The 71668-nt window shown below is 36.6% G+C and overlaps 5 protein-coding genes and 1 non-coding gene across 10 annotated transcripts; 4 read left to right on the top strand and 2 right to left on the bottom strand.

Annotated features, from left to right (window-relative positions):
- Positions 1-10719: 10719 nt before the first annotated feature.
- Positions 10720-10825, bottom strand: LOC119981582. The gene has a single exon (XR_005464189.1). It is a non-coding gene; the product is annotated as a small nucleolar RNA R71 (small nucleolar RNA).
- A 6329-nt stretch (positions 10826-17154) lies between these two features.
- LOC119981137 (calcium-dependent protein kinase 1-like) lies at positions 17155-26045 on the top strand. The gene is made up of 9 exons (XM_038824171.1): positions 17155-17613; positions 17715-18001; positions 19219-19362; positions 19607-19759; positions 20656-20771; positions 22030-22197; positions 23632-23759; positions 24814-24913; positions 25478-26045. The coding sequence occupies exons 1-9, from the start codon at positions 17216-17218 to the stop codon at positions 25559-25561; spliced, it is 1578 nt and encodes a 525-aa protein (XP_038680099.1). The 5' UTR covers positions 17155-17215; the 3' UTR covers positions 25562-26045.
- A 9290-nt stretch (positions 26046-35335) lies between these two features.
- LOC119980736 lies at positions 35336-35848 on the top strand. Its single transcript, XM_038823531.1, has 2 exons — positions 35336-35629; positions 35771-35848. Exons 1-2 carry the CDS (start codon positions 35336-35338, stop codon positions 35846-35848), a joined length of 372 nt encoding a protein of 123 aa, XP_038679459.1.
- A 5846-nt stretch (positions 35849-41694) lies between these two features.
- Positions 41695-50063, top strand: LOC119980262 (potassium transporter 3). Of its 3 annotated transcripts, none has more exons than XM_038822890.1 (9): positions 41695-42015; positions 43835-44078; positions 44190-44438; positions 44532-44582; positions 45049-45309; positions 45437-45489; positions 46539-46653; positions 47019-47273; positions 48806-50063. In XM_038822890.1, exons 1-9 carry the CDS (start codon positions 42007-42009, stop codon positions 49900-49902), a joined length of 2334 nt encoding a protein of 777 aa, XP_038678818.1. In that variant the 5' UTR covers positions 41695-42006; the 3' UTR covers positions 49903-50063. The 3 variants fall into 3 exon arrangements, with proteins under 3 accessions (XP_038678818.1, XP_038678820.1, XP_038678819.1); XM_038822891.1 differs by lacking the exon at positions 41695-42015 and adding an exon at positions 42359-43131; XM_038822892.1 differs by lacking the exon at positions 43835-44078 and having other exon boundaries at positions 41696-42015.
- Positions 50064-55532, top strand: LOC119980264 (aluminum-activated malate transporter 9-like). The gene is made up of 6 exons (XM_038822896.1): positions 50064-52428; positions 52554-52694; positions 52785-53054; positions 53329-53468; positions 53577-53723; positions 54307-55532. The coding sequence occupies exons 1-6, from the start codon at positions 52137-52139 to the stop codon at positions 54937-54939; spliced, it is 1623 nt and encodes a 540-aa protein (XP_038678824.1). The 5' UTR covers positions 50064-52136; the 3' UTR covers positions 54940-55532.
- Positions 55533-55854: 322 nt separating this feature from the next.
- Positions 55855-61121, bottom strand: LOC119980263. 3 transcript variants are annotated; one of them, XM_038822894.1, is made up of 3 exons: positions 60964-61110; positions 59522-59566; positions 55855-58517 (listed from the first exon to the last, which is right to left on the bottom strand). In XM_038822894.1, exon 3 carries the CDS (start codon positions 58250-58252, stop codon positions 56252-56254), a length of 2001 nt encoding a protein of 666 aa, XP_038678822.1. In that variant the 5' UTR covers positions 58253-58517; positions 59522-59566; positions 60964-61110; the 3' UTR covers positions 55855-56251. The 3 variants fall into 3 exon arrangements, with proteins under 3 accessions (XP_038678822.1, XP_038678823.1, XP_038678821.1); XM_038822895.1 differs by lacking the exon at positions 59522-59566 and adding an exon at positions 59144-59192 and having other exon boundaries at positions 60964-61104; XM_038822893.1 differs by lacking the exon at positions 59522-59566 and having other exon boundaries at positions 60964-61121.
- Between the last annotated feature and the right edge of the window lie 10547 nt (positions 61122-71668).

Below are 71668 nucleotides of genomic sequence, written 5' to 3'. Positions count from 1 at the left end.
GAAAATTAGCTTGTTAGTCAAGCCATGCGCCACCACTGCTTTAACTGGATCGACACTGGTAACCTGAAACATCCCACTCACAAGATCATGTGTAGTATCAACATTAAAACAATCACTATGATTATCATGAGATTTGAGAGCATAAAACACACGAAATTCGAATTCCTAGTCATTCACCTGCATAGTGACCGTCCCCTTTTTCACATTAATGTTCATATCAGCAGTAATCATAAAAGGACGTCCAAGAATGATAGGTAAAGAAGAGGATCGAGGGCTATCCTCCATATCCAAAACAACAAAATCAGCAGGCAAAATTAAATCATTCATAATTACCAAGACATCTTCTAAAATCCCCTCAGGTCTTTTGACACCACGGTCGACCAACTGCAAAGTTATAGAAGTCTCTTGGAGCTCTCCCAACCCAAGTTTTTCATAAACAGAGTAAGGTAACAAATTAATGCTTGCCCCTAAGTCTAACAGTGTCTTTTCAAAAAATTGATTTCCCACTTTACATGGTATGGTAAAACTACCAGGATCTTTAAACTTTGGTGGAAGTTTATTCAACAACACAGTACTCACTTGTTCTTTCAGAGCAATTTTTTCATGTGCAACAAATTTTCTTTTTTGAGTATAACACTCTTTAAGAAATTTAGCGTAAGATGGAATTTGTTTAATAACATCAAGCAATGGAATATTAATTTCAACCTTACGTAAATTCTCAAAAATATCAAGTGCCTTAAAATCAGTTTTCTTTTTGGCAAATCTTTGCGGGAAAGGTGGAGGGCCTTTTTCCCATTCCTGTGTTTCCACTGGTACAGTTTTGCAGCTTATTTGTACCCTGTCTATAGCTTGACAACAGTTTGTAGTCTCTGTTTGCCGCTGCACTATCTTGTCAATTTGTTTGCCACTTCGGAGAGTTGTTATGGCTTTTAGTTGCTCTGGTTGTCCAGCTGGGTCATTCAAGGGTTGTGAAGGTAATTCTCCCTTCTTCCTCTCACTCATCTCCTTAGCCATTTGTCCTACTTGAGTCTCTAATTTTTGAATGGCTTGAGTAGTTTGTTGCATGAATTGCATCATTGTGGTCTCCAGGTCACTCCTCTTTGCTGATTGCGGTGCATGAGCTACTGTTTCAGCCGTATTTTGTTCATTCCTCCATGAGAAATTTGGATGATTACGTGAAGGGTAAGTTTGATTTCTCATGACATTTCATTGTCCCAAGTAATTAGTTTGTTCTTGATCCGACATAGATGTCAACGGACAAGCTTCAGTCATGTGATCATTATTCGAACAAATAGCACAAATAGTGACTGGCTTTGTTGATGAAGGAGCTTTCACATTCATTCCCTTCATGGCTTCTACAATCATATCAATTTTTTGATTGATATTTCCCATCTCAGCTTGTACCATAGTGTCGGCACTTACTTCGTACATGCCTTGCTTCCTTGTTGAACTTCTACCCCTTGTAGAAAATTGTTGGGAGTCTTCGCTCAAGTCTTCGAATAGCTTCATCACTTCCTCACTACTTTTCCGCATCAACACTCCATTAAAAGCTAAATCAATCTTCATCCTATTAATCTCATTCAAACCTTCATAGAAATGAAGTACAACATCATCCTTATGTAAATTATGAGTTGGGCAATGAGACAAACGACTTTTGAAATCTTTCCAAGCCTCATAGAATAAATCTCCATCTTTTTGCTAAAAATTTTGAATTCATCGCACAAGTTGTTTAGTCCTATGAGTTGAAAAACATTCTCTCAAAAATTTAGTTACCATCTGCTCCCTTGTGCCAATGGTACCTACTTCAATAGAATTATACCACATCTTGGCTCCTCCTTTAAAAGTGAATGGGAAAAGTACCAGTTTCAGATTGTCAGTAGTTACCCCTATCATATGTTGGGTGCGACAAAGATCAATAAAATCTTTTAGATGTTAATGTGGATCTTCATCAAACCGCCCCTCAAAATGTGGCACAGAATTCAGCAATTGGGGTGATAGGCTGACATTAGCTGCACTCGTAGGTTGGTATGATACATGATGGCTGGGCAATATTCTGTGGGATATATTTGTTCATCATGGATATCCGTGCATTACCCTCCGCATTCTCATCGCCTCCTATAGCTTGAATTGCCCCGATTAAGTGGATCTCCAGCCATGTTTCTTTGTCTCAATGCTCTAGCTGTTCTTTCAATTTCTAGATCAAAATCTTCTAATGGCTTATGTTGAGAACGAGTATTGACCATGCAATTTAAGAGACAATCTTGTACCTGCAAAAGAAAGTGATTGAGGTAAGTTTAAGTCATAAAAATAAACTAATTAAATAAATATACACTACTATCGTAAGAACCACTGGTAATGAACTTAACATTCCCCGGCAATGACGCCAAAAATTTGATCGATACTTTTTATCACAAGAAATACTTGCAATACAATACCGACGGGTTTAACCCAGCCGAAGGACAGTAAATGGTGAATGGGGTTGAATCCACGAAAACTGTATTAATTACCAACTATAACTACTAACAATAGTGCAAAATAAATATCAAATACTTCAAATATCAACTAACAATAAAATTGAACTAAATATTAATGGATGAAAACTAGCTTGGGTTTGGTGTGTCAACTACCTTCACCTGTGCACACAAATTAATATGCAATCACACAATTTAAAGGTTTAACAATGTCAATTAAAAGGCTTTGGTCCAGCTACAGTCAATTAGATTTCCCTAAACAACGATCCTGACTTTGGTTCAGTTGCAAGATCTTTTCTTATCAAAGGAGTCTTGGTTGGTTTATCCTAAGAGTTTCCTAAGACAAGCATAGGCACCAAGAAATCGACAATTGAACAATCTAGGATAATGGTCTATTACCCAATCAATTATGTCCTATGTTCTCAAAACTTCGATCTTACGCAAGTTCTTGTTCCTTTGTCAAACACCGGGTCATGGTCAGCTAAATATGTTCAACTAACAATTCCTAAAATTATGATGTTGATCAGGCATGCATAACAACAGGAAATAATCAATCAATCCAGAGAACAAAGAATTAAATTTAGTCTGAATGTCAATCAAATCTGTGCACAAGGTTTTTGGTAGAAGAACTTACCAAACCCTAGCTAGAAAAGAGTTTAGTTACACATAATCATAATAAAAACCACAAAAATACTCATTAACAATGTTCGAATCAATGGGAGAGTTGAGATTTGCGGAAGGGTTTGGACTGTCAAGCTTGATGTGCCTCCTCCTTCTTGCCGTGTTCAGTTTTCAGTCTTCAACCATGCAGCAAAAGTCTCCTTTTTCTCTAGCATAATATTGCTTATATATTTTTTAGCAAACCCTAAGATGGCCAAGCTTGATGTGCCATGTCAGCAACTTAAACGTGCAAGACTAATTCTCGCGTTCTGCGGCCGCAACAGGTTGTAAAACAGGTTCCAAATTTTGTCCAATGACAACTTTATTCTCTAGCAGCACCTGTTCATAAAAACATCAATATGGACAGTATTTTGCACTAATCAACATAGAAAAATAGCAACTTTAAGTCTAGAAAAATAGGTGTATTTTACACCTAACAATGGCCACATGAGTTGCATCATTAGTACAATTAATGAATTTTGCCTTGAAAAATGAATACAAGTTTTATTGGGAAATTATAAATATAGATGGCTTTGAGGCGTGAAGTATCATTTTCTTTTGGGTGATATTTGCCCCCACTATAATAGTTTGTTGATGGGTTAATGGAATCACCCTCAGGATACAACAAAACCAGAAACTTGCAGTCAACAAAATTGAAAGTTTCTCTAAGAGCTTCTTATTGTTGTTGCAGAGAAAGAGAGATTGGAAAGAAAGGTTAAGAAATTGTTTTCTCAATATCAATATTTATAATCTCCCACGAGACATGTCTGTACACCAAAAATTGCTAACAGTTATTTGTTTAAATAAAAACTGCTACACTGCAGGTGTTTTTATCAAACATACATGATTTTTCATGTCTCAAAAATTAAACAAAAAATAAATTCGAAAATAAAAAACTGATATTATTTTTTATGAGCATGCACGTGCCAAGTGTCAAGTGCCAAGTCTTTGATATATATATATATATATATATTCAAAGATTTAGTATTCCCTCCATTCTTTCTCTCCAACATGTATTCAAGTACATGGTAGGTTCAACTCTTTATAAAATGTTTAAAATTCTCGTTCCTTTTCAATGTGAGACTTTTGTTTCTCTACTAGTTTCAACTAGTATTGCATCTACATCAACATGTTTTCTATGCATTATGTATGTACATGTATCATGCAACTCATGTGTTTAATCTCTACACACATGTATGTACTTTATGATATGATGAATACTTGTATGTACTTTCTAAATTATTGGAATAAGAAAATACTTTCTAAGCTTTATCGGGATCATATGATAGAATGACCTATGCAAATTTGGATGGTATTCTGTACCCATTACTTGGTAATATTGATTAAATTGGTATAGTATAATATTCTATAGCAAATAGGATTATCACACACTTTTCTGAAACCCCTTTTATGTGTTGGTTCTTCTATGATCAAGCATTTTAGTGAAGCTGTAAAAATACTACAAGAAAACAGGAGTTTAGTGACGAAAGTTCGTGACAAAATTTTTCTGTCGTGAAAATAAATAATTACCGACGAATATCGTTGACATTCCGTTGTAAAAGTAAAAAAAAAAATTCGCCAGTTAGTGAGGAATTAGCAACAGAATTTTCTGTCACAAAATATATTCATCACCAATTCCGTCACTATACGCATGAGTTGACACGCTAATTAGCGACAGACTAGCAACGAAATTAATTTTTCATCACTAAAATAGGAAAATATTTTTTCGTAATCTTAAATTAGTGATGAAATAAACTTTTTGTCCCTTTTTTTAGCGACGGGAAAAATTTTTTTGTCACAAATTCCGTTGTCACATTGTCGTACTCTGAAAGACTTGCGCAAAAATTAGTACGACAGACCTTTATCTGACTTTTTAGCAACATAAATGAATTCCATCCCTAAACAATTTAACTTACTGATAACAAGTACAAAAAATGCTTCATTTTTTCGACTACCTACAGGGAAAAATTTGTTTCTTCCTACAATTAGCAATGGAATTTAAATTCCATCACTAAATTTTTTTTATTCTGACAATATTTCTTATTACCTCTAGTGTAGTTTGCTCCTTTATCTCTCTTTTATCATTCTCTCCTTCCTCTACTTCATCTTCCTTGCTACCTCTTTCCCTTTCTTCCATTCACATTTGACTTTCTATATATTATAGAAGTGCATGAGCATCATATGTGGATGTACAACAAAGTTGGACCCAATAGCGTGGAAATTACTGAAGCGTTCTTGAATGGGGTCGAGGAGTTCATTACTTATGCGTGTAGAAAAATGCCATATTTTCAAAATATAGAACAATAAGGTGTTCGTTTGTTAGGTTTAAATGCACAAAATTTCGGGGGTTGGATGATATAAGGATGCACTCATACAAAAAAGATTTTCAGCCTAGATATTACTACTGGACAAGTCATGGTGAAGAAATGCCGATCGCGAATGGTCGCATGTGACTGCTATCGATGAGCAAGCAGATGTAGAAAATTATTACTAAGAAAGCAATGATTGGGCTAATTTCAATCCATACGAGCAGATGGTAATGGACTCTACTGGATCGTCGATTGGGGAGGAGCTCTTACAAGGAGATAATTACAACCACCACCAGTTCGTGCCAGAACAACCTAATCCCAAAGCGTAAAGTTTCTTTGACATGTTGTATGATGCCCAATCTCCATTGTGGGACGAATGTGAGTCACACTCAGAGTTTTCAGCTGCGATGAGGCTTTTAAGCATTAAAGCTGACTACAATATGTCATAGGGTTGTGTCGATGACGTTGTTCACCTTATGAAAGAGACGATGCCTACAGATAATAGGATGCCTGAAACTTTCAATCAAGCCAAGAAGTCGGTGTCTAAAACTCAGACTTGGGTATCAACGAATAGATTGTTGTACAGATGATTGTATGATATATCATAAGGACGACACGAATTTGACGCAGTGCAAATTTTGTGGGGGATACAGTTATAAACCTCGGAGAACTGGACGTGAGAATTTCAAGGAGATTCCGGCTAAACGTATGTGATACCTACCACTAATTCCAAGGCTTCAAAGACTATTTAGTTCAATAGTTATAGCAAGGGAGATGAGGTGGCATTATGAGCATCAAAGTGAGTCCGACATCCTGTATCATCCGTCTGATGGAGAAGCATGAAAATATTTTGACAGAACATATCGATATTTCACTTCAGACCCACGTAATGTAAGATTAGGTTTCTGCGTAGATGGTTTCACTCCTTTTGGAAGTTCTGGCAAGAACTATTCATGTTGGCTTGTCATCTTGACTCCTTATAATTTACTGCCTAGTATGTGTATGAAAAGGGAGTTTATGTTCTTGACAATAATCATTCTGGGTCCTCAAAATCCGAAGAGAATAATCGATATTTATCTTCAACCCTTGATAGACAAGCTCAATCTCAATCAGTTGTGGTGTGAAGATATCGTAACATACGATGTTTCCACGAAAGAAAATTTTATTATGAGAGTTGCATTGATATGGACTATGAACGACATTCCTACTCATGGTATGTTGTATGGATGGATGACATAGGGGAACTTAGCATGTCCTTACTGCATGGAGTGTTCAAAGACGTTTATCTTGAAAAATGGTAGAGAAAATTCGTGGCTTGATTGTCACAAACAATTTTTGCATTGTGAAAAGTTTAACACACTTTTATGTAAATAATTTGGGGTAAATTTTTAATGCTTGTTAAATATAATTATATTAATCAAATGTTTTATTTCAATTACCCACCGAAATTTCTGTCACTAAAGAGCTAAATAATTAATAAAAAATTAGTTATTTTCTATGTAGTGACATAAATATTCCGTCGCTAAATACCAAAATAAATAATAATTTAAAACTAAAATATTAAATGGCGACATATATTTTGAAATTTCTTTATTTTTTATTATTTATTTCGGACATCATATTTCGTCGCAACGTCCATTGCAAAGTATTTCCGTAAAAAAAAATCATCGTAGAAACCATCTCTATTCCGTCATGAAATTTCCGTCGTAAATTTTTTGTGATGAGGGTTTTAGTGACGGAATTTACTTGTTTTGCGACAGAATATTCTGTCATAAAAAATATAGTTTTTGGTAGTGAAATAAATTTATTATTCGTGTAGCTCATGGGTCCAAACACTAGTTTCAAGTAAAGTCATATTTTACAGAAATTTATAAATTTTCAAAACAAATCTTATGAAAATTTCTAAAAGATAATTATCAAAAGGAGCATTTTTTTCGACATCATTTTAGGTTTTAAAATCAAACACATGCATAAAATTGTCCATAAAACATTCTCGAAACAAACAGTGAAATATTAAACTAAAGGAAACTAAGGTGGTGTTTGATATCACTTCCAAAAATTATGAAAACAAAAATAAAAAATGGAAACGAAAAATAGAAAACAGAAAATGAAAATATTTTAGGGTCTGTTTGGTATCACTTCTGTTTCTTGTTTTTTGTTTTAATTTTCAAAAAATAGAAAATAAAAACAAAAAATATTGTTTCTTTGTATTTTCTGCTTCGGTTTTTATGGAAACCAAAAATAGGTTTTCAAAATTTTTGAAAACAAGAAAAAAAGGTTTCTAAAAGTTTTGGAAACAGAACTAGTTACACTTATTATAGATTGCACTTTCTTTAATATTTCACATTGCAAATTGCATAGAGATATGAAGAGAATGATCAAATATACATTGGGTTATTGTTTTATTGTTTTATTTCTCACCTTTTTTTCTTTCTGTTGATGTTTTCAATGGCTAAACACGGCAAAGGCTGCAGTTATAAAAAATATAGTGGTGTGGATATACTCCATTATTATGAAAATAAAAGCATAAACACACTTCTTTTTTTCTTTTTTTTTTCAGTTTTATGCTTTCAGTTTTTGTTTTCAGTTTTAAGTGTTCAACCAAATAAGTTTTAATTTTATGTTTTCATTTTATGTTTTATGTTTTTGTTTTTTATTTTTGTTTTCAAAATTTTTAGAAATGATACCAAACACAACCTTAAGTGTCCGTTTGATTTGTTTTCTATTTCTATTATCATGTCTATTTTCTGTTTCCATTTTCTAAGAAACATATAACATGTTTGCTTTGAACTATTGAAATTATTTTCTATTTTCATTTTCTATTAATCATATTATATTTTAACTAACCATAAAAAACAAAGTCACTGCTCCCTCTTCCCCTCTCTAGTGACAATGATCTACAAGAAGTCAATCTCTTCAAAAGAAAAACAAATTTAGTTTTTGGAAGATGAGATTAACTGTATCTATATCTCAAAACATCTTTAGCAACAAAAACTACAAATAGCAGTTAGTTTGGAATATCAATTTAGATGAGATCTTGAATGATTCTGCACCCGAGAACATGAATGAGAAGAAACCCAAAAGCCACTGATGAGACATATTGCAAAGATTTAGTCAATTTGGAATATCAATTCATCTATAACAAATTGTAAAGAATGGCCCCCAAATATCCCAATCCCTCAATGCCTTACAGGGGTCTTCACGACAAGGGTTACGGAATACCACGAACTTCAAATTGCTGACAACTGATGTGCCAAATATATACATACATTTGTGCATCCTTTACATATGAGTTCATCTCATTTTGAGTTGATTAAGAGTTGATATTGCCCAAGAAAACTATATTAGCATATTATACGTGCCAAGGCAAGAAAGGGAGGAAAAGATTTGGACTCCAGAACCAATTTTCGATCGATCGGAGCCATTCCCGATCGATAGGACCTGCCAAAACACTCAAAAATTCATGGAGACAGATTGTATATCGGAAATACTTCCGATCGATCGGAAATATTTCCGATCGATCGGAGGTACTATTCACAGCACGCGCAGTTTCATGAAAAAGTTACAAATTCACATGTTTTGAAGCCAAAACGACCCCAACTTATTTTGGAAACGACATAAGAGTTTGGGGAAGTATAAAAGGGCAAAAAATAGGGTTTTGGGGGAGTTCTTGGAGCTAGATTTCATTCTACCACCATTGAAGAGCTTAGAGGTCACCATTGGAGCTTGGAGAAGAAGAGGGTCTACAAGGGGGTTTTCGCTCTCCTTTTCTATCCTAGTTTCTATGGTTGATTTTCTTTGTTTAATGATGTATTTTGCTTCCAAGAGTGGCTAGATTTCTTACTAGGGTCTTAATGTAACCAAACCTTGAAGATTCAATAAACTTGGTTTCCTTATTTCTTGATCTCTCTCTCTCTCTATTGATTGTCTATGGGTATGATTAATGTTTTTGAATGTTTGGCCATCATTCAATTGATTTGTTGCCTAGATTGAGACTGGAAGGAGATATCTAGGGTTTTGCCTCAAGCCATAGATGACATAAGGTGCATGAACCATAGGAATATAGGTTTATGACTTATGTAATCGTTAAATGATTTTCATAGTTCTTAATGGGTTTTTGATATATTAATCCGATTGTTAGGAATAACAGGGATATATATTAATCCGATTGTTAGGAATAACAGGGATTTATATTGAAAATACGTTTGATGTATCTAGGAATAGAACGTTGAATAGGTTGGAAAATCGATTGTCATTATAGAGAGAGGAATTAGGGATTAAGGGACCAAGGGAATTGAATTGGATAGGTGAGGTGACGTTAAGTACCCTAGTGCTTTCCATCCTTGATTTCATACTTGTGTTTGATTTGTCTTTGTTCTTTTTAATTAGTTTAGTTAAAAACCAAAACAAACCGCAAAACCTTTCCCCAATTTGCGCAGTTGTTACTAGTTTGACATTGATTTCTATTGCCAACACATCCCTAGTGAAAACGATAATTTACTCACCTCTTTATTACTTGTGCTATTTGTGCGCTTGCAATTAAATCCACATCAAGTTTTTGGCGCCGTTGTCGGGGATTGAGCCAATTGTTTTTTGTGTCAAATTAGCTTTTCAATTGTGTTAATTGGTTTTTATTTTTCTGCAGAATTCTTTCTCTTGTATGAGCTTGGGAAGACGTTTTCTTAATCCGGAATTAATTGCTATTGATTTGGAGATTGAAAGGACTCTTCTCAATCTTAGACGGGAGCTTATTAATAATCAAATGGAAGGCATCGGAGACAATCAAGGAAGGGGGAATGTTGGTGACCTAGGTGGTGGTGTAAATGTTAATGAAGGCAATGGTAATGATGGAGGTGCTAATGGAAGAAATGGTGGTGACGCGGTTGAAAACCCTCCTAGGTAATTTGATCCTCGCTCTCTTGAGGATTGTGCTAGGCCTACTTGGGACACAAATCCTTCAAGCATCCGCTATCCTCCTATCAATGCTACTAATTTTGAGATCAAGCCGGCTATCATCAACATTATCTCTAACTCGGTGAATTTCTATGGTCTTCCTAATGAAGAGCCCAATGTTCATCATCACTCTTTCTTGCATGTGTGCACTACTTTTGGGATTAACTGAGCTTCTAAGGATGCTATCTTGTTGAGGTTATTCCCATTTTCTTTGAGGGACAAGGCTAAGGGATGGTTGATGTCCTTGCCTCCCAATTCTATCACCACATGGGATGAGATGACAGCGCAATACTTGACGAAATTCTTTCCTCCGAGCAAAGCGACGCAAATTAGGGTGGATATCATGTCCTTTGCCCAAAAGGATTTTGAATCATTTTATGAGGCTTGGGAGCGCTTTAAAGGAATTATTCGAAATTGCCCAAATCATGGTCTTCCGGAATGGGTGTGTGTACCAAGCTTTCTATAATGGGTTGTGCATGCATACTAAGGAGACTATTGATGCGGCTGCAGGAGGTTCTTTTATGACCAAAAATCAAGAGGAGGCTAGGGAACTACTTGATAAAGTGGCCAAGACCACTAACTCTTGGTCCTCGGTGAGGGGGAATCCAAAGCAAGGAGGAAGCTTTAGAGATGATGAGGTTATGTCTACCTTGGCTATCATGGCAAAGAAGATTGATGCATTGACACTAAATCAAGCTCAAGGGGTACATGCTATGCAAAACATACCTTCCTACATTTCTTGTGATTATTGTTGTGGATGCCATCCTACGGGGGAGTGTCTTATTGCTTCTTCATCTAATCCTAGTGAGCAAGTGAATGCCATTGGTGGAGGTAATTTCAATCAACCCCGCAATGATCCTTATTCCAACTTCTACAATCCAGGATTTAGGAATCACCCCAACTTCTCTTGGAGCAATACTCAAAATGTGCAACATCCTCAACATCTAGTGTAGCCCCAAGAGAAGAAGAGGGATATTGATGACATGTTCTCAAAGCTTGCGGGAGGTCTTGATACGCTTACAACGCATACCTTCCAATTTATGACAAAGACGGAGCAATTCATGAGCAAAACCGATGCCACTCTTCAAGCCCAAGCAACTTTAATGCAAAATTATGGTGCTTCCATTCGGAATCTTGAAGTTCAAATGGGGCAAATGGCTAACATTTTGTCATCTAGAGAAAGAGGTATCTTGCCTAGCCAATCGGAGGTGAATCCAAAAGGGAAGGAGAAGGAGCAATGCATGGCAATCACTCTCTGGACTGGTAAGGTGGTTAAAAATGCTTCTGATCTAGATGCTGAAAAGGCGAAAATTTTGCAGCAGGAGGAGAAGTGCAGAAAAGAAGTTGAAAAGTGTCCAGGGGCTATTTTCGATCGATCGGAGGGGGTTCCCGATCGATCGGACCTCTTTGGTGAAAATTTACCCGAGGCAAATTCTGATCGATCGGCCAGCTGGCAATTCATGATGAAAAATGTAGAAATGAGAAAGATATGCAGACTCGGTATGTTGTGGAGTTGGATTGGCCCAATAGTTCTCTTCCTGCACCTCCAATCAAACCTTATGTGCCTCCAATTCCATTTCCTCAAAGATTGAAGAGCACTAAGAAGAATGATGATCAATTCTCTAAGTTCATGGAGGTATTTAAGAAGCTTCAAGTGAACATCCCCTTTGCCGAAGCTTTAGAGCAAATTCCTTGCTATGCCAAATTCATGAAGGAGATCTTATCCGAGAAGCGGAGATTGAAGGAGCATGAAAAGATACAATTAACTGAAGAGTGTAGTGCCATTGTGCAAAGGAAGCTCCCAATTAAGCAAGATGATCCGGGAAGTTTCACAATCCCATGCACCATAGGTAACACCTTGATTGAGAGATCCTTGTGTGATCTTGGAGCTAACATAAATTTGATGCCATTGTCGGTTGCAAAGCAAATTGGGATGAAGGAGATTAGTCCAACCATGGTGTCTGTGCAAATGGCGGATAAATCTATAAAGTACCCTCTTGGCATAGTGGAGGATGTCTTAATGAAGGCGGGTGATCTTATGTTCCCGGTGGATTTTCTTATCTTGGATATGGAGGCCAACCCCACTACTCCTATAATCTTGGGAAGGTCATTCTTGAGCACCGGGAGAGCTTTGATAGATGTTGAAAAAGGGAAGCTTACTTTGAGAGGTGCGGGAGATGACCAAATCACTTTTAAAGTGTTTGGAACTAGGAGGCAAGAGGAGGTTTCTCAACAATGCCTCCAAGTAGAGCATATTGACATGGTCATCCCCGACACTCTTGAGAAAGAAGCTCCATTTATTCCGATGGAAGTTCTTTTAGGCAAAAATTCCAAGGATGAGCATGAAGTTCCTAAGGCAGCCTCCCAAGCTGAAATTGAAGTTCAAAAGACTCAAGTTGAAGATCTTAAGGAGAAGAAAAATAAGAGCAAGAAAAAGAAGAAGAGGAAGACCAAGAAAATGAAGAAAAATGCCTATACTAGGGAAATGGTGGTGATGAAAGCTTACGCTCCTTGCATGGAACCTAAGCAATCAAATGTCAATCTCAAGAAGTCATCAAGGGGAGTGTACACCACAACCCTCAAGGATCCCGGTTGAATTCACAAAGGGGAGTCGGGCTGAAGACTCTAAACCAAGCGCTTGCGGGAGGCAACCCAGGTCGTATTATTCTATCCCTATCTTTTTATTTTATTTTCACCTATTTCATGCATTGGGGACATTGCATATTTTAAGTGTGGGGGTGAGAATTTAGGTTTCTAGTTTTTGTAAAAATAAAATAAAATTTTTGACTTCAATTGCCTTATGCCATGTCATTCTTGAGTGCATTTGGATGAAGTTTGTGAATGGATCTTGCTATGGACATTCTTTCCAATTGAGTTGTTCCTATCTTGAAAATTGTTTTGTCCATTGTGCCTTTGTGAATATGGAACACTTGATTGTGGGGTATGAAATATGACTTGACTTTGGCATTTGTGGTTGTTTGAGATCAATTTGATTCTAAGTAGCATCACTTGAGAAATGAAAAAGAGAAAAAAAAATATATAGAAAAGAAAAAAATAGAAAAGAGAAGAAAAAATTGTGTTTATGAATAAATGGTTTCTTTCATAAGTTTTCTGCTGAGTAACCGGGCCTCTTGCCTGGCAAGCAATGAGTTTCGCATAAAAAGGTAGAAAATGAATGTTAGAGTACCTTGGTGACTAGTTTAACCTCGTAGCCTTTTTGACTCGAGTAATTAGATCCGTTGGGGTGTCTTAACACCTAGTGCCCTAAGCCAACTGGATTGGGAGTCATTGGTCGAAAGCTCATTACATGGGTCATTTAGAAAGCTTAAGGAGGTTGAGCATTGCACAAGTCACCTTTGAGAAGAAAAAGAGAAAAAAAAATGTGAATAAGAATGAAGTTTGAATAAATGCTCATTGTATTTGCTCTTTGATTCTTATTGTTCTTGGAAGACTACATGGCCATTGTTTATGTGACTTTGAAGCCAAATATCAAGTGAAATCCATTATGTGCTTTAATTCTTGAAGTTATAAGCAAAGTGGATGAGATAAGATTCTTGAAGGAATGCTTTTATTGATTTGAATGCCCTAATACTTGGTTTGTTAGTGTGGATAAGGTTGCAATTGAGAATCCATTTTATACTTTTGTTGATGACATGAATTTTGGCATTGAAGTTGTTTAATGTTTGTGGGTATCATTCTGGTAAACCCTCAGGAGACACAACTCCTCCTACTAGGAGCACCTAGGGGTTTAAAGGCTTGTGGCACATGCTAAGTGTCATCGTAAGCCCTACGAAAGTGGCATAGATTAGCTACTTATTTAGAGTAGGTCTTAGTTGTTTTATTTTTCATTTGAGCTTAACGGAAAATACTCTTTCCCTCCTTTATTCATTCTCAATTTGCTCGAGGACGAGCAAAGGTTAAGTGTGGGGGTGTTTGATGTGCCAAATATATACATACATTTGTGCATCCTTTACACATGAGTTCATCTCATTTTGAGTTGATTAAGAGTTGATATTGCCTAAGAAAACTATATTTGCGTATTGTAGGTGCCAAGGCAAGAAAGGGAGGAAAAGAGTGCAAAATGAAGATTTGGACTCCATAACCAATTTTCGATCGATCGGAGCCATTCCCGATCGATCGGACTTGCCAAAACACTCAAAAATTCATGGAGACAGATTGTATTTCCGATCGATCGAAAATATTTTCGATCGATTGGAGGTACTATTCATAGCACGCGCAGTTTCGCAAAAAAAAGTTTTGAATTCACGTGTTTTTAAGCCAAAACGACCCCAACTTGTTTTGGAAACGACATAAGAGTTTGGGGAAGTATAAAAGGGCAGAAAATAGGGTTTTGGGGGAGTTCTTGGAGCTGGATTTCATTCTACCACCATTGGAGAGCTTGGAGGCCACCATTGGAGCTTGGAAAAGAAGAGCGTCTACAAGGGGGTTTTCTCTCTCCTTTTCTATCCTAGTTTCTAAGGTTGATTTCCTTTGTTTAACGCTGTATTTTGCTTCCATGAGTGGCTAGATTTTACTAGGGTCTTAATGTAACCAAACCTTGAAGATTCAGTAAACTTGGTTTCCTTATTTCTTGATTTCTCTCTCTCTATTGATTGTCTATTGGTGTGATTAATGCTTTTGAATGTTTGGCCATCATTCCATTGATTTGTTGCCTAGATTGAGACCGGAAGAAGATATCTAGGGTTTTGCCTCAAGCCATAGATGACATAGGGTGCATGAACCATAGGAATATAGGTTTGTGACTTATGCAATCGTTAAATGATTTTCATAGTTCTTAATGAGTTTTTGATATATTAATCCGATTGTTAGGAATAACAAGGATTTATATTGAAAATACGTTTGATGTATCTAGGAATAGAACATTGAATAGGTTGGAAAATCGATTGTCATTATAGAGAGAGGAATTAGGGATTAAGGGATCAAGGGAATTGAATTGGATAGGTGAGGTGACGTTAAGTACCCTAGTGCACAGTTGTTACTAGTTTGACATTGATTTCTATTGTCAACACATCCCTAGTGGAAACGATAATTTACTCACCTCTTTATTACTTGTGCGATTTGTGCGCTTGCAATTAAATCCATATCAACGACCCTCGATAGATCCGGATTCATCGTGACCCACTAGGAGCAGGGACATGAGGAACCTTCTGGTTGGACGAGAGCAGAGGCGGTGGGAGGTTGTACTGGATAAATGGAGTTGCAGAAGGAGGCGCACAACAGAGGAGAGAGAAAAAGTTTTTTTAAAAAGATATCGTCTACACTTGCCGACTTACGTAACTTTTTGACGGAATAAGAAGTCTTCGCGTGTTTTCATATTTTCTGAAGAACATCTTTTCTATATTTTCATAAAATGGGGATTCATTTTGAAAAAAAATAAAAATGAAAATGATAAACCAAACATTATTTCTATATTTTCAGAAATTTTCAGAGGATAGGAAAACAGAAAATGCTCAAACCAAACAACCTCTAAATTTGAAAAATTGTTTGGTTACGTACCTAAAACAGAAAATGAAAACACAATGACCCAAGACCGAAGCCAAAACAATAACTAGGCCCTGAAACACGACCTAGGATCAACTTGGGACCGAAGCCCGACCCGGGCCGGCCCCGAATCAAAACACTGCCCAGGCCGACTTTGGATTGAAACATGGCTCGACACTGATCAGGGCACGAAACCTTGCTTGGGATTGACCCAGGTCCAAAGCCCAACCAGAGACTGACCCAGCTCCAAAGCATGTCCGGGGTTTGACCTAGGCCGAAAACTCGACTGGGGCCAAAAACTAGACCCGGACTAACCCAGTCTAAAGCCCACCCTGAGACTGACCCTGGTCCAAAACCCAACCTGGGACTAACCCGGGTCCGAAACTCGACTAAAGATTAGCTCGGGACCGAAGCCCAGCCTGAGACTGACCCGAGCCCGAAGCTTGGCCTCGAGACTAACCTGGGCACGAATCCCGGCCTTGGACTGGCTTGGGACTGAAACCTGGCCTGGGCCGACTAGAGACCAAAGCCTGACTCGGGTTTGAAACCCGGCTCGAGATTGACCCGATAACGAAATTTAGCCAAGACTGGCTCGGGATCGAAACCTGGCATGAGACTGACTTAAGCCCGAAACTCATCCCAGGAATGACTCGGGCCCAAGCCCGACTCAAGATGACCAGAGTCAAAAACACGGCCCGAGAATTATCCAGGACCGATGCTCGTCCTAGGCCAACTCGGGACTGACCTTGGACCGAAAGTTGGTCCGACTAGAAACTCGAATGGTCAATCAGGGCTTTGGCCCTAAATTTGCATCTCGGCTTGATGTCTAGGCCTAAATATGAGCCCTAGAATGAGAAAATGAGATAAAAGAGTTGGCACAAGTGTCTTGCGAGAGTGAAATGGGTCGTTGTGTGTGGTGTTTTTATAACTTTTGAAAACTTCTTTTTTATGTTTTCAAAAATTTTGAATACTTTCGTAGTTTTCATAAAAACTAAAACAAAAAATACCGAGAAACGCTATTTCTTTTTGTTTTTTATTTTTTTAAAGACAGAAAAAAAAAACTAAAAATAATAGTGATATGAATAGCACCTAAATAATATTTTTTTTCGTTTCATAGTCTGCAAATATATTATTTTTAAATTAATACTACTCCGCATTTATGAGAAATTTACTACAGTACAGAACCAAGATTTGTTTTTTTTCTTTTTTACGACTGGACAAGATGCCAAATAAATATCTTGCCCAAAAGTCAAAACTGCTCCTCTTTGTCTACCTAGTCTTTGACATCGATTGACCAAACCAAAAGACCCGAAAACCTCAATGGGTAACTGCAATGGCTACCCCTCCTCCGCCACCACCGACTCCGCCCAGGGTCGGCAACAATTTAATGGCGGAGTCACTGTCCATCCCCCAGCTGCCGTCCCCCAGCCGCGTTCTCCGCAACCTAAACCTCGCACCTACCACCACACCTCCCCCAATTCCAGTGGAGCCACCATCGGGCGCGTGCTAGGGAGACCTATGGAGGATGTAAGATCCACGTACATCTTTGGGCGGGAGCTTGGCCGTGGCCAGTTTGGGGTAACCTACCTGGTCAGTCACAAGGAGACCAAGCAGCAGTTGGCTTGCAAATCCATTTCCACTCGCAAGCTCATCAACCGTGATGACGTGGAGGACGTCCGTCGTGAGGTTCAGATTATGTACCACCTAACTGGCCACCGGTAAAGCACATTCTAGTTTCTATTCCGATCGGATTTAATTTGTAACGTTGACTACTAATGCCTGTTTGTGTTTTATTTATTTACTTATTTTTCACTACTAGTAACATAGTTGAGCTGAAGGGAGCTTATGAGGACAGACACTCGGTGAATTTGGTTATGGAGCTCTGCGAAGGTGGGGAGCTGTTCGATCGGATCATAGCGAAGGGACATTACTCAGAAAGAGAGGCTGCGAACCTCTGCAGGCAGATTGTGACTGTGGTTCATAATTGTCACTCGATGGGGGTGATGCACAGGGACTTGAAGCCTGAGAACTTTCTCTTCTTGAGTAAGGATGAGAATTCCCCCTTGAAGGCAACGGATTTTGGTCTGTCTGTGTTTTTCAAGCCAGGTGAATGCAGGCAGTGTTATAGTCTTGAGATATATTCATATTTATCGTATTACCATTACACCATTCTGTTTCCATTGTTGTTCGAACATTTTCAATTGTTCGTTTATCAAAAGCATTTCTTTTTCAATCTTCTATCAATGAAAGAATCAAAATAGAAATTATTTTCAAATTTTATTCCATACTCTGTCAAAGAAAGCTCATTTTTTGAATCAAATTATAGCCCTACATTTCAGCAGACCGTCCTGTTTATTCTTCCAATCGACAGAGGACCAATAAGCCAGTCACCAGATTGCATACACGTTGCATTAAAAAATCAGTTAAAATTTTGGTGTTATAACGGTTTTAGATGTGATGCATTACTTAGTTTTCCAAGTTTCTTAAACACAAGGTAATGGCTATAAATTTGTGGATGATATAGTTCTAGTGGATGAGACAATATCGGGAGTTAACTCAAACCTTGAAATATGGAGGCAAGCATTATAATCTAAAGGATTTAAACTAAGTAGGACTAAAACAAAATATATGAAATGTAAGTTTACGAAGAATAGGCGAGGGAACGAACAAGCGATTGAACTAGATGGGAGAGAAGTAACAAAAAGCTTAGCTTTTAAATATCTTGGATCTATTTTCCAAGAAGATGGAGACATAGGTGATAGGATTAAAAATGGGTTGAGTAAGCGGAAGACTTTCTACAGATATTTGCTATACTATCAATAGTATGTCTAGCTATGTCTTACATCAGTTTAATGCTTTATATGCTGCATTTGGTTGATTCACCATCTTAGATTGTTCCCAAACCAAACGAAGTAGAATGAAAATATGTACAAGTAGATCAACCATTTTTTTTAATGGAAAATGAAATATTATTAGTGAACTGCACCAAGGAGGTGCCAAGAAACATACAAGGTTACATAGGATTATGAATCATCTCTCTCATATGATACTCTCTCTTAATGTCCCCAGTGAACTAAAAATGCATTTCGTGAAACCATAAGTACTCAATCTTGCAAAAATAAGACTCTATAAGGCCCTATTGGTGGGAAACTTATACTTGAACTACTGATTAATAATAGTTTCACTATTATATACTAGCTGATAATAACTTTTTGTCACTTCTCACTTTGTAAATGAGTTCACACTTTGTAGCGTGATGTTTTTCTGCTTGTATTTTTTGAGGATGTAATGAAAAGAACTTCACAGTCTGTGTGTGAGTGCAGGAGATGTATTCAAAGACCTTGTTGGAAGTGCATATTATGTGGCTCCGGAAGTGTTGCGCCGAAATTATGGAGCTGAGGCTGATATTTTTAGTGCTGGAGTTATATTATATATTCTTCTCAGTGGGGTCCCTCCATTCTGGGGAGGTAAAGCTTTGATCTCTTACAAAGCTAAAAGAAATGTTGCTGACCCCATGTTACACTAAATGTTGCACAATCATATCCCTCTTTGGGAGTATACTCCTCTGAAACCTAATTGGTTTTCAGATTGAGAATAAACTATTTGGTTTTTGATACTTAAGCTTCCTGTTTTGTTTACTTCCTTTGGCCAAATTAACTGTTAATGAACTTTGCTCACTTGTCGCTTACTCGTTGGTTCTTTCACGTGCAGAGAACGAACAAGGTATCTTTGATGCTATTCTGAGGGGACATATTGATTTCTCCTCTGATCCCTGGCCTTCAATATCAAGCAGCGCCAAAGATCTTGTCAAAAAAATGCTACGAGATGATCCTAAAGAGAGAATTTCAGCAGCTGAAGTCCTTAGTAAGTTTTATTTCTGAAAAGAATGTTGAAGTTATGCAATGGCTAAAGGTTACAGATGTTTCAATCTTACAATTAGAATGGCCATGCTATATGAGCATTTCCTTTTTCGACTCAGGTGTTACTTGTTCTGAATAGTATTAATTCTCCTATCTGGGTAATGGCCAAAAGAAGCTTTCTTCTTCTTGGCCGCGAGAGTACGTTGCAGTGACAAATAAAAGAGACAATTATGGAAAAGCATACATCTGGGCTATGTTTTGTAGTTTATGTTGCATTTATTTTGTATTTCTGCAGCTTCCAACCCACTGCTATCAAAAAAATGGATTCTATGCTCACCTGAATCATAATTGATTTCAATCATGCATGGGAGATGAGTTATTTATGGAGTATACCATATGCTGCTTCGCTTTAGTGTAAGTGGGGTTTACAACTGGTTATGATATTATATAAGAAACCAATGCATGTAGTACTTTTTTCTGTTGGGCGGGGGTAACACAAACATGTGAAAAGCTCGAGCAATTCAATATTTGTAGTGTATTGGATTATTCTAATGGTATTTTATCTATGTTTTCAGTACATTTACTTGGGAAATACATGCAATGTTATGAGATAAATTAATTTAGAGCGTGATTTCTGATATGTTATATACTTATATATATCATTCAGCATCTCATTTTTCCTTCTTGTATGAGAAGCGTGCTTCCAAATTGTTTCTAATTATTTGGCTATTCTCTGAATGTGGAGAATGCGCACTCATTTAAATTGCATGTTATATGATAAAGTTGTAATGTTACTTGTGACTCTTTATGTGCCTTTTTTTTTGTGTAAATTTTAATAGTTTGCCAGAGTTTAGTTGGTTAGCACTTTCTGGAAAAAGAATCTAAATATCTTATTCCCAGATCATTCATGGATGCGTGAGGATGGTGATGCTTCAGATAAGCCTCTTGATGTTGCTGTTTTAAGCAGGATGAAACAATTCAGAGCAATGAACAAACTCAAAAAAGTAGCTCTAAGGGTGAGCATCCTTTGTATCTAATTTATTTAGATGTCATTGATTCTTGTTAGAATGGCAAAGTAACTAATCTTAATATGGTATTGTAGCAAGAGGTCTAGGGTTCAAACCTTAGCTTCTGCAATTTAAACTCCCATTTATTATTGCCCCAAGTTTGGACCTTTGTTTGCTTGTTGTTGCCCTAGTGTTGAGCCTCGTTTGTCGTGCATGTGTTGGGCTGTCAGAGTTGTCCAGCCTATACGTAAGGGGGTGTGTTAAAAAATATATAAATGATGTGAAAAGCCTCAACCCAACAAGTTTTAACTTATTGGGTCTGTTGAATGGCAAAGTAACTAATTTAACAATTCTTTTTTTGTTGATATGAGTGCTACAAAATGCTGATATGAGGTAGAATGAGGAATGAGTGGCATTCTTTTTATGAGCAAATGAAAAGGAAAGAAAAAAAATATCAAAGTCCTCATAGAGTACTAGCACATAAATTGCATTCTAGTCCGCAATATTGTAATGACCCTTGCATTTCTGTTTGCAACCGTGCCAACACTTTGCACTGGATGCTATTAAATTTGCTTGGGTGAAAGTAGCTCTCTGATGAGTGAACGCCTGGCGGCATTGTCACCCTTTTTCCAATACAAAACTCATCCTTTTTTTGCTAAAATTTTTTAATGTTCCTTCCTTTGCTGGCCTGCCCACCAAGTGAAGGTAACCCCTGATGAGAAAGTTCCTTATACAAATGATAGGCAATGTTACTTGCAACCTGGTGTCCGTTTGGCTTTCGTGATGATGGTAAAAATCTTCGTAGAATACTAGCTTGCACATTAATTACATTCTATTCCGCAACATTGTAATGACCCTTACATTTCTGTTGCAACCATACCAATACTTTACCCTGGATGCTATTCAATTGCTTGGACAAGAGTAGCTTTGTGATGACCTTCTGTGTTGCACCCCTAGCGGCCCTACCACCCTTTTTCCAATACAAAACTCATCCTTTTCTGCTAAAGAAATTTTAACGTTCCTTCCTTTGCTAGCCTCAGCCTGGCAACCAAGTGAAGCTGTGAAGGTAACCCCTAATGAGAAAGTTCCTTTGACAAATGATAGGAAATGTTACTTGCAATGAGGTGTCCTTTCAGCTTTCGAATGATGGTAAAACGTATCAGTTATATCATTTGTATCTTTGCTATCAACTGCAATGATATCATATTTTTTATTTCCTTCGTTGTCATCGTTCAGTCATCTAATATTTGCAATTCTCTTTCCTCAGGTTATTGCAGAAAATCTTTCTGAAGAAGAAATCATGGGATTGAAGGAAATGTTCAAATCGATGGACACAGACAATAGCGGAACAATAACTTTCGAAGAGTTGAAAGCAGGTCTTCCAAAGCTCGGCACCAAGCTTTCTGAATCTGAGATCAGGCAGTTGATGGATGCGGTAATGCTTCTGCTCTCCCCTTTTTCTTTTTTCTTTTTTCTTTTTCTAGTCAGCTCGAGATTCGTTCTTCTTTTTTTTTTTTTCCCAAATCCTTGAGATTAATGGTTTTTTGAAATCAGTTTCTCTCCTTACAAATATGCAAAAGCCATTTTCACTGGAAAACTGATGCGGGAGGACCATTAATATAGTCTTTTATAAGTCAGTCTATTATTGGGTCTATTTTAACTAAGTTTCTTTTAGTTTTCCTAATAAGGGTATTGTTGGAATTTCCGTGTGTGCTGGAATTTCGAATTTAGTATTAGTTATTTGTTTTATGAGTGTTTTATTAGGTTATTTTCCTAAGTCAAGTCATAGTTATAATTGGAGTCATATTAGTTTTACATTTAGGAATCCTAGTTCTATTTGAAGGAAGTTTCTTAGGTAATTAGGATTACTAGGAGACTATATATATGGATGCAACCCAAGAATAAATAATAATTGAGAGTTTTTATGCAAATTTGCTATAGGAGAGATTCCTTAAACACGCTCGGTGAGATGCTGAGAGGGGAATGTTAGTTTATCCAACCCTACCTGAGAGATTCAGGCTCCTTTTGTTCGATTCAAAAAATTCAAGAATCTTGTTCCAATTTCAGACTTAGGAATTGGAAAATTCTGTTTTAGGTTTTATGATTCTGGTATTAATTTGGGGTTAGGTTTCTTGGTTGCTCAATCCTAAACAAATTCTACATCAGTAGTTCCAAAAACTACATAAAAAACGTTTGTCTGTTCAACTTCTGAGCTTCATAAATAGATCCAAATTGGGATTGGAATGGTGGCTAGAATTTGACAACTAACTAGTTGGGATGAAATCATGAAACTAGTTGTCTCTTAACTTTATTTTATGATGAAAGCTGTCACAATCTGTATACATATCAAAGTTTGCTCTTGTCAAGAAAACCTTGTATGAGTTCCAACTACCTGGGGACCTGATACTCTGTGCGGTTTTTGCAACTGGCTGTACTCATCTGTTTTCAGCGGATCCTTGTATATGTTCAAAGCCTCAATTGAAATGCACTTCACCTTTTTTCATAACATTTACCTTGTAATTTTGAATATTTTCTTCACAAGTGACCTTCCAAGGAATATATTACGTCGTTTTGTTCTTGATTAATGCTCTGTGTAGCTTTGGTAACGTGGGCCGATCTTCTCCTGTGACCTCTATTATAATGAATATCTTGTATTTTGACTTTGTAATTTAGCTTTGTTCTTTTAGAAGGCGTTTTTTTTTTAATGTACCTGCATTCTGAATCATACAAAGAAAGGTCTTTTAGAGAACAATGCATAAATTTGAAGACATTAATGGATCTTATTGGTTGCTGAATTTGTATGAATGCTGACTTTTTTTTTTTTTTCTTTCCATGCATCAGTAAAATAACAAACTTACTTTCCTTTCAGGCTGATGTGGATGGAAATGGAAACATTGATTACGTTGAGTTTATAACAGCTACCATACACATGAATAGAGTGGAAAAAGAGGAACACCTATACACAGCCTTTGAATATTTTGATAAGGATAAGAGCGGGTAATCACTCTTGCTTTTGTATCACTAATTTAAAACATCACTCTCCCTCCATACGTATTTTTTCCGTCCTCCATTCTTGTTTGGGATGTCCTAAAAGTTTCTCCAACTTTCATTTTTTATCAATAAACATTTTTTGTGTTTCTAAAGTTCCCCTTACCCAATAGTTCTAATTAATGTATGGATGGCTCAATGAGCTCTTGGCCTAGTGGTGGCCAACTCCTTAGGACTTGAATTAGGACAAGGTCCGAGTCCCCTCTTACGCTGATGATAATAATAATAATAAAACAGATCTTAACAAAAAAAAGTGTGGATGGCTTAGTTTCCAATGAGGGATATTCATGGAGCATAAACAGATTTGATGGTATCCATAATATATTGTTAGACTTTAGAATTTGATAGGATTGTCCCACATCGAAAGATGTGGGAGCTAAGGTGTTGTTTATAGGGGGAGGTATGGGCCTCCCTTAGTACCCAAGGTTTTCTAGTATGGGCTGGGAGGCCTTGGGTACAGCTGGCCCATATGGGTGGGTGTCAGTTGGGCCTTGGGTGCTGAGCGTGTATGGGCGCGACTCTATCAATGGTATCGAAGCATGATCCTGTTGTGCCTTCAACTTGGGACCGTGCCTGCGGAGTGGCCGGCCATGGTGCTCGACCAACGGGGGTGCGCCTGCCGGAGTGGTCGGCCATGGTGCTCGACCAACGTGGGCGTTGGTCTTGAAGGGGAGGGTATTGATAGGATTGTCCCACATCGAAAGATGTGGGAGCTAAGGTGTTGTTTATAGGGGGAGGTATGGGCCTCCCTTAGTACCCAAGGTTTTCTAGTATGGGCTGGGAGGCCTTGGGTACAGCTGGCCCATATGGGTGGGTGTCAGTTGGGCCTTGGGTGCTGAGCGTGTATGGGCGCGACTCTATCAGAATTCAAAGAATGGACTGGACAAATTTGACTTCGGAGTATTATACTTCCCCCCCTACTATTTTATTGTTATACTGTTTTTAGAGTTGATTTTTTAGAGCTTTGGACTGTTTTTTTTTTTTTTTTTGGATTTCATTTTAGGTACATTACTATGGAAGAGTTGGAGCATGCCCTTAAAAAGTATAACATGGGTGATACAAAGACAATCAAAGAGATCATTGCTGAAGTTGATACAGATCGGGTATGTCAATACTTTACAGATGCAACTCTTCTTCTTATTAATTTTTCTTCCCCTGTAAAACTACACATGGGCTATCCCTCCCAAGTCCCACCCCAAGAATCCCCCTCTGCTTCCATTGTTAACGCTATTGACGAGATTGCTTTTGAATATGGAAAATAGATGTGGCATGTTGGGAGTATGATATAGAATATAGACATGCTAAAGATGGTGTTAATTTTTTAAAATTGTCTAAGATGGTGTGAAATACAAAGGGCAGTATCGTAGGTAGATTAAAATTAAATAATAGAACTGTTTTGTGTGTATGTAACCTTTAATATATGTTATGGTTGGAGTTGTCTTTAAACATCTGTAAGAGAAACCATTTTGAGTACATGCCTTAGTTTCTTAAACTTCAGTTGCAAAGTTTAGAAAATATTATTTGGCTGTATGATACGTTTTATTTAATCGAAATCACATTCCCTTTCTGTCAAATCGAATTCTATGTCGTGAGACAAATATACGAGTATATATATCGTACTAAACAGCTTCAGGGAAAGTAAGGCATTTGCATTTTTTTATTTGCAGGATGGAAGAATTAACTACGACGAGTTTGTTGCCATGATGAGAAAAGGCAATCCAGAGTTGGTCACAAATAGAAGGCGAAAATAGGCTTACACCACTTCATAATTTCAAGTGATGGAATCCTACCCAGTTGGTTCATTAATTGTTCTGGGTTTTGCATATGAGTGAGATGTTTTATTTAATCTGTTACATCCTCCTGCATTCGTGGGATAGCTAGCCATTGATCCATGAGAAGCACAGATGGTCTCTGCCTGCTTTTAGCTTTTTCAAAGAGATAATTTGGTAGAACACACGGTTTGTATTCTGAGAAATTTGGTGTTGCTGTCGGTCGAACTTGTTTGTCCTTTAGATGCTGGATTGTGTTCCAGAACTCAGACTATAGTTTATACCATTTTGTTTATTAGACCAGCTTTTTTATACCATGTCCATGTTCTGCAGGAGACACTGCAAAATTACTACTGTCTAGTTAACCATTAAACAACTGAGTAGACCGGTTGCATATTTTGTAATTGCTTTTGTGCATGCAAATTATGCTGCCAAATTCTATGATTAATCTCTCAGTATTGAATAAGTTGAATACGTTGTTGAGCCATATTTGTGTTAAAAGTGAGTCTACCAGGTAACAGTAGTTCATTGTTTAGTGGTCTAACGAGGTCTAATAAGTTTTATATGAAGTCGAAACATGTCTAGCAAATTGATCCCAATTTATACGTCTTGATAAATTGGGAATCGTTATTAGTCATGATTTCTCTTGGCACTCGGTATCTGAACTTCTTCACTTCAGTGTCTCTGATTTGCCTTTAGGCGTCCTCTTCAATCCATTTTGTGTAGTTGGGTATAGCTAGAAAGAAAATTCGCTACCCGTAGAGTGTGTTTGGATTGAGCGATTTGGAGGGAAGGGAGGGAAATAGAGTTTCCTTCCAATTCCTTTGTTTGGATAGTTTATTAAAAATTAAGGGGAGAGATTTGAGTGGATTTGAGAGGAAGATTTCATTAAATTTTTGTTAAAATTCGTTCTCTTCAAAATGGAGTCATTTGGAGGGAAGAGATTACTAATTAAGTCATTTGTAAGTTAAATATCCTACCCTTGTACATAATATTTTAACATAAAAATAAGGATAAATTAATAAATTAAACAAATTTTCTTTCCTTCTTTTTTTTATCTATCTAAACATGGGAGAGGGAAAAATAGTCCCCCTTCCCCTCCCTTCCCTTCTCTCCCCCTCCCCTCCCTTCTCTTCCCTTCCCCCCAAATCCCTCAATCCAAACACACTCTTAAGCAATGGGTAGGGGCTTAACTATATCCATTTCCCTTCATGAATGGCCATTGACCAACACAAAAGTGTGTACTTACCCCAAGCATAGGGTATCGACAAGTAATAATCTGATAAGTTCGATATTGAATCCACAAGGAAGCAATGCAAATATGATGGTGAATGATATGCAAACGACTAATATATACTATTAAACACAACAAATATCAAAATAACAGCAAATAAGAAAGATGACCGAATGACTCGGTAACATGTGACCAAGATTGTAACCAAAGTAAGCAAGTTTTGGATTGAAAACAATTAATTAAAAACCTAGTCCATAATTTGTCCTGGTGGCTACTCGGTTCTCATACTAAAGGTAACATTGCAAACACGCACAACCATACACAATTCATTGTGCGATACTATCAATCATGCATATGCAAAGGGAATTGGGGCGTAAAGGGAATTGGGGCTCCGCTTAGCTAACACCCTAGCTTCACGCTCAAAGACCAATAGACCATAACTCTCTCATACGTATTCCGTAATTAACCCAAAACCCCATCATCAATACACATAATTAATAGCTATGCAATGGAAAACTCAGTTAATTAAGGAAATCATGCATTGGGATTTCACAATTCTCAATCAAAACACTGAATCTCTATACTAGACAATCCAAGAACACAATCAAGCATGTCATTCTCATACACCCAATCACACAACTATCATGAAATTAAAGGAGAGAGATCAAAGCTATGACTCTTAAAGCAGACATTGAGCAATCGAAACATCACACCCACCGTTCAAGACTAGAAACTAGAAAAGAGACTTAGACACTCACCATAATAAAGATAAACATCAATTTTATAGAAGAAAACCAATGTTTACAATCAAAATCACAATAAGTAAGCAAAACCCTAGAGAGAACTAAAAGGAGGCTAAAATGTTATAAAATGATTCAAATGAAGCAAAACCCCAATCTTAGGGTTTTTACCCTCTTTTTACAATGAAAAATACCTAACTACCCTTACAAAGTTGTCCCACATTGGTTACAAATAAGATTTGCCCCAAATGCCCCTGAATTTTTTGTGTAGAAAATTACAGAATCGCGATAAGTGTCCAGACAGAGCCAGTTGGTGTTTGAACACCTATGCTTCTTCAAAGACTTTGGCTAGCTTCTGTTTCAATTTGTGAAGTTAGTGTCCGGACACTATTAGTGGGTGTTCGGACACTTACTGTCCGGACAGATCATGCTTTTCCAATTTGGTAAAGCCTCTGTCTTGATTTCTTCATGAAGTGTCTGGACGGATAGTAATGGTGTCCATATAGTTGGATGTTAGGACGACTGTTGTAATGTTCAGACACTTTAAGCTCTTCAATTCTAATGTCTTGAATTGTGAATGAAGTGTCCGGACAACACCAGCAGGTGTTCGGACACTTGTTGAATTTCCAAATCATCTCTTTAGCTCCAAAAATCTCTAATTCAGTCATTTTAGCCCGATTTTCTACACAGCCAAACGAAGACAACTATAAGAGTAAAATTAACTAAATTAAACATAAATACACTACTTAAGTGCTAAAACATCCTAATTAAAAGACATTAGGACCTCAAAATAGATATCCAATCAGCCATGGAGAAGAAACCAGAGTCAGTTGTTCCGGGGGCTTGTGAGGTATCTAGGCAAACCGTTGGCACTTATCACATTGCCTCGCATGAGTAATTGAATCAACTTGCATAGTCGGTCAAAAGTATCCTGCTATAAGAGCTCGATGTGCCTAACTCCTCCCACCTAAATGGTTATTGCATTCTCTTTTGTGTAATTCTATCAGGATGTATTTGGCTTGCTCAGGGGTGACACAATCGTCACGCTTCATTGTGGTATGCTGAGAGAACACTGTCTTGAATGTACTTGATAATTGGTGGCATTAAGTTATCTTGGTCAATTTTCACAGCCAACACGTCGATAGTGAACATTGAGGTTGGTTCTTCGCTATTTTTCCAGAAAGAAGTCCATTTGAGATAAACCATTGGACCTGGCTCATGAGCGTCTGGCTGAATTGACGATCCGAGGTTTGCCAATGCATCCGCGTGCGAGTTCTCCGCCCTTGGCACCTATATAATAGAGAATCAAACTAGATCTCTAATTACCTCCCACCATGTAACATTCCAAAAATTTGATGAACTATGGCAAGGCACCACGTGTAAATTGGTGGTGTCAAATATACAACATTTTGACTTAATACCAATAATCTTAAATTCAAATTTTATGGTAGAAGGTATATTTATTTTTATAATTGAAATTAGTATAATTAAGTGGGTTAAATAGGAAATAAGTAGATTTAAACAACTGCTATTTTCACACAGTAGTTGTCTAGACAGGTGGTGTCCAGACGAAATACCAGGTGTTCAGAAATCTGTGCCCAAAAATTCATTTTTTTGAGAATTTTCACTCCAGTAACACGAAATATGATAGTCATCTAGACACCTTGAGTAAATGTCTAAACACCTATCGTAAATTTAGTCTTTTAAGTATATTTAAGGGTATGCCGATTGGTATGCTTGGTTTATAAAATTAAAAGGTTCGTTTAAAGTATTTGTGGAGTGATTATGAGTTGGGTTAATAAGGTTGGTAGTGGTTTTAATGATAAGGAGAGTTATAGGGAATTTCAAGGGGTTGAAGAATTCAATTAAGCATTGATCTATAATAGGAGAGGTGTTCTTCAATTGTTCTTGTGCAAACCCTCTAAAAGGGAGTATTCCAAAGATGTGTTGAGGTGCTGTAGGTGCAAAGATTGAGTTATAGAAAAGGTAAGGTTCTTGGTTGACTCCATCTTTGTGTGAGTAATATGGCATTTGTATTAGATGGATTTTTTATTTGATTTGATATGTAGAGTTGTCATGTATTAGGATTTATTGAGCAAGGTGTTGGTTTGGTTTATTTGTTGCTGGGGTAGAGGATTGAATCGGATCAAGTTGTGTTCAAGGAATTATTTTTCAGTACGTTTCCTATAAATCAAAGATAGTAGACATGTTATAATTTATAGGTAAACAAATCATAGTGCATATAAGATTGTTGATTCATGATTGATTTAAGTATGGATTATTCTCAAAGTTGATATGATTATGAATAGATTTGGTGGTTCGGTGTTAACATGACTTGTGGTTAGGAATTTGTTCTTGTGTGATTGTTTTATGTCTTTTTAGTGTTCCTCAATCTATTGGCTTGTTGGTTTTGAGATATTATAAATATAGTTCAATGTTTTAGTATTTTAAAAGAATTTGATGATTACTAGTGGAGAGTGGAATTTGTTCCTTTCTCCTTGGTTTATGAGAAAAAGGCTTTCTCATAATCTATTTACATATACATAGAACGATTGGTGCGGCTGTGTATTTTATGGGGTATATTTGTAGCTGTAGATTTTATATTTTGTTTGGCTTGTGGCCATATGAGATGGCTTGTTATATGTTATTGTAATGGTATGAGATGGAAAAAATTATTTTTAAACAAGGTGGTGTTTCGGGTAAGAGCTTAAGTTGGTGAGATGATTTTTTGGTAGTTAGTACAATTTGTGTGGGATATGATTAGTGTTGATTAATGACATAGAATTGTTTGTGATATATGTATTTTTATTTGGTTAAATAGAGCAAATAGACGAAGGTCCCGATTTGGTGTTCGATAAACGTAAAAGAAAATGCACCCGCTTCAGAATTTTATAGACGCTAAAAAGGTGAGGCGCCCTTGTGCTATAACATATAAAATATTTTATGAGCTTTTATAAAATGTCTTATAAAAGTATGTGGAAACTTTTTATGATACTTTATTTGCAAAATCGATTTGATATAAGAATTGTTTATGAAGAACAAAAAAATCGTTTGTGAGATAATATATAATTTTGGATTATTTTTGATGGTTGGTTGTGTAATATTATAAGAAATATCTTTACTCACAAAAGTGGTATTGGTTGCCAAATTTTTAGTGAAACATGTCTTGAAATATGGTGTTGATGAGAAACATGCAAAGTATTTGCCTTTCATTTAAAAGGTAAGTTCGTTCTAGATTATTGATGCTTTTAAAAATGTTCATGTACCTATTGTTACTATGTTGAGAATTCGATGAAATGATACAAGGAATTTATATATTTAGCATGTGCACATAGTTACCCCCAACCCTGGCCCGATTGAGGGGATGATTGAGGGGATGATTGAGCCAAATGGGTGGTTTTATACCGACTCAGACAATTGATTAATTCGAGACTAGTTTCGGCTAGACCTAGTGTGGGTTAGTTTATGACGAATCCATGCCCTTATATATGATTTGAGGCTAATTACGACTGAGCCTAGTAAAGGATTAGTCTATGACTAACCTTTACTCTATGAACATGAATTCTCTACGATCACAAATACTAAGTTTTGAGATCTCTGAATGTTTACTTTCTTGAATTAAAAGTACATTGTGGAAAAGTTATTTTTTAAAAATTCCTAAACTGATTATATATAGTCGGGCTGACCTTCTTGCACGTTTCAATCATGTAGAAAAATAATTAGGATTTCGAAGGAGAATAAGGAGGACGTGGCCATAGAGATGGGGCGCTAGATTTTATGTTTTGTTAAGTTTGTTTAAACATGAGATATTGTAAGAGTAACAAATATTTTTAATATTTAAGGTTGTACTTATTTAATTTTGTTTGAAAAGGCTTACGGTGGATGGGTCAAAGGTCATGAGGTTGACTTTTGGTTAATTTATCATGCCATATGGCACCTTAAAAGAGGGTTGTTACATTTTTAGTATCGGAGCAAGGCTTAAAAGGCTAGTAGGAGAAAAATTAGAAAATAATAATAAAGGATTTATGATATCTAGGATTTATGGATTTATGTTGGAGTCTGATTAGGTGAATTTTTGGTGATGGGTGAAATGAACGGACAACGAGTTATATTGAATCGAGGAAGGATCCTTGATGACTTGGTTAGGAAGCTAGGTTATGAGGATCCGGTTTACCATCAAGATTTGATTTACTCGACTGGAGATTTAGAGCTTTGGGTAGTGACTCGAAGGGGTGATATCATCACCCCTACACATGCCCTTAGCGTGGTAGTGAAGAAAGTTACGGGGACTCATGAGTATTACGATCATGCTGACGGACTCATGATTGAGAAAATCAAACATTCCAATGTTGTGATTGAAGACCTTAACTGGAGCAAGATGGTGAGGCTCGAGAAACAGTTATACCACAAGATTGTGGAGGAAATGAGACTCAATGGCCGTATTTTCCAACTGAAGGAGACTGAGCGAAGACTCACGAGAAAGGTCAAAGATCTAGAAAGAGAGAAGAAGTTACAAGATAATAGGAATACCCAGCTAGAGGAGAGGAATACTTAATTGGAGGAGCAAGCTTACAACAACAAAACCAACTTACGATAGCTAATTTGAATGAGATGCAAGTTTATGTGGAAATATTGGAGGGACAACAAGGAGGCAATGAAGAAGAAAACTCTGAAGAAGAATAAGATTCAGTTGAGGATGCATTTTTGGGGAATCTCATAGATGATGATCCTTTAAGAGATAATCCCTTAGTGGATGATCCTGTAGATGAGGATTAGATAGTTAATTTAATCGTTGTTGAATAAAGAAATATAAGTATGTGTCTACAAAAAAAGGTATAATATTTATATAATAAAAGTTTGAATTATGAAATCATGTTGAATACTATGTGCTTGATGTTATAAATAAAATAGGAATGATTTATAAAGCTTTATTGTAGCATTTGGTAGATAAGATAATTTACCCATGACATGTTTGGATTGTAGAATGTCGAGACGTCCCAATACCCGTAACCATCCTTATTCGTCTGATGAGGATCAAGTGGATCCAAGAGAGATGACCCAACCAAATCCACTGTAAGTGGATTATGAAGATAGTAATGATGATCCGGACTATGCTCTGGAGGAAGATGAATTTGCTAACCTACCATTAGAAGAAGATTCTTACCATTGATCTTCAAAAGATGAAGTAGAGGAGAGTAATGTGCAAGTAAGATCAAAGGGAGTTAGGAACAACAACTTGGATGATGCTGTGAATGAGGCAGTGGTTCGCGAAATGATGGACAAGTTGGACCTTGAAGATGCCCTAGCTGAGGTATATGGGGAACCGACTGTGCAATAGCCCGCAAGGGTTGACAAAGAAACTAAAATTTTAAACTTGGTGAAAGCGATAATAGAAGCTGTCACTCAGACCACTCCCAAGGTTGGGGAAAGAGAGGTGTCATACAAGCGATTTTTGAAGTTTGGCGTGAAGCAATTCCTTTGAGGCTAAAAATCCCAGTGAAGTCGAATCATTGCTTAGAAATGTTGAAAGGGCATTGGAAATGCTCAAATATGATAATACCAATAAGTTGGAATTTTCTACTTTCCTTCTACAAGGAGATGCTTTCAGGTAGTGGACCCTATACAAGGAAAGACAACAGAACAAGGCAGGAATCACTTGGAAGGACTTACCATACATTCAAGAAATAGTACTATCCCCCGAGCTATGTGGACAAGCAAATGAATGATTTCTTTGAGCTCATACAATGAGGGATGACGATGTGCGAGTATCTCCAAAAATTTTAGGAACTACTATAGTTCTGTGCTGGAATGTTTGTCACGGAGGAAGCAAAATGTAGGAAGTTCGAGCATGGACTTCGTGAGGACATTCAAGACTACACTAAACCATTTGAGTGTTGTAGATTTTGAAACACTGTTGAGGAAGGCTTATATTGTTGTGGCAAGGTCTTTGAAAAGGAAGGACCAATCCCAAGAAAAGAGAAAGGACAGGTGGAGCCTGAGTAGCCAAAACTATAAAAAGGGTGCCTATTCAGGGTCAAACTAATCCGGTGGGAGTAGTTATTCTGAAAATAATACAAGGTCTTTTGGGAATAACAGTGCCTTAACTAGGAACAACAGCTATGGCAGAGGAAGTATGAAACGAGGAAATCAAATCCGAGACAACCTTCTTTCCTTATATTGAATGTTTCAAATATGGAAAAAGGGGGCACTATCAGAGTGACTGTCGCAATAACCAAGGAAGTTTCTCTGTGGGACAAGGAAGTGTTCAGCAGTCGAATCAACAAAGGAACTAGTTTGAGGCTAGAGGATCAGTCGCGTCAAGCCATAACACTAGAGGTCGTGGCACCGGACGTGGACGTGTATGTGGTGGGAATAATCAAGGGGAGGCAAGCCGAGTAGGTGAACCCCAAATCAATGTAGCAACAAGAGATGAGACACAAACCTCTAGAGACCTCTTCACAGGTATGATGCAACTGTTTAAGCTTGAAGCTACAATTTTAATAGATTATGGTGTATCATACTTATTTGTTAGTGAAAATTTTTCATAGCATGTTGATATTAAGTTAGGGTAGTTAGACGATAAGATTGAAGTCATGTCTGCTTTTGGCACGACAATGACGTTGAGAAGAATATTTGCAAATTGTTTGTTGAGAATTAAGGGGGACCCCTCTATGATTGATTTGATACCTTCCCAAATACCCGATTACAATATAATAGTGGGTATGGATGGGTTAGAATTACATAAAGTGAAATTAGATTGCCTCATGAAAGAAGCAATTATCCTGAGGCCTGATAAGCCTATGATGATTTTTGTAGGAGAAAGAAGAGCTTTGTCAGGTTGTTTAGCGACTGTTGTTGAGATGACAATATTGCTAAAGTAGGGATGCGTAGCATATTTGGCTTATGTATTGAATAAAGAGGCTGTTGAGCCTAAATTGGACAGTATTTTGGTTCTAGTAGATTTTCCTGACATATTTCCTGAAGAATTATCAGGATTACCGCCAGTACGAGAAATTGACTTTACAATAGATTTGGAACCTAGAACGAAGTTGGTGTCCATGCCGCCATATCACATGGCACTTGCTGAACTGAAAGTGTTGAAGGTCCAATTGCAAGAATTAATAGATAGAGGATTTATTCACCCCAGTGTGTCACCATAGGGTGCTCTGGTGTTATTTGTGAAAAAGAAAGATGGGACACTGAGGTTATATGTAGATTATAGGCAGTTGAATAAGCTAATAATTAAGAATAAATATCCATTGCCCATAATAGATGATTTATTTGACCAGTTAAGAGGATCGATTGTGTTTTCAAAGATTGATTTGAGGTCGGGATATCACCAACTGAGGATAAAAGGATTCGATGTAGATAAATCAACGTTTCGATCGAGGGATGGTCATTATGAGTTTTTGGTGATGTCTTTTTGGGCTAACCAATGCACCAGCTGCATTTATGGATCTTATGAATCGAGTTTTTCGATCGTATTTAGGCAAGTTTGTCATTGTATTCGTTGACGACATACTTATCTATTCAAAGACGATTGAGGATCATGCAAGACATTTACATATTGTACTGGATACTTTGAGAGAACTTCAGTTATATGCTAAGTTGAGTAAGTGTGAATTCTGGCTAGACCAAGTGACATTTTTAGGACATGTGGTCTCTGCTCAAGGAGTAATGGTTGACAATGCTAAAATAAAGGCCGTGGAATAACGGGAAACCCCAAAGAATCCTACGGAGGTTAGGAGTTTCTTGGGATTATCTTGATATTATCGAAGAGTCATGGAGAATTTTTCAATTATCGCATCCCCAATGACTAAGTTGTTGAGAAAGGAAACTAAATATGAATGGAATGCTGATTGCGAAGAAATCTTTCAAGAGCTAAAATGGAGATTGACTAATGCACCAGTTTGGATACTTCCAAATGAAGATAAGGATTATGATGTGTATAGTGACGTTTCCAAGAGAGGATTAGGGTGTGTGCTGATGCAAAATGGAAAGGTGGTGGCGTATGCCTCACAACAATTGAAGAAACATGAAGGACATTACCTGACTCATGATCTAGAATTGGTTGCGGTAGTATTCGCGTTAAAGATTTGGAGACATTACCTTTATGGTGTTCGATTTTGAGTTTTCACTGATCATAAAAGTTTGAAGTATTTATTAGATCAAAAAGAGTTGAATATGAGGTAATGTAAGTGGTTGGAACTGTTGAAGGATTATGATTTTACTATTGAGTATCACCCTGGGAAGGCCAATGTAGTGGCCGATGCTTCAGCAGGAAGTCAGAGCTAAAACCAAGAAAGAAAATATATGGAGTGACGAGTACAAAACCTGAAATAGAACTATTGAAGATCGGGTTCATACTAAGGTCAAACCGAGGGTGGAGTAGTAATGGCTCATTTTACTATTCGACCAACATTAAATGATGAGATCAAGGCAAAACAGTTGAATGATACTAGGTACGCGAGATGGTATGAAGTTGTAAAGAATAGAGAAAATAAAATCTATCGTATAGCTGAAGACAGATCATTAAGACGAGATTGATGGTTCCAAGGAATAAAGATTTACAAAAGAAAATTATAGATGAGGCACATTTGTCTCCATATTCGATGCATCCTGGAGCGACCAAGATGTATCAGGCTTTAAGGACTCATTACTTTTGGCCAGCTATAAGTAGGGAGATTGCAGATTATATGTCAAAATGTTTGACCTGTCAGCAAGTAAAGGCCGAACATAGAAGTCCTAGTGGCGTTTTGACTCAACCTCATATACCAAAGTGGAAATGGGAAGACATCACAATGGATTTTGTGACTGGATTGCCATTGACCCGAAACAGTAAGGATGTTATATGGGTAGTAGTGGATCGATTGACAAAGTCGGCTCATTTCTTACCTATAAAGATCATAGACTCTTTGGAGAAACTAGCACAGCTGTATACAGATGAAATTGTGAGATACCACGGTGTCCTAAAGGCGATAATATCATATCGAGATCCAAGATTTACTTCTAAACTTTGGGGTCACTTACAAAAAGCATTGGGAACTAAACTGAGTTTTAGCACTACTTATCATCCACAGACGGATGGACAGTCCGATTGGACAATCCATACACTTAAGGACATGTAAAGAACTTGTGCGTTAGATTTTCTAAGTGCTTGAGATAAATACATCCGACTGGTAGAGTTTGCCTACAACAGCAATTATCACTTAAGCATTGGAATGGCACCATTTGAAGCTTTAGATGATAGGAAGTGTCATATGTCAGTATGTTGGGATGAGGAAGACGACCAACTATTAGCAAGTGAGGAAGTGATGGAATGGACGGTGGACAAGATTAAAATGGTGAAAGAAAATTTGCAAGCTACTTGAGACTGTCAGAAACATGTGAGAAGTCATCGGGAACATGATTTGGAATTTTGGAAGGAAGAGCATGTCTTTTTGAAAATATCACCATGGAAAAGAGTTACGAGATAACAAAAGAAAGCAGCTGAGCCCCAAATATATTGGACCGTTTGAGATTCTCGAGAGAATCAGTCCAGTTGCATATCGTTTGGCGTTGTCCCCGAAGCTGTCAGTGTTATCCAAATTGAAGAAGTACGTCTATGATGTCTCTCACATTTTGGTTGAACCACTGGTACAATTAGATCCAAAATTAAAACTCAAGAGCTAACCAGTGGAGATTCAAGATTACGGGGTACAGAAATTACGTAATAAAGAGATTTCGTTGGTACGTGTATTATAGAGAAACGATGCGTTTGAGGAGTCAACTTGGGAATGTGAAGATGAAATGCGCAAAAATCATCCACAGTTGTTTGACTAGTTTCGTGTAAGGAATTTCGAGGACGAAATTCTTTTAGGGGGGTGAGAAATGTAACATTCCAAAAATTTTATGACCTATGGCAAGACATCACGTGTAAATTGATGGTGTCAAATATACAACATATTGACTTAATACCAATAATAATAAAATTCAAATTTTATGGTAGAAGATATAATTATTTTTATAATTGAAATTAGGATAAATTAAGTGGGTTAGATAGGAAATAAGTGGGATTAAACAGTTGTTGTTTTAACACAACAGGTGTCCGAACACCTGATATGGTGTCTGGACGTCATACATGGTGTCCGGACACATGTGCGCATAAATTCATTTTTTCGAGAATTTTCACTCCATTAACACGAAATGTGATAAGTCATCCGGACACGTTGAGTAAGTGTCCGAACACCTATCGCAGATTTAGTCTTTTAAGTAGATTTAAGGGTATGCTTGGTTTATAAAATTAAAAGGTTCGTTTAAGGTATTAGTGGAGAGATTATGAGTTGGGTTAATAGGGTTGGTAGTGGTTTTAATGATAAGGAGAGTTATAGGGCATTTCAAGGGGTTGAAGAATTCAATTAAGCATTGATCTATAAAAGGAGAGGTGTTCTTCAATTGTTCTTGTACAAACCCTCTAAAAGCAAGTATTCTAAGGATGAGTGCAGGCACTGTAGGTGCAGAGATTGAGTTATAGAAAATGTAAGTTTCTTGGATGACTCCATCTTTGTGTGAGTAATAATGGTATTTGGATTAGATGGATTTCTTATTTGATTTGATATATAGTATTGTCATGTATTAGGATTTGTTAGGCAAGATGTTGACTTTGATTTATTTGTTGATGGGGTAGAGGATTGAATCATATCAAGTTGTGTTCAAGGAATTATTTTTCGATAAGTTTCCTATAAATCAAAGATAGTAGATATGTTATGATTTTTGTATATAATTTATAGGTAAACAAATCATAGTGCATATAAGCTTGTTGATTCATGATTGATTTAAGTATGGACTATTTTCAAAGTTGATAAGATTATGAATTCATTTGGTGGTTCGGTGTTAACATGAATTGTGGTTAGGAATTTGTTCTTGTGGGATTGTTTTATACCTTTTTAGTGTTCCTCAATCTATTGGCATGTTGATTTTGAGATATTATAAATATAGTTCAATGTGTTCGTATTTTAAAAGAATTTGATGATTACTAGTGGAGAGTGGAAATTGTTCCTTTCTCCTTGGTTTATGAGAAAAAGGCTTTCTCATAATCCATTTACATATACATAAAAAGGTTGGTGCGACTGTGTATTTTATGGGATATATTTGTAGCTATCGACTATATATTTTGTTTGGCTTATGGCCATATGTGACCTGGTACATGCATGAGATGAGTTGAAATCCGGTATTTAGAGGTAGACATGAGATGGCTTGTTATATGTTATGGTAATGGTATGAGATGACAAAAATTATTTTTAAACAAGGTGATGTTTCGGGTAAGAGCTAAAGTTGGTGAGATGTGTTTTTGGTGGTTAGTACAATTTCTGTGGGATATGATTAGTGTTGATTAATGCTTAGAATTGTTTGTGATATATGTATTTTTATTTGGTTAAATAGGGCAAATAGACGAAGGTCCCAATTTGGTGTTCGATAAATGTAAAGGAAAGGCACCCACTTAAGAATTTCGTAGACACTAAAAAGGTGAGACGCTCTTGTGCTATAACATATTAAATATTTTATGACATTTTATAAAATGTCTTATAAGAATATGTGAAAACTTCTTATGATACTTTATTTGCAAAATCGATTTGATATAAAAATTGTTTATGAAGAAAAAAAAATCGTTTGTGAGATATATATATATATATATATATATATATATATATATATATATATAATTTTGAGTTATTCTTGATGGTTGGTTGTGTGATATTATAAGAAATATCTTTACTCACAAAAGTGGTATTGGTTGATGAATTTTTAGTGAAACATGTCTTGAAATATGGTGTTGAGTTGAAACATGAAAAGTATTTGCCTTTGATTTAAAAGGGTAATTCGTTTTAGATTATTAATGCTTTTAAAACTGTTCATGTACCTATTGTTACTATGTTGAGAATTCGATAAAATGATTCGTGATATTTTATATTTAATATGTGCCCATAACTATCCCCAACCCTAACCCAGTTGAGGGGATGATTGAGCCAAATGGGTGGTTTTATACAGACTTAGGCAATTGATCGATTCGAGACTAGCTTTGGCTAGACCTAGTATGGGCTTAGTCTATGACTAACCCATACTATGACGTGTGATTTGAGGCTAGTTACGACTAAGCCTAGTAAATGATTAGTCTATGACTAACCTTTACTCTATGAACATGAATTCTCTACGGCCATGAACTGTAAGTTTTGAGATGTTTGAATGTTTATTTTCTTGAATTAAAAGTACATTGTGGAAACGTTATTTTTTAAAATTCTTAAATTGATTATATAGCCGGACTGACCTCTCCTGCACGTTTCAATCGTGTAGAAAAATAATCAGGACTTCAAAGGAGAATAAGGAGGACGTGGCCATAGAGATTCGGCGTCAAATTTTATATTTTGTTAAGTTTCTTTAAACATGAGATATTGTAAGAATAATAAATATTTTTAATATTTAAGGTTGTATTTGTTTAATTTTGTTCGATAAGGCTTACGGTGGATGGGTCAAATGTCATGAGGTTGACTTTTGGTCAATTCATCGTGCCATATGGCACTTTAAAAGAGGGGTGTTATGCACCAGCAAATTCATCCGAGCTGGAATTGTGACATTGGAGCTCTTCTGAGCCATGGCATAGAGAGATGATGTGAGAGGGAGTGAGAGACGATCTAGGGATATTGAGACAATGAGGCTCATATCGTATGATATTGTTATCACGTGAAATACGAAGAATGGAAGAAGAGTAGAAGACGATCTATCGATCTAGCGATTCTAGTCTCATTCAACGTGAAGGAAGCAATCCACAGAGAGTTCTTGACTTCTTGTATCATTTTACATATGAAAGAGCGAGAGTGAGTGAGAAAGAGTTTTAGGGCTTGTTTTGTTTTCAGGTTCTCTAATGGATTTAATATTTTTGATTTTGGCCTAAGCTTTTTTTAATAGTGAGGTGTATAATGATACTAGGCTTGTGACACAAATGCATAGTGTAGACTTATGTTAATCGGGTCAAGCATGGGCTTTTGGTCCAATATCATTTGGGTCTTCTAAGAACCACCAACCAACCCACATACGCATGGGTTAGGTGCCATTATCAGCCCGACTCCCGTGGGTCAGTTGACGGTTGATTATCGATTGGCCGTTAATGGGTCGGTTGACCGATAATAGTCGATAATACCAACCCATGCCCAGTCCTAGTGATCGTTATCGAAGATGGAATATCGTTGCCATATCGATCGCTTCGATAATTGAAAAAATGAAACTGTTATCGATAGAGTCGATATATCGGTAATTGGTAAATTTATCAAAAAAAAAATTTAAAACTCTATGTATATTTTATTAATAAGGAAAGGAATGAGCATATACAAGCAAAAATCCACCGATGGAAAGCAGCAAGCGCCCAAACAAAGAGAACCTAGAAAAAATAAGCTCATGATCAAACCAAAGATCCGAAATGAAAAGCCCCCAAACCTCTGAACCAGCTCCAATGTAGGAGCCCAAAACACAAAACAATACCATTCAAAGAAGAGAATTGGGAAAACCAAGAACAAACCTAATCCAAAAAGGAACAACCTCCAAAACCCCCTGAACGAAAACCTGAATCTGCAAACCCAAAAACACCCAATGACAACCAAACAACTAGCATTAGTAAACTGAGCAAGAAAATAGAGCAACCAATTGTAGCAGCTGTGAACTCTGAACTCTACGCTACTATAGCAACCACCTCAATAGAATCAATTCTTAAATATAGCAATAGTGCACAGCGAGAGAATGAGAGTATGAGATAAGAGACGACAAACGAAAGTGTCGAACTTTTGATTAACATGCCAGTTAGCTTGCTTCGATAGAGGTTCCCTTCTCCCTTGGCTGCGCTCGCGAGACCTGCTCTTTTTTCCCCTTAAACTTTATATTTACATATCGTGAGAATTGAGAAGAAGTGAAGAATAAAAATAAACCCTAAAAATGAATGGCCTAGATCTTTTTCAGGAGTGATCCAAGGGTTATAATTATACAAGATTAAAATTAAAAATATATTTAATTTATATGAAGGTAATCCTTAAAATCTTCAATGTTAAATTTTTATTATCATTTCGAGTATCAAAGTCAGGGATAAATTTACCATACCCAATAATTTGGTAACCATACATGACTACAGTGTCATTTTCGACGATCAAAATTTCGGTAACCGTAAGGTATTCGGTAACAGAACCCCGAGAGATTTGGATCAATTCTGTTTGTTTTATCAATCGTTCCTAGGATTCGACCTACTAGTGTCTAGTTTTTTTCGGTTGTAGACGAAAGTGACAAACCCATACATATGCATGCACACATATTCTCTGTCACCAGCGCACAGACCCAGAAAGCGCGCACAGTGTGGCTCTGCCTATCACGGTTGAACCAAACAGCAAAAACGACGCCGAGACTCCTTTTATAGGCGCAAAAGCAAAAGGAAAGCCATGGTCATGGTATGCATACTCTGTTTGGAACTTTCTCTTCTTTCTACTGATCAAGCCGAATCAATCCCGAATCTAATTATTGTTTTTCAATCGGATCGTATCCGATCAATTGACCGATCCAAAACTATATTTGATTGCGGCGATTTTCCTATTTTCTATTGTTTTCTCTTTTATTTTTCTCTGGAAAAATGTAGATGGAAGAAAGTAATCGATTGATTGTCAGTGACGGACCCACCACGAATTAGTTTTACAATTGCTAGCATGAAATATAACTTGGTAATCTGAAATTTGATCCTAGCTACAATTTTGTAATGGTTGGGCCTGGGACAAGTGGGGGGGGGGGGTGTCATCTATGCCATTGAATCATATGAAGATCTTAAACGAATCAATCTTATGCTATGGAGACTTTCTGTTGAAGCTATTTCTCTTTGGAAAAGGATAGAGAAAGCTATGGAGTGGGGGTTTTGTTGGAAGATAAGACAAGGAGGAGGAAAATGAGCTAATAATGTAAGGTTTTCATTAGGACATGGTGCAAAAGTGAGCTTTTGGCACTACAATAGTGCAATTGGGGCGGTTCCTCTCCATTGGAAACCCAACTCACGAACCTGTTGATGCTAGCAAGACAAAAGCATTCATGAAAAGGTTAACTGGGATGTGCAATTTATAGAGATTCTTTGGAGTGGGAGATTGAGAGTTTTGTGGCTTTGGTTGAGCCTTTATATGAGGCCACTGTCAACAATAGTAGGGAGCGTCGCTTGGTTTGGCGCAAAGGGAGGTAACTTCACAGAAAATCTTTACTGCAACAGCAGACAGCCTCCTTCAAGAGGGTGAAGTAAGTTGGAAATTTCTGTACGGTTCAATATGGAAGTAAAAATACTAAAATAAAATGTGGCATTCTTTGCCCGGACAACTCCAAAGAAGGGGCATTACTCTCATGAACAAAAAGTTGTGACAATCTCCTTTTACACCGCACTTGGACACGATAAATGTGAAGCTTGGTACTTTTTTGGCTCGTTCGAAAGGAGCAAAAAATAGGATAGTTTTGAAGGTGAAGAAACCGAACATGGATCTTATTTAAAATCGTGAAACGCATCTAGCTAATGGGATAATGGAGAGGCTTTGTAGGTGATGTACTGCAGTTCTCTGTTTCATTTTAGCTGCTTTGCAGCTGTTCATTCTAGTTATATACGTGTAACATACTTCTTTGGTACCCGGCTGATTAAATTCCTCTGTCATTCACTAAAGGAAAATATATGAAATAAGAGTAGCATGGGCTTTTAAAATTTAAAACAAATGAAGTTTCATATATGTGACTCTCTGGTGTGGTATATTGACGTGCTGTGAATGCTATAGTTATCATGATAATCAAATCATTATTAACTTAGTGTATCTATTTATTTTGCGCTCAAAAAAAAAAAAAATTAAAAATTAAGAGTGAATTAGTGTATCTAGATTTAATGGGTTTCTCCCTTTTTTTTTGCATGTTTTGGGTAAATAGGATATTTTATCTATGACATAGCAAAAGCTAATGGGTAATGAAACCTGCATAGTCGTGTGCTTACATAGAATACATGAAGAAATGGTTGGTTTCCTTAGTAGTTTCGTTAGCAGTATCAAGCATTATACTAGATGAAAGTTATAGACTACTTATGTGCAGAAGTATGTTCTAAAGTGCATGCTTAAGTCGCTCGATACTTTTCTTTGTGGTTTAGCCTTGTTAAGCAATAGACCATCCACCATGCCACTTGCCTTATTAGACGTGTATCTCTTGCATTTAGGTTATGATACTAATGTTCTGTCCACTCCATGTTTGCTTCTTTGCAAGCAGGTTGAAAGTAAAAATCAATCTAAGCACTTTCTCATCTTGGCATATCAGAGTTTTGGCCTAGTGTTTGGTGAATTGAGCATTTCTCCTCTTTATGTTTATAAAAATACTCTTTCTGGGAGATTAAGTCATTATCAATCAGAGGACACATTGTTTGGGGTTCTCTCCTTGATCTTTTGGACTTTCACTCTTCTTTCATTGTTCAAGTATGTCATTCTCATGTTGAGTGCAGATGATAATGGTGAAGGTAAGAGGTGATAAGTTTCTAACTGATTAATATCAGTAGTTTTCTACTTTTCTTGCTTTCCCTCCTTTGTTTTAAAAGGCCATTTTCTAATCCTATCAGTTTCATATGCAGGAGGGATTTTTGCCTTATACTCTCTCCTTTGCAGGCTTGCAAAATTTAGTTTACTTCCTAATTATCAGGCAGCAGATGAGGAGATCTCTACATATCATAATATGGTTCGTTCAAAGAGAAACATGCTCTCTTCTTCATCTAGGAAAAATTTTGAGAGACGTAATGGAACAAAAACCTGCTTGCTTCTCGTAGTTTTGATTGGTGCTAGTCTGGCTGTTTGCTTGGGAAGTCTTTCACCTGCAATTTCTGGTAAATTCTGGTTGATTTCACACTATCTTTTGTTCCCCTTTGCACTTCTATTTCTTTATAACTGTCTGCTCATATGAATCTGGTCTTCTGCAGTTCTTTCGTCCATCGAAGGGTTGCAAGTTCAGGTGAAGAATCTACATGAAGGTTAGTATCTGATCTTTAATAGAACTGATAATTAATGCTTATATTTATGTAGGCCATATATCCATATCTTTCAAATTGTATTGAATCTAAAGATCACGGTGATGAAGAAACAATAGTTTCAATGATCACAATTAAAGATGGCCAATTGGAATAACAGGACCTTCTTGAACACCCCCACTTTTGTATGCTTGAGTTCAAGATGTAGAGGCCAGACAGCATAAGAGTATCTATATATTGCTGTCCGTTGTGGAGCGAAACTTCATTTTGTAAAGGGGAAAGCGTGAAACTTCAGTTCTCTGATCTATTGATGCTATTTCAAATGGTAAATGTGATGAAATTTGGTGGGGAAAAAAAGAGAGGAAAAGACGAGGGATATTTACATTTTGTTTGTTCCATAATCAAGAATTCTTTCATCCTAGATACATATATCATTGGTAAAGTATCTAACAGTTCTATTAATGAACAGGTACTCTGGCTTTTGTTGCCGCTGTTGTATTGATTGGACATTTTGTTTTGCAACACCGTGGCACCTACAGGGTGGCCTTCATGTTTGCTCCCATTGTGATCATATGGTTATTTTCTCTTGCTGCCATTGGAATCTATAATATCATCAAGTGGAATCCAAGCATATATGTGGCTCTTTCTCCGCACTATGTTTACAAGTTCTTTAAGGATACAGGAAAAGATGGTTGGATGTCTCTTGGAGGAATATTTTTGTGTGTTACCGGTAAATATGGCAGAGTTTATTTAAGTACGAAATTGAAAGTATGATAAAATAAAAATAAAGAAGTTCATTAAGCTTTGGTATAGTAAAATTTAAGTAGACTTTTCTTGACTTTTCTTCTCAACTGCAGGAACTGAAACTGTGTTTGCATACCTTGGTCAGTTCACAGCTGAATCAATTAGGGTAAGGCCTACGACTTATTGGTAAATAGAAAGTATGAGCATTTTGTTGACCTATTGATGGCAATGTTTTGCATGAGAGAATAATTCTATTAGTTATGCATATGGGTAGAACCATAAAAGCTTCTAGGGATAACTCTGAGAGGTTTTCTGACATTGCATTAAAGAAATCATTTCACAACATCAAGATACTGTCCATAACCAATGATGTTTCTTTTACTCTTTTTTTTTTTCCTTTTCAAAGTTTATTGGCTCAACCTTGCATCTAGTTCTATATTCAGAAAGCTCTTTAACAATTTCTCCTGACTGGATGTACCTGCAATAGTGCATTCTATAAACCACTACTATAAAATGGTGAATAAGTTTTTTGTAGCGAGAAATATATGGTCAGCAACTCAGCTTAACTTGAATTTTCTACTTGATTTCACACTCCAACAAGTTAGCATGTGACTTTACGATGTACACGGAAGAAAAATAAACCTGTGGTAGCAATCAACTGTCATATTACGATCAAATCCTATGCAATGAGCCTTACATGGAGAGACCCAAATAATAAAGTTATGTAACCAACCCCAAACTAGCTTCTGAAGACATTGTTAAGTTGAGATAGTGTGCATTGCGTGCAGCTTTTGTGTTATATTTACCTTATTTGAGATCATTGGTTTCTTTTGCTTGTTTATCTAGGCTATTAAGTAATATTCTGTCAAAAGCAACATTACAGCATTTCTCTCAAGTGGTTGGACTGCAAATGCCAGGATTATTTTTGACACGACAACATTAAGCTGTGTATCTCTAATTGTTAGGATCCTGCTAATTTGAATTGAACTGAGAAGGTTTTATCCCAATCTCTCCATATTATTAAGGTTGAAATTGGAATCTATATAAGCTATAGTTTTGCTGTCTGCACCTTCTTCGACTCTATAATAAACTAAAACTTTGCAAAAACTATACATAGGTTGTCGGCCATGCATTGGAATCTATAAAATTAACATTATTTTTTTCCTTGTGTATTTGTTCATTTTGCCTAGTAACTAGAACACTTGTGACATGCAGGTTGCGTTCTTATGCATTGTATACCCATGTCTGGTGCTTCAATACATGGGGCAGGCTGCATTTCTCTCAAAGAATTTTTCTGCTGTACCTGTTAGCTTTTATGCTTCTATCCCATGTAAGTTTCTGCAAGCACAAGGATAATTTTTATGTTTGGTTTCGTCTTCTGCTCTTATTCCTTATAAAGTGTTTTCGAAAAACTTCAGCAACTTGATGTGGTTGTTTTCCATATCGCTGCTAATTGTTATTGGTTGATACTTTTGGGTGTGAGGAGCTAATCCCGCTGCAATTTCCCTTTCACGCAAAACTTGGCATCAAAGAATGTTTAGTAGAAAACTTTTATCTATTTTTGTTTCTTCCCTGCTTTTGAAAACAAGCATGCTTCTCATTTTACAGTGTTCTTGAAACCATTCTGTTATGTTTATGTTATAATAGATATAATATATTTATATATTGACAGAATCTTCCTGCATTTGTATCTAGATCCACTGTTCTGGCCAGTCCTGGCTCTGGCAATTTTTGCTGCAGTTGTGGCCAGTCAGGCTGCCATTTCTGCCACATTTTCCATTGTCAAACAATGCTATGCATTAGGATGTTTCTTCCGTGTCAAGATTGTACATAAACCAAAATGGATACACGGTCAAATATACATACCAGAGATAAATTGGTTACTTATGATCATCAGTCTTGTACTGGCTATTGGTTTCCGGAATTCAAATCACATGGGTAATGCTTATGGTAAGCTATCTTCGTTGTGATTGATCTTATCGTTTTTCTTGCAGAAATTGTTATCATCTTCTTTGATTGGTGTAATTTGAGAATGTTTAAACTTATGAGTCCAGCTACCAGGCATTATGTTTGTTTGAGTAAAAGATGCCTCTTCTGACTTCTCTCAAATTTCGTGACCAATGTGTATATAAAAAAGATGCCGCATGTTGCTTTGTGCAGATGATATGTTGTGTGAACCCATAAAGTAGAGAGCATAGTTATTCCAAGGTGGCTAAATGCCTTAAAGTTTAATTTTCGTTTGAGGAAATCAGGGTAAGGGTAAGGGTTTTGGATGAAGTAGAGGAAGAATATAGTTGATTCTGGTATTGATCAAAGAAACCAGATGGAAGCTGTTGACAATCTGAATCCTAAAGGATTATCGGTGGTGGATTGGAGCTAACTAGCACAGACTCGAGGATATAGCATACTTGACCTGTGATGATATGCTGTTTCATGGATGGCTGGGCCATATTGCTTAGTCAGGGTTATTAAAGAATTAAGGATTACTAGGGGTAATCAAAAAGTTATGAAGGGCTGAAACTAATAGAATGATAAAACATTAGTGTCTTACTAAAATTAAGTTTTACTAACGAATTTTGGTAAAAAAAAAAAATTGCTTTTCTTTTCCCTTGTACAAAAATTACTTACAGAGTAAAACTAAGATCCTGATGTAATAAAGAGAGAAATTTTTTGATTTACAGAGAAAATTTCTGATTTACAGAGAAAAAGACTTCTGTTAGATGAGCTCTATAGAAATTTAAATGAGAACATTAACTCTTTCTATGTTATTACCCCTTTTTTCAGTCACGTTCTATGTTATTACCCCTTTTGTTAAGTGACATTTCTTTGAGCTGACTGTTAGGAACTACTTTTACAAAATATATTTCTCGGTTCTACACATATAGCGAGTGCAGTATCTTTTCCTTTCGAAGCAATTTCAAACCTCCCTGTCATCTAAAATCAGCTGAATTATCCGTGTTTCTACAGGGTGTATGAAAAGATGGGTAGGCTGCCCATTCTGATTTTACAATTACCTTCATTGAATCCTTCTGAATGTCATCCATGTGTAATCTAGGAAAATGATAGACACTAATTAAGTCAGGGAAACCATGATTTACTTATCTATTTTCCACTTTAGAAGGTCGCTCGTGTCAGGTTAACTAGTACTTCCTTTCTTGACTCATACTCTGCTTGTCGCTGTGCTTTGATAACCACTAAAACCATGATTTACTGATCTATTTTCATTGACCAAAGTTAGCTCAAACAAACACACAGGCATAGCAGTTGTTTAACATCAGACATAGTCAAGATTATCTAGTGGGCTGGATGGCTAGACCAACTATTAGAGTGTCTGCTGCACTATTAGTTAGTGGTTTATAGTCTTGAACACATGATATATATTAATAGCATGTAAAAATATAACATATAGAGATCCGACAGTTTTTTTTTATTTCCCTTTTTCATAACTATTTTGAGAACTAATGATGCTATCCAAATCTCAGGGATTTCATGCATGGGCGTCACATTTGTGATGACATTGTTGATGTCATTAGTAGTCAGCTTAGCATGGCATAAGGGTGTTCCACTTGCCCTTTTATGCCTTCTTTTCTTTGGATTTATCGAGGTTGTCTTCATTTCTTCTTCTTGCACGAAAATCCCCGAGGGTGGATGGTTTCCTCTCATGCTTGCTGCAGTTCTGATGTTCATAATGTATGTGTGGCATTACGGCAGCAGGAAAAAGTACCTACATGATCAACACAACAAAGTACCAATGAAATGGATCCTCACACTGGGTTCCAGTCTTGAAGTTGTTCGGGTCCCTGGGATTGGCCTCATCTACACGGAGTTGGCAAGTGGAGTCCCAGCCACATTTTCACATTTCTTAACCAACTTACCAACTTTTTACCAAGTAGTTGTTTTCGCCTGTGTTAAAACTGTTCCTGTTCCTTGTGTCCCTGCCAAAGAACGCTATCTAATTGGCCGAATTGGGCCCAAATCTTACCGGATGTATCGCTGCATCATTCGGAATGGTTACAATGACGTTCATATAAATGAAGATGATTTTGAGAATGATCTTGTGGTAAGCATAGCAGAGTTCATCCAGCTGGAAGCAGAAGGATCTGAAGCACATGAAGGCCATATGGATGGCCGGCTGGCGGTTGTTAAGTCATCCGATAATTTTGGAAAAATATTGCTTGCCTCAAACTCCTCGAACAATGCAGAAAGTAGCTGTTCAAGACCCCCTGGTACTGTAAATAGTGGCAAGTCAGCTGCCCTACAAAGATTGAAATCTAGGTATGAGCAGGAGTCACCACAATTCAGCCACAGGCGACGGATTCATTTTCACTTGTCAGATGCAAGGTACAAGGATTCTCGTGGCCGGGAAGAGCTTATGGAACTTCTGGAAGCTAAACATGAAGGTGTAGCATATGTAATGGGTCACTCACACATAAAAGCAAAATGGAATGCATCTTTCTTGAAGAGGTTTGTGGTCAATGTGGCTTTCTCTTTCTTGCGTAAGAACTGTCGCAGCCCATCTGTGGTCTTAAATATTCCTCGTACTTGCTTAATAGAGGTTGGTATGAACTACTGGTTGTAGTACAACACCCTCTCTGACATGCATCCTCATTCAGCATAAGTCACATTGAGCTTCTTTTTAGCGGCTACCTGATTTTTTATTTTGAAGTGACCTCGGACAAGGTATGGACCTATTCATTTTCTACGATTTTATTGGGCATATATATATATATATATATATATATATATATATATATATATATATTAAGGTGGATTATGCGAGCTTCTACAAACTGAGTTGCAAGATTTTCAATTTATTTGTTCAGTTATAGATTGCTAATTAACCTCTACTCTTGAGCAATGTTGTTTTTGTGTCTTCTAATTGTTTTCTATTATTGTTTGTGCTTTTAGTATTCATCATGATGGCTTCTGTTTTTAGTGGAAATGTATTTCTTCTGTGAAACCTGTAGCCGATGATTAAATGAATGTCATCATGTAAGCAAGATTTCAATAGAAGTTGAAGGCATGAGAGCTCATTTGAGCTAAAACAAAAGATGGAAGGGTTTCTTTTAAAGAAGAAAAAATATATAAGAACTTATTCGGTCCTTTAAGCCAACTAGTAAGGTGGGGAATGACCCCAAACTCAGGTGGTCAAGTCCCATAATTCAACCCCAAACTCAGGTGGTCAAGTCACATGATTCAAATCCACTCTCAAGTCTTTAACTATAAGCGTTTGTAGATTTGAACAGGTCTTCTGCAAAGAGATGAAACCAGCCTGACCAACATATTTGCAAAGAAATTAAACTACAGATAAATCATATTCTTATCAAGTGATTTCACTTGTAAAGGTGCAAGAGACTAAGAAATTATTCTTATGTGTATTTATCTTAAATCACTGGATTTCTCATGAGAAGCACTTGATGTTGCTGTAACGTGGATCTCCAGAATATATTCCTCATCTTGAATATAATAATACATGTAAACAAAAAAATAAATACTGAGATCTTCCACAATTTTCTTTGAAGGAATAATGACCTTTAGTAGATATAATAATTATATAGAACCAGAGGAATTATACTGAGAACATATTCATATAAATGTACAACAACTGGTGATAATGGAAAATCATGCACTTCGATTCTTCACCTGGACTCTGTCGACTGTTGGGTCGATCATTAATGTAAATGCAGAATACCGTATCCGGTTCGCCATATAAATCTTAGGCACAAATTCATCTCCAAAGAAGTTATTTACTGGAAAACACAAGCAACATTGAAGATATCTAGATACTTAGTGACATGAGGAGAACAAATAAGATTAGAATAGACAACTAAACAGACAATATATTCCCTCATGAAGGAAGCAAGAAAACATGATAAGTCTCATGAGCTTCTTATTCTAAATATTCTTTTCCTCACCCATTTTTCTCTCTCTTCGATTAATTTATGCTGAACATAAGCAAATGAATATGATTACCAAGAGTGCATGCATATTGTCTTCTTTATCGAATATATATATTTAAAGCTTCTTGGACTAAAAACACATATACAATAATGCATGGATTACTACAAAACATTCGATCTCAATAGACGAGGGATCATTACCCATCAGAACACACATAATATATGTATATAAAAATCTTTTTGAATGCCATACATACTCCTCTGTGTTCTAGCATCATATTTTTCTTCACTGATCATTATCAGATGTTCAGATGTTTGTTATAATGATTTTGACAGTGCCGTTGCTAGTTACTACAACTAGCTAATAACATCCTCAATTCCTCAGCATGGTTAAAATATTTTGACACGTAAAACGTGGCAGACTGAAAATTGCTGCACCATGCAATTGTTTAGATTCTAATTCCCCATCCAGGTAGAATTATTGAGGTTAAGCATCTTTATCCTGAGATTTTAGTTCCACCTCTCTCTATTATTGTCGTATTATTCCTTCTCTATAAATCATATCCGGACTAGGCAGACATTCTTCCCCTACTTGCACCTGTGACATAGCGTTGTACCGTTGTATTTAAATTTGTGTCCTTCCTTACATTTCATCTCCAAAACGGACACGCTTCCTAGAATTTCAGGTGCTAAACTGATAAGCAGTCTTTGTTCCTCTGGCTTCAGCTGTTCTTCCTAATTGAAGCCTCATTTCGCTCCGAAAAACTTTGTTTTTTTAGCATAAAAGCACTTCAAGTACTGGTTTTACAGGCGAATTTACTTGAGGGACTCAAGCTAATATCATTCAACAATACGGGAGACTTGAAGCAAGAGGGGTGACAGATTTCAAAGTTTTTCTATACTTCATTGGAGAATGCATGGAAAAAAGGGTAGTATAGAGATAAACATTCTGCCGGCTACCAAAACCAAACAGCCTGAATTTGGCAAGAAATTCGACAATAAAGCCTTGTCCTGCAAGGCGTGGATATGGAGTGTGTGGGAATTTTGCAAAGAAGACACCAACAGAGTAAAATTTGCATTCAAAGTGGGCATAGCTGTTCTTCTCGTGTCTCTGCTTATCCTAGTCCAAGCACCTTATGAAATATTTGGCACAAATATTATCTGGTCCATCCTCACTGTTGCCATCATGTTCGAATATACAGTTGGTATGTTCATGTATATATTCATGTTTTCTGTTTTATACTACTCGTGTACATAAAGAGAATATCATACCTTTGCACAAACTAATTGGTTCAGTTTTCCTTGTCATATTGTGTTTTGAATCCTCAAGGTGCAACATTCAATCGAGGATTCAACCGAGCACTTGGAAGCCTGCTCGCAGGAATCTTGGCTATTGCAGTGGCTCAATTAGCACTTCGCAGTGGTCGGATTGCAGAGCCTATTATAATAGGCATCAGCATCTTTTTCATTGGTGCGACTTCATTGAACCATATTTTCCTGGTTAACCAACAAAAATAGAACAAAGATAAAGATATTGAAAAGATTTTAACATTCTATGCAGGGACCATCACATCATTTATGAAATTATGGCCATCACTTGTGCCGTACGAGTATGGATTCAGGGTGATACTCTTCACCTTCTGCTTGATCATAGTTTCAGGATACCGGATGGGAAACCCAATTAGAACTGCCATGGATCGGCTCTACTCAATCGCCATTGGAGGTTTTGTCGCAGTACTAGTGAATGTGCTGGTATTTCCAATATGGGCTGGGGAGCAATTACACAAAGAGCTAGTCAAATGCTTCGACTCTGTAGCTGACTCACTTGAAGGTTCGCTATTTTAAAGACACTATACTATACTTTTCAATTTCACTTCTAAAAGAAATATTATCAACAGTTGAGAAAGCAATCAGTGAATATTTGACTCCAGGACCATATTGATAATAGTGCATATCAGCAACAAAAACTCAACTATTGCCTGTTCTATTTATTTGTGCTTGCATGGTCACATGAAAAAGAAAAATCAATCTTATGTGGTCAGGGTAACATTATATTCGTATATCAAGAGCAAATTTTAAGCTTTTTTATAAATTGGACATTTCAGAATGTGTGAAGAAATATTTAGAAGATGATGGGTTAGATCATCCCGAGTTCTCCAAGACAATTATGGATGAGTTCCCAGATGAGCCTGCGTATCAGAGATGCAAAACTACACTAAACTCATCAGCGAAACTTGAGACTTTGGTAGTATATCTATCCGCTTCTTTCTTTTATTTCGTACTATGATAATATATCCTATAAGTTCAATCTCACTGCAAGTACTAACAATGACCCATTGTTTCACTGAAAAAGGCTAACTCAGCAAAATGGGAGCCTCCACATGGCAGGTTCCGACACTTCTTCTATCCTTGGTCGGAGTATGTTAAAGTAGTAGTAGTTCTACGGTATTGTGCTTACGAGGTTATGGCACTTCACGGTGTTCTCCACTCTGAGATTCAGGTATCCTGCACATGTTTACTTCCTACTGAAACTTTGGGGGAATATATTCACTAAATACGTATATAAATATTCCTCTAAGTAGAATCAGAACCTTTCTCCCAGCAATACACAAAAATAATGCAAAATTCCAAGAAAACTTCAGCTTCATGATTTTTGGAAAACAAAAGGATATACTGTGAATCTATTCCATGAGGGGTTCATGATGGCCTTAGAATAATGAATCATCAAGCGCTTAAATGCTAAATGGCAGTAACAGAAAAACAGGAATACATACTCATTTTATTCTCTTGTAGCAAAAACTTTGAAATGTTGCCACCATAACGAGCATGACAAAGATTCTTATGGTCTTGTTTCATAACTAGTTTCTTTCTAGACATTAAGAGCATGCGAATTATGCTTTCTGCCTTCATCTAGTGATTGGACACAAGAGAGGGCCTTTAATAAAATTGTGCACAAATTTTACCAGCAAATGTTTGCATAAATAAATTAAAAGAGAGATCAATTTGACATATGAAATAACTTTTGTTGTATAGCTGAAGCATGATGAGTTACTTGAGCACATACCTTTCTGATTCGTTTGCAGGCACCTTTCAACCTTCGAATCACATTCCAATCAGAGATTCAAGATGCAACAAAACAGGCGGCAGAGATAATGAGGAGATTAGGCAAAGACATTGGTGACATGAAGCGAAGCCTCAAAACCAGCATACTGAAGAAGGTCCATAGCTCCACCGAGCGACTCCAACGTGCCATAGACATGCATTCCTATCTTCTCACCTCAAACTATGATCCTCATGATAACATTAGCAAGCCACTTCCAAGCCTGTCTCACACCCTTTCATCAAACCTCTATGACCTTTCAAACCAATCGCCTGATTTTGACAGTAATAGTGTTGAAAAGAATTTGAACCCTATCGCCCAAAACATGCCTTCTGGGACTCTCCCACCTGCACAGGCAGAGTCTTACCATGAGATGATGAGGAAGCAATCAAGAAGGTTACATTCATGGCCGTCAAGGGAGGTGGATGCATTTGAAGAAGATGGAAACCTTGGAACAGATTTTCTACCAAGGATGAGGGCACTGGAAAGCACTGCAGCTCTTTCACTTGCAACCTTCACTTCCTTGCTCATTGAGTTCGTGGCTCGGCTTGATCATTTGGTTGAAGCAGTTGATGAGCTCTCAAAGAAGGCTAAATTCAAGCATGAGAATGCATAGCTGATTAAATTTGTATGGCAGTAATGTAGAATTTCCTGGGTGTGGCTCTAAGGATGTTTACATCACAGAAAAATAAAATTTACATTTACCTACCGTTGTCTGATAGGTATTTGAACCTATTTCCTTTTCCCTTGTTTTTTTGCTGGATCAAAAGATCAAAACTCAAAACAAAAGAGTTGAAAATTTAAGGCATCAAATAGGCTTCGTCCTTTAAAAAATAAAAACCATTACAATGGGAATGATAACGACCTCCCCATACTAGTGTTTCATAAAAACCATTACAATGGAGATAATAAGGATCCCTCCATACCAGTGTTTTATGGGCTCTAAAGAGTTCAGGCCCAAACTCCACCCTAACAGTTCAACGGGCCTAACCCGAATCCATTGACGCATGCACCCATGGACCCTAACAGTTCAACAGGCCCAACCCGAATCCATTGGCGCATGCACCCATGGACCGACTGTAATCCAACAGGCCTCCATAATACCAAAAACTTATTGGACATGTTAAAGAGTGGCATTGCCCTCCTTATAAACAACACTTAACTCCTCTATCTTTCCAATGTGGGAGTTTCTATCAGGGGATGAAGTTCAATGTTCTACCCGTTAGAAGTTAGAACAAAACTAACTAGTTCAGAATTTTCACATAAAGGAGAAAACTTAACAAAACTAAGCAATTAAAGCAGAAAAGCAATTCTCTCAGGATGGGGAGGAGAACCTGATGATGCGGGTCTTCACCATTGAAGAACCCTAATAAATAGAAAGAAAGAAAAATTTATTTTGACAATTAAAACTACTTGCATTACCAATATAAAAGAAAACTACAAAGATTAATGTATAAAACTTCCATAAACAGCTATAGTGATTTACATTGCAACAAAGGGCTTGTAAATAACGCAGATTAAAACCAGTAAATTAACTCGAAGTTTAACACTATGAAAATGGTAACACCTACATTCCCAATGGGCTTTTATCATAATCAGTTGTCCACAAACTGACCTTACAGGAGGCATAACCTGTTACCACAATAACCTGCTGACATTATTTTTATATAGATATTTACAATAAAAAAGCACAGACGACCTGACCCAAATTAATCACCACTACCTACATCCTAATTGATTTTCCCAAATAGCCCAACATGTATGCAACAAGGAATGAGAACAACTCCTAATATCGCAAGGCCTAAACATACTGAAAGCAAAGGACATGAGCAGAAACTCTGCAAAATGCCAAGACAACACATCAAACAAGAAAGAAATCTCACATCCAGCTTTGGGGCATCATGCAAGATTTACTAGACTCTGATGGGTCACCAGTCAGACCGTTCACTGCTTGAGCCATGACCAGAACTGCCTGCAAGCATTGCCAACAAACTTCCCCCGTGCACCCTACCTTCTGGAACAAAAACTGGCGTTGCTGAGAGGCCTCCTTTCTTAACAATTGTATGGTCATTTGGCAATCCCTGTTGCTTCAAATCGGAATATGAACTGACTGCCAAGTTTCCTACAGCGTTCCCCATTTTCACAACATCAACATTCATGTCTTCAACATCAATGACCTCTTTCATATTCTTGGACTTGCTTAGTTTAGGGTCCACAACCATAGGCCCCAAAGTGACACCTCCGTGAACCCTCTTATCCTGCACAAGTCCACTGTGAAGTGCACAAAGACCTGTTTTGCCCCGCGAAAATGAGCTACATGGACCAATAGGTTGGTTGCCATATTCTGAACCAGGATGGCCCCAAGAGCATCTCTTTCCTCCACCATGTGCCTTGCAAAAATCCGTGCTACCTTGTGCACTCTTGCCACACCCTTCAAACTTGCACCTCTTACCACCACCATGACGGACACAATAGTCAGTCCGTCCTCTGGCACTTTTTGTGCACTCAGGAATACAACACCTCTTACCACCACCATGTGCAACACAAAAGTTGGTCCCTCCATGCACACTCTTTGTACACACCCCACCACCCTGAAACGCACATCTTTTACCTCCTCCATGGCCCTTACAAAAAGGTGTGCTCCCTTCAGCACCCTTAGTGCACCCTGGAAATGTGCACCGTTTGCCACCACCATGTGCCTTGCAGAACATCGTACTCCCTTGTGCCCCTTTTGTGCATCCCAATGTTTGACATCGACGACCACCACCATGTGAAATGCAAAGTCCAGATAAGCCTTCAGCACTCTTTGTGCAATTTTCTTTCTGGCATCTCTTGCCTCCACCATGCCGGATGCACAATCCTGATTTCCCTCTGGCGGCTCGGGTGCAACCCTCACGACAACATCTCCGCCCGCCACCATGGGCAATACAGAAATCTGTACGGCCCTCAGCACTTTTAGTGCACCCAAGAAATTCACAACGTCTGCCACCCCCATGAGCCTTGCAGTACACAGTTCGACCCTCAGCTCCCTTATGGCAGCCAGGCTTCTGACACCTCCGACCACCACCATGAGAAATACAACGTCCAGAAGCACCTCTAGCTCCCTTTCCGCATCCCTCAACCTGGCATGTCTTGGAACTAGAGCTGCGATGTTGTGGTTGCTGTTGCTTTGTTATACCGGAAGTGCAGGTGACTGAACTTTTTGGTGTTGTTATAACACTTGATGTTTGGTCTGGAACAATATAAGTTGGATCACTATTTCCTGGAACCTGATCGAAGAAAAAACTCACCTCTTTGTTCTGTGAAGTCTGCGGAGGCATCAAACCAGTACCTGTTTTCCAACGAGATGATGTTGCTCCTTCATCAGCAATTGGAGTTGCACTGACAGTCAGTGGCATCTCCATGCCAAAATGAGATGAGCTTACATGAACACTAGTTATATCAGATTCAGAGGGACCAGTTGAGAGACTTAACTCCAGGTCGACCTTGTGTTCCAGGTCCAGCCCTTTCAAACACGCATTGGCAAATTTCTTTGGGCTGGACATCTTTTCACTGCCAAGATTGAGCGTGAAATTCAATTCAAGATCCATGGAATACTCATCATCAGTTTCTTTGGCTGAAGACATCGTAGTGCAAGCAGTTGCTGAATTTCCCTTACTGTCTGAGGAACTTGATGAAAGGCCCAGCCCTAGAGACAATGAAGAGCCTGTTTGCTGATTCATGGATCCACTCATCAAACCCCACTTACGTTTGATGCCCTTTGAACCTGTGATGTTTGGAATTGAAGGACCCGTGGAATCAAGACGTAATATGGTATCTGTGCAGTACTCAGCCCCAGCTCTTCCAGCTTGAATTGAAGAGCCCAATGCCTTCAATGCATTTGAAGAATAATTAGCAGCAAAACCAAAATTCGGGAACCTGGGGTCCATGAAGGAAGCAAATGTGTGATATCCAAACCAAATCTCAACTATAATTGAACAGCCACCTGACTTCCAGGCGAAAGAATCAGCTACAAAACTAGGGTTAGATGGAATTAGGAGTGCACATTGCACCCCCACTCACAAACCCTGACGTATCACAACGATCCATTACTAAGATTATAATATAATTTCCTGGCCTCAGCTGATTAGTTGCAACAGGGAAGAACAAATTGCAAATGAAGCCCCGCTCATAACACCATGATAGTCGAACATCCTGTAACACGAAATAAGCATGATAAGAATGAGACATCTAGCCTAACTGAAGGTAACTATCACCAAGTTTGAGGTCATTGAAAACATATATTTTAGCGACCATATTAAGTTTTTTTCAAAATTTTCATCATATTGCCCCAGATGAAACCAATTCAAGTCCTCAAATGCTTGCTTCCGAAAAAGAAACTCAATCCGATTCTTCAACCACATGATAGCACAGAAAAATTAATGAAATAAATTAAATCATCAATAATTTTCAAGCGGCACTGAAATTGCGAACAAGTAGTTGATTAAGGCAACACCACCTCGTATACTCAAATATCATTTGAAGCCAATAACAACTTCATCCCACAAATTAAGTAAATCCTATATACATAAATGAGCAGATGCAAACTACAAAAGACAACACAACCTCGTAGTATACTCAAATACCATTTGAAGTCAATAACGAGTCCATCCATGAATTAAGTAAATCTTATATTCGTAAATGAAGAGATGAAGACTATAAAAGATTATTCCACCAAAAAAAAAGAGAAAGTCATGCCATTTTAGAAAACGAAGTATGAGCAATTTCAAGATGCAAATGAAATATCCATTCTATGCACGGACTAGGCCAAAGAAAGATACTTGATCAAATCAGCTAGCAAAAGATGCAAATGTCTCACTTCCCCATTATCTACAACAACAAAAAACTTTGTCAAGGTTTAAGAACTAAAAGGTTCATCAAGTACTGAAAATGGCAACTATTTCTTCCAGTGGAGAACAATTAAATTAAACCAATAGTCTAATACAACAACACAGCTACATGTGCCACAAATATCTCACACACAAACAATCTAGACACTCTACACTTAGCAGATTAGAGATACTTCAATTACATATGACCACAAAAAGTAAGAACTGATCTCAAGAGAAACCATGATAATACTTCAAACAAATTAACTAGGAAGTTGCTGAAAAAATTCTTCAACTAAAACTAATTGCAAATAAAGAAAGTTGAACAACCTCTCGCACATAACAGAGTTATCAGTAGATGTAGGGCCTAAATCTCTACAAGGAAGAGAATCAAATTGTCATTAGAAAAACAAAAGATAGCTTAATCCAATAGTAAAATGAATACATATAGAGAACTGCAAAAATGGATTACACAGAAAGAAAAAAAAGATTAGAAAATTACAATTCTATCCAATTCTTTTTTCTCGTGATGAAAACAACAGCTTAGTGCTAAGAAATAGCATACAAAAGACACAAAAATGAAAAGTGTTTCACATAATGTTCCTTCCCCATGAAAAAAAGCAAAATAATTAGCTGTTTGATCAAATGAAAGAAAAAGGAATTACTTTTCCCAATCAGAATAAGTTCCACTATTCCATTTGAGACTAATGTGAATCCATTATTCCATTTGAGAGTTACGAAATCCAAAAAATTAAGTTGTGCCGAGAATTCCTCTTTTTGGTTTCCAAAATACAGATAAGTCAGCAAAAAACACAATTCATCATCTTTCTCCTCAGAATCCCTTAGGATATGAAATTTGATATATGGGATGGAAAGAAAAAAAGAACAAATACGTCACAGTGCATGACAGATTAACAATTACAATGGTCAGCCACGTATGAGGAGATATTCATTAGACTTTCCATTCAGAATCAATGATAACAACAAAACAAATCACAAGTTAATGAATGGAGAAGCAATTACAAAGCAAGATGGCATAATATTAAAACAAAGCAAAATTATAATCCATTTATTATAAAGTTTCAAATTCGAAATTAAACAGAATTGCAAACAGAACGACCCCAAGCCTCAATAGATTCAATTTAAAACATAATATGATTTTTTTTTCCAGCTATCCCATCATGCCATGTCTTTTATCTTATCATCTGAGATATTATGTGAATGAACCTTCTAATGAGCAGAAACTTTCAGAAACTAAAGTTTCGGCTCAAAAACAAAAAGAGTAAAATTTAGAGTAAACACAGCAAAGCTTACACAATTATAGGACAGAAACCTTAAAGAAAACATAATTTTCAACATGATGCCTAAAGAAACCAATCCAAGCTATCAAAAATCTTCTCTTCCAATACAGCTGGTCTGCAAAGACTGCATAAATTCATATGAACTCAAATGGAATACTGTAACTAAAACTTACGATCCAAATTGCACCAAATTCATTAAATCACGCAATAAACCAAAACAACAAAAATAAAACGAAAAATAAAAACAAAATATATAGTTTTCAGAACTTTATCGTGCCGTCGAAAGATTTGAACTTGTAAATCTAACACTCGAATAAGTCAAACCAAAAAAAAAAAACCCAGAACGAACAAAAATTGAATCTAAAATCCCAAAACAAAGACGATTAAGCTGGAAAATGATAGATTAGACCAAAAAGAAAAGAGAAGGTCGGCATTTAAGGAAGAAATAGAACAGAAATCTGAAATACGTACCTTAACTTCGCTTGATTAAGTAACCGAAGTGGTTCGCACGGATCGGAATGTGAGGTTTTAGGGCTTGGAGCGCCGGCGGCGATAGATTATACAAATAAGGCGGAGAATATGAGGGGAAAGAGAGACGCATAGTGCGGTGGCTAATAGAAAGACGAGGGTAGAAATTACTAATAAAAAATCGAGATAGGGAGGGTGGTACTCGTGTCGATATGAAAAGCGCACGTGCCAAATTATGGGGTTTTTACTTTTTATGGTGATCTAAAAATTATTTATTTATTTATTTAATGATTCTGACCATTTTAATGGACCAAATAAATTCCGTTTATACTTTATCAAAAATGACATGTAACTCATCAGTTTGATAATCATGAGAGTTCAACAGGTTTATTCCATTGATTTAATCAATAGAATAATTTTATTCCACTTTTTTATCTCATAATTTATTGTCCAAAATTTATTATTTTAATATAAATTCCATTGTTTTCTAAAGCATAGTATAGAATTTATTTGTTTTAGTTTTTCAATTTATTGTTTTTGAAATTCTATTGAAAAAAACAATGGAAGTAAAATTCACCCGATAAAACTTATCGACAATGAATCTTATAGAAAGAACTTTATGTGTGATTCCGAATATGTAATTTTTTTTAAAAATCTAACATGTATTTTAAGAGTTAAAATGTTTTAAAATTTTGTTTAAAAGGCTTGGGCTCCCATGGATTACGACTATATAAGCTACCTAGCACTACTCATACTTTATTCGCCAACGTTGATATTGTCTTCTAGCTCCCAAAGAAGTACTAAGAGCATCCACAATGGTGCTAAATTTAACATTGTTAACAACACTTTTTGAAAAAATATAGTGTTATACCATCACAATGGATAGAATAGAGGGTATTTCAAGTACTTGAAATGTTACTTTTTTTATAAGTATAGCGCTACATGCACACAATGGATAAAAAATGACACCTGAAAATTTAGTTGTGGAAAAATGATACTTGAGAGTTAGAGTATATATATAGTTGATGAATAGTGATGAGAGAGATGATGAAAATGAAGAGAGATGTGATGAAAATGAAGAGAGACAAGTGTTCTTTCTAGTGTTGTTATAGTAACCAAAAATGACATGTAGTCCATCAATTTGGTAGCCCATGGTAGCTTAACAAGTTTATTCTATTAATTTAATCAATAGAATATCTTTATTCCACTCTTTTATCTCATAATTCTTTGTCCAAAATTTATTGTTTTAATATAGATTCTATTGTTTTTTAAAAGCATAGTCTAGAATTTATTGTTTTAGTTTTGAATTCATTGTTTTTGAAGTTCCATTGAAAAAAACAATGGAATTAAGATCCACACGATAAAACTCATCGACAATGGATCTTGTTAGAAAAAATTTTATGCGCTAATTCTGAATATGTATTTTTTTTTAAATCTAACATGTATTTTGAGAGTTAAAACGTTTTAAAATTTCGTTTAAGAAACTTAGACATCCCTGAACTAGCACTATATGGGCTACCTAGTACTATTGCTTTCACAAAATATCATCCTAACTTATAAATTCTCAAACACACTCTATCCAAATTCATTTTGCACTTGGTGTAATCTCTCTACAACTCAAACTTCTCTGAAGTAGAGTTGCAGATATAACAAGTATAATGTATAATCACTTGATGTTAGAATTCTCTCACCCCTTAACTTGTATTAACAATGCCTTAGAACATCTCTATCAGTTACTGTAAATAACACCTCTATTCTATTTTGTAGGATATGATGCCCTCTATATACTCAAAAAATTGAAAAGACCGTCGTTATAATGATTCGCCATGACTCAGCAAGTTGAAAGGACCGCTATAATGATTCGTTAGGAATAGCGGATTACAGTTAGGGTATCAACATCAAATATCTAAACATGATTCTTTCCCTATCGTAGAGAAGAATTATAAGGAACTAGTCAAAAATAGGGTTTACATTAGATTACCTAAATGTCACTTATTTTAAGTAACATGAACAGTGATTACCCGTTCACTCACCTAAAAATACAAAATATTCATTCTCTTTCAGCAACTCTCTCTGTCCCTATCAGCCCTACGTCCTCTCTCTCTCTCATTCATATTTCTCTTTCATCCAACTTTTGTTAACATGGAGCTCTAACTGTTATAGTAGTCTCAAGCTTCGGAGATGCATTGATTTGCTTCTAGAAGAGGTTGCTCCTCCTTCGCTTCCGCTTAGCAATAATGATGTTGGTGCTGCTCAAGAAATCCGTAAAATGATTTGCTCTGAGCAATTTCGATGATTTGCTCAAAGAAATCTGTTTAATGACTTCTAGAAGAGGTTGTTGGATCACGCTCTTGAAGCTCCGATCAATTTCGATGAGTACCACGACAAACAATATTTTAGGTAAAAGAAAATAATGATATTCTTGTCTGTGTTTTAGGTAATATGTTATGGTAAATTGATGTAGGTGCTCTAACACAGCTACATGTGAATTTAACAATAAAATTAAAAAAGAAATTTAATCTTTTTGGATTATGCCAATTCCATATAGAATATACCCTTGTTATAACTTCGATGAGAGTAGCAGTTTCAAATTTCAATGCAGTCAGTCAGTAGTTGTTATTACTTCGGTGTCTGTTAAGGTCAAGTTAGGTTCTCGTGGCGATACGACATCGAATCGAATCCCCATCCCCCACAGCCACACTTAAATGCCGATGACACGTCAACGCGACAGTGACGTTCATTTTGGGTCAAAGTAGACAGTAGCGCCTCGTCACCGCTCTTGGTGCTCTGCCCCTCCTCCCCTCCTTCCCCACTCTTACTCCATGTGGACCCCACTCTGGCCCTACCAACAAAACACGCTTATACATTGAGAAACCCTAGGAGGAGAGCGGACGAAAGATATTAATTATCGTATTGCGTGATTTCTGTGCTGGTGGGGGTCCCACCACCGACCCCAAATCTCGCGGATATTATTAAAGGAATTGCATTTCAATGGGCGGTTTACTGTCCTGAAATATCTCTAGTTCAATGCTACGCCGTTTCCTTTTTGTCTTTTGTTTGTGCATGTTCAAACTTCGTGTTTTTTTTTTTTAATGATTATTCTTCTTCGTTTCGTTTGTTTACTCGATTATAATAATTTGCATATTATTCGCCAATAAATACATTATTACAATACAAAATTTCTTTTGTAAAGGAGATATATATATATATATATATAGAAATTTTTACATGAACATTTAAAATGCGAATCACTTTTTAAGAATGTGGATAAATGAAATGACAAGTGGAGTGTATTGCTTTGAGCCCCACATATTCTAAATAAATGGTGAAAACATAAATTCGCATTTCAAGTGGGTACATGAGGATTACTCTATATATATATATATATATATATATATATATAAGAAAAAGAAATCAATAAATACTTTTATCCATTGGTTTAATCATTAGGGAATGAAGTGTAAATTCTTCTTAATCAAACTCTCATTATCAAGCAGCAACGCGCACATCCAACGTTAGTATAGAATAAGATTTCATGCAAAGTTGAAAATGGAAAAAGGAGTTGTGCTTGGTTGGATGTTTTTGGACCAGTGAAAAAAGGTCAAATGTGATAATTTATACGAATAAAAATAAAGTCAAGAATTGATTCCGTATCATATGCTATAAATATGTTGTCACATTTTGTATAAACTATATTTAGAGTGAAATAATAATCGCAAACACTAAAAGAATATATTGGATGAATTCAGTGGTGCAACATGTCGTGGCTGTTGCCGCCGCATATCCCATTATTATTCTTTTTTTTTAAAAAGTTACAAAAAAAGAAATTCATTATAGATATTTAATAATACGAAAATGACTTGTAACCCATTAGTTTGATAGTCTATGGGAGCCCAATAGGTTTATTCCATTCATTTAATCAATGGAATAGTTTTATTTTAACTCTTTTATCACACAATTCATTGTCCAAAATTTATACAGGTTTATTCCATTGATTTAACTAATATAATAGTTTTATTTTCACTCTTTTATCCCATAATTCATTGTCCAAAATTTATTGTTTTGATATAGATTTTATCGTTTTTTAAAGCACTGTCTAGAATTCTTTTTTTTAGTTTTGAATTTATTTGCTTTTGAAATTCTATTAAAAAAAATGGAATTAGTATTTAGCCGATAAAATTTATCGATAATGAATCTTGTTAGAAAGAGTTTTATGCACTGATTCTGAATATGAAATTTTTTTAAAAACGTTTTAAAATTTCGTTTAAGAGATTTTGAGCTTTCATGGGCTACCATTATATGGATTATCTAATACTACTGTTAATAATATACCACTTTAGGAATATTAGTGGAGGTGGTGGTGGCACAGGTAGACTATGTCGGAGAGGAATGTAACCCTTCTCATATTCGACTCTTCTAAGCCGCACGTGCGACGATTCCTCCACGACCACGAGTTCCACACAACTCAATAATATTCCCCAAATATGATAATAATAATAATGCATTGCATGCAATGCAATTGGTGTCTTACAAATATATTTAATCATTTATTGCATGGTTGTCATCTTCAGCATGTGCTTGTTCCCACAACATCTTCTCTCTTCTTTTATATTGGGTTTGTGCCTTCACTAATGGATGGAGTAGGGGTGGAAAAAATAGTTTGCAAGTCGGTTTTGCGTCGGATAACATCATGTGTTTGTGAAATATTTACATGTCTGGACCCCAATTTGAATTAGGTTTCAGACGTAAATAATTGACCACACCAGGATTAGTCTAAATCCAGACAATAACTTAATCTGGGTGAGGATCCGGACAACTAAATTTGATAAGATATATGAGTTTCAGTGTTTGGACCTGGACCCAGTTTCGGACATATAACTTATATCCGAACTGTTGGAAACATGCAATTTGCGGAAGTGTATAAGGACCTCATAGACATAAACGATAGCTAGACAAATTTCAAAAATTTCTTATCAAATACTAATCACCATAGCATAAACCATATATCAATTAATTGCAAGTAGATTATTTACCTTGAGATCTCTTTGATTTGATCTCTAATAATAAGGAACGAATGATGGAGTCGACGAGTTTGATACTAAGCTCAAACCCGCGGATCTTCCACCGTATGCACCAATTCCTAAACTTGGATTGAGAGGGTGGTCTCTTTTCTTCAAGAATCTAAAGAACACAAACCAAAACTAGTGGAAACGATTAGAGAGTAGAGAGGTCAACTGGTGTCTCAAAACTTGTGTTAACAAACACACACTATGTGTGTATTTATAGGGTTGGCCACACCTAGGGTTTTCTTCCTAGGTGGGTTGGCCCCTAAACCTCTCCTTCTCCTAATTTCGGTCCGTTTTGGTTTTCCTGTATCTTCTAGTATTGGGCTTCTAGGCTATAGTGGGGACCGGCTATAAAAAAATAAAACATGAGCTTCCTATGAATTTAATTATCAGTCTAAACCCATGAACATAATTATAATTCATAAATTATAATATATTCCACTAAAATATTATAATTGCACTACTCCTTTTATCTCAAATTAAATATGAGCCTTTCATTATACTTGTTCATAAAATTCCCACGTTAAGTTACACATACCCATCATTTAAATATGCCACTGACATATAATATTTAAATATTTCCTTGAGCTTACCGCTTAACTTATTTGAATGTGTCGGATTAATTAAAATCCATTTGCAGGGTTTTGACACAATCTCAAATCCTGTAAGCATTCTCAAGAGGGTATCATCAATCCATAATTGGACGTGAATTTTATTAACAGATTATTTTCCATCGTACATTTAATGCGGTGACCCAACTCACTTGGTGTTTGTTGGCCTGTACAAAAAGATATCACCCTTTAGTAAATCAAAGTCCCTTACATTAAATGCACATGTACTAATAATCTTTAATAAATTAAGAATATGAACAATTCTATAACCTCTGTGTGAGTGTACAATTTTTCATATAGTCAGACTGAGAAAATTGACTCACACGTAGTCCTGATCAATACACTCCGAGTGTACTGGTATAATAAGTTCAAGTTTTGCCGCTCTCCGTAACCAAGATAGGTATACTGAAATACTATACCACAATCAAGTCGATGGTTTGTCCAATCTCGTCTTAGCTGTGATCGCTTATTTATATTCGATAGGAACTTATGAATTGATCTTCCGTGTGCAAGCTTAGACTCTACACACCAATTCATATACCATATAGAATAAAAAACACTGATGCCAAGATGCTAAATATATTTTATTCAAATAAATAAATCGAGTTTGAATATTACATAAAATAATGACATTTAGCATACTATTCTTATCACGAACTTGATTTAATCCGGGTCGAATAAATTCGGTCATCAAAACTGGATAGAGTTTTGCCATCCCTGGGATATGGAGTTCCAATTCTTTTAGCTAAGATTGAACATAATTCTTCCCAAAACCATGGTTAACTAGTTCGACAAATCGTCAGGATAAAACTCCTGTCAAGGATAAGGAGCCTTGCATGGGGTCTACTCCCATATCCAATTCATTTCTTTGAGGCCACTCTCATATGCTGAAAACTATATAATTGCCTAGTTCTTTTCGGACGAGAAAATTCATTTATTTTATCATGTCTGGTGAAGACTAATTATACAATCATGTCTCGATGGATTTCTTGTTTAAGAAAAACAAAAAAGATATTTAAAAAAGAGGCAAGGAGAAAGTGGAGATTTGGGAGAGGACAGAGTGGGTCTGCATTTCTCCACAATCCTGCTTTTTCGGGTCTTCACTTTATATTTAACTAGTTGCATGCCCGCGCTTCGCGCGGCACATATTTTGATTGGAAAATAGAGATGTGTGATAATTTTTCAATACTTTGTTAACATGAAGAGCAGTAGAGTAGAGTTTTAATTGTAGAAAATAGAGATGATTGTGAGATGAAGATGAAGATAAAATATGTACAATAACTTTTTTTTAGTTTGCTAAGAAAAAAATCTTCTAATAGGGTGTAAGAAATTTGATTCATAAGAAATAAGTATGTTAAGAGTTTATCAATTTTTATTTGTGTCGTTAGTATCTACAAAGTGTTATAGGTCACCAAAGCATGTTTATGAGACAATATTGTATGTTTAGTACAATATTCTCTATAAAGTGGCATTCAATATCGAGAAATACAATGTAGCATAAGTAATATTTTTGAATTATATTCTTAGAATAAGATTCTTAATATTTTTAGAATAAGATTTTTGAATTTATATTTTTGAAATGTTATGTAAGACTGGTAGATTTATGCCTATAATCACTTTGACCTTCAACAACTCATTGAATCCTATCATGCTTTCCTGTCACCACTTACATGTTCCAATACCAAATGTGCTGAATTTACTTACACATTAGAACAATATAGCGTGAGAAAAACCTCTCATGTTGTGTATGTTGCAATCCAAACAGACTACTAAATCTGACCAAACTCTAAACATGCACAATACATCAATTAAATACTACAAAAACACACAAAATACATCAAAAACACACAAAATGATAAAAACACACAAAAATAATGATAAAAACACACAAAAATTCCCACAAAATGATGATAATTAATGCCAAAAACATACAAAATGTTTTCAAACTAAATACTACAAAGGAATTTCATTAATTGAGTAATATCAAAAGACTCTCATAATTAACAATACATGACCTTAGTGAAGCTGAAACAACATCAAACCACTTCCATGAAACATTAAATCCCCATTATGGGTCTTAAAGTTTTTCGATATATTTTAATTTTTTCTTTTGTCCGTTACATTTTTGTTTTTTTTAAATTAATTCTCATCACTCAAGTTGTTTATCATTCCTTTTTATCAAGTTTAATTAGAATGTGTAAGCTTTTTTGTAGAGGTGTCCACGTGGCACCAAGAATTAAGGAGAAGCCTTGTGGATCCTCAGTTATATATATATATAAACTAGTTGCATGCCCGCGCTTCGCGCGGCACATATTTTGATTGGAAAATAGAAATGTGTGAAAGTTTTTCGATACTTTGTTAACATGAAGAACAGTAGAGCTTTAATTATAGAAAATAGAGATGATTGTGAGATGAAGATAAAATATGTACAATACTTGTTTTTTAATTTGCTAAGAAATTTTTTTTCTAATAGGGTGTAAGAAATTTGATGCATAAGGAATAAGTATGCTAAGAGTTTATCAATTTTTATTTGCGTCGCTAGTATCTACAAAGTGTTATAGGTCACCGAAGACATGTTTATGAGACAATATTGTATGGTTAGTACAACAATCTGTACAAAGTGACATTTAATATCGAGAAGTACAATGTAGCATAAGTAGTATTTTTGAAATGATATTTTTGGAATAAAATTCTTAATATTTTTAGAATAAGATTTTTGAATTTATATTTTTGAAATGTTATGTATGACTGGTAGATTTATGTCTATAATCACTTTGACCTTCAACAACTCATTGAATTCTACCGTGCTTTCCTGTCACCACTTACATGTTCCAATACCAAATGGGCTGAATTTACTTACACATTAGAACAATATAGCATGAGAAAAGCCTCTCATGTTGTGTATGTTGCAATCCAAACAGACTACTAAACCTGACCAAACTCTAAACATGCACAATACATCAACTAAATACTACAAAAACACACAAAATACATCAAAAACACACAAAATGATAAAAACACACAAAAATTCCCACAAAATGATGGTAATTAATGTCAAAAACACACAAAATGTTTTTAAACTAAATACTACAATTGAATTTCATTAATTGAGTAATATGAAAAGACTCTCATAATTAGCAATACATGACCTTTGTGAAACCAAAACAATATCAAACCACTCCTATGAAATATTAAATTCCCATACAATTCAATATAATTTTAAAATTATTTGAATACTATTAACTGTATGAGTGTGGTTGTGGGTCTTAAAGTGTATGAATGTGGTTGTGGGTATTAAAGTTTTGCAATCTATTTATGTGTGTAGTTGTGGGTCTTAAAGTTTTCTAATATATTTTAAAATTTTCTTTTGTCTATGTAGGATTTTTTGTAAAGACGTCCACGTGGCACCATGAATTAAGGAGAAGTCTTGTGGATCCTCAGTTATATATATATAGATTGATTTGATTTGATTCTCTAGTGAGTGTCCAAAAAGGACTTCATGGGTGAGCATGGCTGTGCCACGTCTGCCAAAAACAATTTTCTTCCCAAATCATATATTCTCTGCGTGGCCATAAGTAAAAGTAAAGAAAAAACAGGAGAATTTTCCAAGAATAAAGAAGAAAGGAGAATTTTTCAAAGAAAAAAAACTAATTTCACTGCAAAAATAGTACTTACAGTCCATAAAATGTAAAAAAATAAATAAATATTCACTTGCTTACGATCTCGATTAATGTGGCAACAGCAAACACCAGAAAAAGAACACCTCCACCATAGACAAGTACCTGTACCAACAACACATGCATGTAAAGACTTCAGTTTCTTCCTACAAGAAAAAACCACACCTCATAATTATATGGGCTAAAAATCGTTGATCCGAAATACTCAAATATACGTTGAAAGGCCCAATGCAATCCTTGGTTGGGTCAGCCCAAGCATCCATTCGAAAAGCATGTCTAGCCCAAGTCCAAACAAAGCCTAAGGCCCACGATTGGAGCAAGCGCAAGAATAGGCATCTGAGGCTCAAGGCTTATGATGCTAAGGAAGTCCCCATATTGGTCCTCATGCCCAATCACAACCCAAGGAAGAAGCCCGTCCGTACGATTATCACGTGCTTACTACGTGATCTGGAACACTATAAATAGAGTAGGACTCCTCCTCATTTATTCTCGAAACTACTTGGTATCTCTCTCTCTAAAAGCCATTCACTTCTCTCACTAAAATAATTCCCACTATTGACTGACTTGACTGTTGGAGCTTCTTTGGCCAGCACCACATCGGTGACCTAGCTTCACGGTGGATCCTATCTTTGATCTTGCAGGATTGTCATAGGCCTCGTTTGACGACTACAAGTTGATTGCATATTATAGTATTTACAATTTGGCACCCACCGTGGGGTCTTGACAATCATTCGGTATCACGTTACTCCGATTGACTCCTCACTTCACCATGTCTTCTGACGAACCCAATGATTTCACTGCTCAATTGGCCGCAATCAAGACCCAAATGGCAGAGGAGAATGCCACAACGCGAGCCAATAGCGCGTCCGTCCGAGCAGAGAACAACACCCTGAGGGGTAAGATAGAGAACTGATGGCTCAAATTTCCACACCGCCTCTGACGTCACAAACCTGCCTTGGTATCGGCTCCATGCAGCCACTTGAGTCTCTCACTCCAGAACAATCCTCGTGCCAATCGAATACCCAGTTGGCCAGCGCCACGCAACTCCCTTTGTTGTCTGGTCATCCATCCGATACACTTCTTCCTCCTCAACTGCTTCATCCGGCCTTCACCACAAGCGCTGGATTGTCATATTCTTCAGAAGGGTTGACCGATGCCCAAAGGTTGATCGAAGTGGAAACCTTCCTCCGACGGCTCCCCAAGGTGCCAATACCCATCCGAAAGAGCTTACTCGATAACTATTCCGATTCCCCGTTTACTGATCGCATTGCATTGTTGGAGATGTCAAGAAAGTTCCATGTTCCTAGTATGTGCTCATCTGATGGAACTAGTGATCTGGATGACCATATGGCCC

The sequence above is a fragment of the Tripterygium wilfordii genome, chromosome 16 (genome assembly GCF_013401445.1).
Source record: "Tripterygium wilfordii isolate XIE 37 chromosome 16, ASM1340144v1, whole genome shotgun sequence".
Classification (NCBI taxonomy): Eukaryota; Viridiplantae; Streptophyta; class Magnoliopsida; order Celastrales; family Celastraceae; genus Tripterygium; species Tripterygium wilfordii.
Note: the sequence above shows the minus strand (reverse complement) of the source record. Positions and strands in the feature narration are given on the sequence as shown.

What these genes read in the sequence shown, in the direction of transcription:
- LOC119980736 (XM_038823531.1), top strand. Translation starts at nt 35,336, where the DNA reads ATGGAGAATTTTTCAATTATCGCATCCCCAATGACTAAGTTGTTGAGA. An exon ending in ATGATCTAGAATTGGTTGCG is followed by an intron (nt 35,630 to 35,770) that starts GTAGTATTCGCG and finishes GAACTGTTGAAG; the next exon opens with GATTATGATTTTACTATTGA.
- LOC119980264 (XM_038822896.1), top strand. Translation starts at nt 52,137, where the DNA reads ATGCATGGAAAAAAGGGTAGTATAGAGATAAACATTCTGCCGGCTACC. An exon ending in TGTAGCTGACTCACTTGAAG is followed by an intron (nt 53,055 to 53,328) that starts GTTCGCTATTTT and finishes TGGACATTTCAG; the next exon opens with AATGTGTGAAGAAATATTTA. An exon ending in CAGCGAAACTTGAGACTTTG is followed by an intron (nt 53,469 to 53,576) that starts GTAGTATATCTA and finishes TCACTGAAAAAG; the next exon opens with GCTAACTCAGCAAAATGGGA.
- LOC119980262 (XM_038822890.1), top strand. An exon ending in TCTTTCACCTGCAATTTCTG is followed by an intron (nt 44,439 to 44,531) that starts GTAAATTCTGGT and finishes GGTCTTCTGCAG; the next exon opens with TTCTTTCGTCCATCGAAGGG. An exon ending in GGTGAAGAATCTACATGAAG is followed by an intron (nt 44,583 to 45,048) that starts GTTAGTATCTGA and finishes ATTAATGAACAG; the next exon opens with GTACTCTGGCTTTTGTTGCC.
- LOC119980263 (XM_038822893.1), bottom strand. Translation starts at nt 58,252, where the DNA reads ATGGACCCCAGGTTCCCGAATTTTGGTTTTGCTGCTAATTATTCTTCA.
- LOC119981137 (XM_038824171.1), top strand. Translation starts at nt 17,216, where the DNA reads ATGGGTAACTGCAATGGCTACCCCTCCTCCGCCACCACCGACTCCGCC. An exon ending in GGTCCCTCCATTCTGGGGAG is followed by an intron (nt 19,363 to 19,606) that starts GTAAAGCTTTGA and finishes TTTCACGTGCAG; the next exon opens with AGAACGAACAAGGTATCTTT. An exon ending in TTCAGCAGCTGAAGTCCTTA is followed by an intron (nt 19,760 to 20,655) that starts GTAAGTTTTATT and finishes TCTTATTCCCAG; the next exon opens with ATCATTCATGGATGCGTGAG.